The sequence below is a fragment of the Thermobia domestica genome, chromosome 18, assembly GCF_964235325.1.
Source record: "Thermobia domestica chromosome 18, izTheDome1.hap1.1, whole genome shotgun sequence".
In the NCBI taxonomy this organism is placed as follows: domain Eukaryota; kingdom Metazoa; phylum Arthropoda; class Insecta; order Zygentoma; family Lepismatidae; genus Thermobia; species Thermobia domestica.
In genome coordinates, this window is record NC_137471.1 from 151,154,682 (window position 1) to 151,218,571 (window position 63,890).

The 63,890-nt window shown below is 35.7% G+C and overlaps 1 protein-coding gene across 1 annotated transcript; it reads left to right on the plus strand.

Moving 5' to 3' along the window:
• Positions 1 to 31,266: 31,266 nt before the first annotated feature.
• On the plus strand, positions 31,267 to 42,571 carry LOC145674789 (uncharacterized). The gene is made up of 2 exons (XM_081745003.1): positions 31,267 to 31,810; positions 39,209 to 42,571. The coding sequence occupies exons 1-2, from the start codon at positions 31,446 to 31,448 to the stop codon at positions 39,756 to 39,758; spliced, it is 915 nt and encodes a 304-aa protein (XP_081601129.1). The 5' UTR covers positions 31,267 to 31,445; the 3' UTR covers positions 39,759 to 42,571.
• The last annotated feature ends 21,319 nt before the right edge of the window (positions 42,572 to 63,890 follow it).

Below are 63,890 nucleotides of genomic sequence, written 5' to 3' on the forward strand. Positions count from 1 at the left end.
CATCACTAAAAAATCATCTGATAAGTTTTTTGGAAGCTTTTTGTTTCTCATTGGTTTCTGTTGTTTTTCTCCCTTCCCAAAGTTTGTATTTGGGTCGGTTACAACCTTTGCACTTGAATCTTTACTTTTTACATTTGCACTTGAATCGTTACTTATTGCTGATACCTGGATATTTGTATCGGTCATTACTGGCATATTGGTCTGACCATCAGAGATGACTGGGGAATTAATTTCATGCCATGGCAGAGGAATTGGTTGCAAATTGGTTTTATTTTGTATCATGTCTGCTAGTGTTTTTGCCATTTTTTCTTTACCTATTTTATTTAGGTGAAGCCCATGTCTTGTGAAGCAAGATCTCTCTACATCAACGTCAACAAATGTACAGTTTGTGTATAGCTTCACCCACTTCCTGAGTTTGTTATTTACTCTACATATTTCATCATTTACACAAGAGAAATTGGCTAGATCATGTCTGTAAGGTATACCTACTACAATAACATTCACCCCTTTCACAGATTCTAAAAATTTACACATTTCTTTAAATATCTCACCCGATTCATTTTTTGCTACATCATTAGCTCCAGCCCACACCACAAGATAATCACATTGTACTAAAGAATGACTTATGCTCAAGATATCTTTCGCCCTTGCACCCGGCTTTACTATACCACATACTTCATAGCCATTACCCAAAATATGTTTGATTCCTGGAGCACAATCACGACTATGGCTATCACCAATTACATTTACCTTGGGACGGTCTGCTGTTTCACTTATAATTCTTTTTACAGTAACACTGCTTGCAGTCTTTCTCAAGAATTGATTACCCTTCTTAGCACTAGACAAATTTATAAATGTTTTACTTCTGTACTCTTTTACTCGTTCATTTATATGGGCAGGATGTTTTTTTCGCGATGGTTGAGAGTTAACTTCAGTCACTTGTTGATTACATTTTACTGGCATTTTGTTTTTCTGTCCCAAATCTTCAATGAGTGTTTTCCCAGCTTGTACATTTTCATTTTCAAGACAGTTCATATATTTATTCACCTCAGATTTCGGTTTGGAAGAGACCTCGGTAAGTAAGTCATATCTATTTCTGGTGCTAACACTGTATGTTATTTTCTTTTCTCCTTTTGCGTTACAGCCAGTTGAATTTTCGACCCTAATTGTTTTCTCATTTGAGAATAAACGATTTGACGTTCCAGTACCGAACTTACTGCGGGAAGTATTTGCCTTGCACTGTACAATCTCGCTCCAACTATGGGGATAATTTTTTCCACTTGCACTAAGGGAGTTTTCACTTATGCACCTACATTTATTGTGTGAGTCATTTATGTCATTTTGTATTAGACTTAAGATTGAACGCAATGAGTCCAGTTCTTCTCGTAGTTTTTGCATTTCAGAGAAGATGTCACTCTGTAATAAGTTAATATCCCGATCTTCATTTGTTTTCATATGCACTACGTTGACACCACTATATCTATTTTTGCAATTTTCTTTACTTGCGCAGTCACAGTGTTCTGATTGACAGGAGTTCTTGCAGCTACTACAATTAATAAAGCTTTCACAGGCTTCTTTACTATTATTCTTGATGAGTTCCTCATGAAATTCATTTTGTTTCTTAGTGCGATCTCTACAGCCCTTAACACTTGACGCCATTCTTGGGGAGGTTAAAAAATTAAAATTGGTTGACTATATTTTATATAACTAATTAATAATATGATTCTTTAAGTTCCATTTCCATTTGCACCCGAAAGAAGCAAACTACTAACAAGTAAACCTTACGTTTGGGTGAATCGAGTTGCTGACTGAGACACATATGAGAAAGTAGTACTAAATGTGGTCAGTATTTCAGTGAAGTTGTAGGTGCGAAGCTCCAGGGGCTTAGGAGATACAGCTACCAGAACATCACATGGAAGTACAGAATAGTCTTCATACAGTTGGAGGTAAAAGCCCTGTGAGACCTCTTGTAACGACAAAAGGTGAATAACAAATATATGGGTACATATTAGGACTAGGGGGAAGTCATATAGTAAGGGTATACCTGACGGCGGCCATCTTGAAATCCGCCATTTTGAATTAAGTTTAAGTTTTTAAAATAGGAATAGGGTCATGTGATACATGATTTAAGGCGCAAATTTAATCAGAAGAACAATGGTGACGTTAATTTTGATTTACGCGCAATTGGTAAAAAGTTACAGGGAAATTAAATATTGTTGCATCTAGTCCTTTACCCCACCTTGTAAATTTTGTGTTAATGACAATAATTAAATAAAAAGCAGGTGGATAAATATTAGGTCTATGGTAAGAGTTGCCTTGATGGTGAAGTCATCTATTGAATTACTCTATTCCCATTTAATTATGTGCTGGTTAATGATAAAGCAAAAATGGTTATACCGTTGGATTTATGGTAAAATTTGCTATTAATAAGGTGTCACTGTTATGCGTTTTGTTTAAAATTTTGTCTGATTCATAATGGCGGATTTGAACATGGCCGCCATCAAGGCAACTCTTACCATAGACCTAATATTTATCCACCTGCTTTTTATTTAATTATTGTCATTAACACAAAATTTACAAGGTGGGGTAAAGGACTAATACATATGCTGCAACAATATTTAATTTCCCTGTAACTTTTTACCAATTGCGCGTAAATCAAAATTAACGTCACTATTGTTCTTCTGATTAAATTTGCGCCTTAAATCATGTATCACATGACCCTATTCCTATTTTAAAAACTTAATCTTAATTCAAAATGGCGGATTTCAGGATGGCCGCCGTCAGGTATACCCTCACTATATGACTTCCCCCTAGTCCTAATATGTACCCATATATTTTTTATTCACCTTTTGTCGTTATCAAGAGGACGCACAGGGCTTTTACCTCCAACTGTATGAAGACTATTCTATACTTCCATGTGATGTTCTGGTAGCTGTATCTCCTAAGCCCCTGGAGCTTCGCACCTACAACTTCACTGAAATACTGACCACATTTAGTACTACTTTCTCGTATGTGTCTCAGTCAGCAACTCGATTCACCCAAACGTAAGGTTTACTTGTAAGTTACAAATGATTTAAAGGAACCAGTTCGTAAAGTAATGTAGAAATTCTGTAGAAATAGAAATGAAGTACCATAAATACCACCCGAACCAAGGTTAGTAATAGTCGTTTGTGCGTGCAGAAACTTACGTTCAATGTTAAACCTATATTACTGTTTACCAATCAAAATAAGTTTGGTATCATATTATTTCTAATTTTTCCCTGGATTAGGCAGCTAAGTATGTGTAAACTTTAAGCAGAAGATATGTTTGTCAAAATGACTACAGTAATATGTCGAATATAAAATATATCAATTAAGAGGTAAATCTATGCCAATAGAAAATATCAAAGGTAAAAAAAAAAGAAAGAAATATCACTTGTAAAATCTGTAATCGAGCTAAATAAATTTAGGTGGAAATGGGAGCGCAGATTAAGAGTACGAGGCCAATTTTGAAAATGATAATTCACAAAGGAGGAGTAACGTTTAGACGTAAATAGAGAACATGTAAGTCGTATGTAGAGATAAAAACAGCGTAAAAAATGTAGTTAAATACTATGGAGTCATAATACAAAGCTACCTATTTGATCAAGTACCACAAGTTAGTCCTAAGATTTCACATTTGTTTTTCTTTATGTGTATATCCATCATCACACGTTCGTGTTCGATAAGGACGCGTTAGCAGGTCGTTCAAGCTCGCTTTGCTCTGATTCGGAGTAGATGTAATGCTACTTGTGCTGGCACGTAGCACAGGTTGGTACGGCCTTTGCACTTGTCTTTTTAAATATATAACAAGTTTGCAAGTGTACTATAAATCCGTGTGCAGTTAGTGGTTAGGCACCAAGAAAATAAAAAAGTAGAAAGTATTAGGAGGAAAATAGTGAAAGACTTGTAATCAATGGCGAACGTTGAGGGAAGTTACAACAGTAAAAATTAAATTTTTATCACTTCAAATTAAGATAAGAAAATTTACCCAACTTACTAACCATTGTATAGTACACGTAATCAAAACATTAGCAAGTTTGTTAAATTGAATTGAAACGATGGAACTAATTTTAACCGATGTGACTTCCTTGTAAATGCACCATAGCTTATAACTTTTGTTGGCGCCTTTCAACATAACCTGTTCCTAGTAGAGTATTGGCATACCCCAAGAAAAGAGTTGTTTAGAACGCATGATGACACTATTCTCTTGAAGAAGTGAGTCACTGTTATATCAATTTAACCGTATATTCTTAATCTGTACGAAAATAAATGATGTAATGTCACTGTCATATAATCTACCTTATGTGCTGCAAGCTCTTTACTTACTCCCATATGTTTATGAGTAAAAGTGTTGACAGCAAAAAGCGCCCGTCTCTGTCCTTCTGCGCCCCCTAAGGATGTCTGACTACTTTTTTAGCATCATCTACCAGAGATGGTCATTTTTCCTAACCCTCCCTCACCCTCACCCTCAATTGACCACCCTCACCCTCCATCACACTCACCCTCCATTTACACCCTCCCCTCACCCTCCCTCACACTCACCCTCCCTCATACTTACCCTCCATTGACACCCTCACACTCACCCTCCCTCACACTCACCCTTCATTGACGCCCTCATACTCACCCTCCCTCACACTCAACCTCCATTAACGCCCTCACACTCACCCTCCCTCACACTTACCCTCAATTAATTTATCGCCCTCACTCTCAACTACTAAAATGAGGGTGAGGTGAGGGTGAGGGCGGCCCTCATGAGAGCAAAATGAGGGAGGATGACCATCTCTGTTCAATTGTGCCTCAACCTCCCATCATTCCTAAAGATGAACAGATCATGTGATGCTTTGTATTTACCAAGATTCGCGGTATTTACGGTAGAAGACACACAGCACAGAAGGGTAAAACAATTCTTGGAAATGCTGTCTGTTCACAAAGCAATAGAATTTTTGCACCTGTTACTGCTGTCCACATCGAAGGAAGGTATGAATGTGCATTATAGTTAGAAAAAAAAAAAGTTGAAGCAATGAATATAACATTTTCGCACTTTTCTTCCTTCTTCCTGGCCGAAGTTTATATGAATAGTTAACAGAGTACAAGTAACTCTTTAAGCAAAATATAACACTTGTTATTATCCTGGTGCACCTTTGGTCCACGTGGTCCGGGTTCAAATCCTGGTGGGCGAAGTTGTAAACGCATTACGATAATTAAGATTCCACCTTAAACTGTAGGTGTAGATCTGGTGGTGAAAAGGGACGATAAACTCAAAACCTTTGTAAATCAGTAATCGAGTAAAGTTTGGCCGTTAGATTCTACAATGCTTCTATAGAATATTTTATTAATATGACCGCAGTAAGAAATGAAAAAAGAAATAATGCCAAGCAGGAAAAAAGACAGGCAGGTATTGAAGAAAGAAAAAGAATATTTGCGCATACATATTTATGTTTACAAAATTTGCAAGATACTTTCTTATCTTTATATTTTAGCACGTAACATTGCCATACAGGACCTTTCATTCTACCCATTTCTCGAAACTCTATACGTTATTTCACATGTAAAAGAAGCCCGAGTACGTCTTCAGAAATTCGAGTCAGACAGAGGAGACAGCCCGACGTCTATTACTAATGATGGTTCAGGGTTTATTAATAGCACTCCATCTCTATTTCTACAGAATTCTAAATTACTTTACAAAATGGTTCCTTTTCATCATTTGTAAATTAGGACTTTGCTAATTTTAGCTCGTGTTTAGCAATGGAGGCCAGCTTTTGCATCTAGTTTTTGCGATATTCTATTCCGATGCGGTTGTTTTATGGTTTCATACGTTAAATTACGTTACCAACATTAAATTCAGACAGCATTGCAGAGCGAGCGTTAGCGAATGAAGGCGGGTTAGAGCCCCCATGGCACGTTGTTTTCTATCTTCGTTACCAACAATTCACTTTCTTTTCTTTCATAAATCACTTCCACTTACCTTTCCGTTTTGTATAAATCCCCTATTGCCCTGAAAAAATGTGTTCGATACTTTCTTGACTACTTGAACATCACTATCAACTCATTTCTTCCGTAAATCATCCTACTTTTTTCTAGTTTTGGCCCCCCAATACTAAACAATTACCTTACTTTTTAGTGCAAATGGAAATGGAACTTAAAAAATCATATTATTAGTTATATAAAGTACCGTCAAATAATTTTAAATTTTTTAACCTCCAAATTCTTTAAAACCTAGAAGTAAATCATAATATATTAAAATAAAGTAATTAGTCATATGGTTCTTTTAATTTGGAAGATAAAGTAAAGAAATGGAAATAAATTCCTTCCCGTGAATTTATAGGCCAGGGAAAAAACCCGGGAATATTCCCATTTTTTAAATTCCTTCCCACCGGGAATATTCCCACTGCCCATCACTATCTTAAAGCTCTACATGTAATGATTCGTGTCACATAATTTCGTCTCTCCAAAGACATTCATATAAAATAATAATAATAGTAATAATAATAATAGTAATAATAATAATAATAATAATAATAATAATAATAATAATAATAAATACTTTGTTACAGTTGTGCCAACTTCCAATATATGGGCCAGGGCCGGCTATGCGGCATTTCATGGGGTGGATATTTTAGATGATGGAACAATTGTCCGTAGATGGTCTAAGCCATAGATGCGTGCACAAGAGAAAGGCGGAAAATGCCACCTCTAATAGTTTGGTACTTAGGCATATCGAAAATGTTTTAAACAGCAAAGGCCATAATTTTAAATTGGGATTCAATACATCTTATTCTCTTTCCAGTCTTTTAAATGAACGAAAAACTACGTTGCCAAATTATTTCGAAACTTAATTTTTGTAAAACAAACACATAATGTTTCAGTTTCCAGACATTTCTTTCCATGCAGCTTAGAAATATTCCTGGGAAAGATATGTTTATTTTATTTTATTTATTTATTTTAACTGCACCTGCTCGTGTTTTATCAACTTTGTTGTGAAACTGAAAATAAGGTGCTAAAATTGGTAGAGATTAGGAATTTCAGAATAAGCCAAAATCATGAGAAGAAAAAAATTAAAAGATTAAACCAGAGAATTGGTTAAAAATATCATGATGTAAATTTTACACTTGGTGGCTTGGAATTTAGCGGTCCTTTCAGCACCGAAGCTATACAAGATGTGAACCTACGGTTTAAGGTGGTATCTAAACAACCTATTTGAGCTGGAACTTTTCAATGATCACCCACAGGATTCGAATCCGGAACCCCATTCTCTAAAGACACGTGCATAGCTAGTAAAGTATAAAGTAGTGTAAATGTTGGAATTTATTGATTGGGGTCTAATATTTGTTTTCGATACAGAGGATATCTTAAAAAATGCCTCTTGTTCCGTCTCTTTCGACTATATCATCGAGGCTATATCAGACGTAAACTACAGCTCAACGTGGGACCCTAACCACATAACCTCCTGCGTAGAATCGAATCCAGGTCTACCATGCCAAAGACACGTACACTTACCGCTTAGTCACGAAGGAGCTCCATATATTGATGGAAACGAGACCAAGACCAATACGATGTTTTTCGACTCGAGACGAGACCGAGAGTGTATTGAGTTTCATCTCGTCTCTATACCATTCCTAACATACATACACATCCTTTTTATACAGATACACAGATTAATATGGATGTAGGAATAAATTGAAAAAGCAACAATCTAACACCAACTGAATTGTTTACCAAATTTGATTAAGATAAAGTAAGCTGTTTTGGTCGTTTACTTTGTCTGTACCTAGTTCCCTCTGCGTCATTTTTTCTTTACATAAGAAGAAACTGCAGTTAACACCAATACTTCTTCGATAACGTTCTATATTCTCACAAGAAACCAACTGAAGCAGGTCATTCTCATTCTACACTTCTGGCGCGGGAAATGAAAAGAAAATACCTGGAAACCCTGACTGGCTCATAGTATGATTTACAACTCTGGTGAAACTAAAATTACCGTATAGCCACCTAGGCAGTGTTCGCTGTGAGGAGTAACGCTTTCTCGACTAGCCTAGTACTTAATCTAACATAAATACGATAAACATTCCAGAAGCCCAAGAGTTTTTGGTTATTCATTCTTTCTTTGAAGACAGGAAGAGCTGGTGATTCATTCCGGTGGCATTGAAAGGGAGAACTAAACTAAAAATACACTGATGACGAATTCCATTGGACATACAGAGGTAAAGGTTCCTTACATTGTACCTTCCCGTCCCATCCGAAGTGTTTGCGCTTACAAAGATAATGAATAAAAGTAGTACAGCCAATGGGAAAGATTGAACGTGACTCTGTTGTTAAGCCAAGTTCGTTGTTTAAAACTAGCTTTTGTCTGTGTCAGTATAGCAGTAAATCTATTTTGTAGCATGTATATAATAATAATAATAATAATAATAATAATAATAATAATAATAATAATAATAATAATAATAATAATAATAGGTTGTTGAATCAAACCACTCAGACACAATTGCTTTTAATAGACCCAGTGTATAGGCCTATAGGTATTGTGACAACTTAAGTAACCTGGATTGCAATCAGGAGCGGCTTAAAGGCGGAGCTAATGGAGCCCAGCCTCAGGAGGTCCCCAAAAATCCACCTCTTTAATACTAAAATACATTAATTAACTTAGTACATTATAGGCTTCAGATCCATGCTAATTTTTTTTCCCGCTCGCTAGGCTTGCGGTATCGCTAGAGTTAAGTCTTCTTCCACCAGCTTGGGCTCGTGCCTGCAAACATCAGACTTTCGTGGCACCGCCGGATGTGGATAAATAAACTGATTGATGTGATGAATAAACAAATAAATTCAAACATCATTCACATAGAAGACATTTAAATTCGGAACTTTTCTCACAGTGCAACCTTGCACAGGTTTACTATTTGTATTTGATTTTTCTCCTTTTACTCCATTAGTGTTTCTACAGGGACTGTTGACCATTTGGCTCGTATTCGGCATTTATGTGGTACACAGAAGTATTTAGGTATTTAATTGTAAATAATGAATGTAATTAAACTAATTATTGTAAACTTGGAGCACAGCTAACTCCTCGGTGTTTCGATAAGCCTATGAGGCTGTGGAAGACAGCAAAGAAAAGTTAAGCGCTGGAATTATTCGTAACATAGGGCCCTTTGAGATAGTTGGTTCCAGGGTCCCAAAAGGTTTAATCCGCTCTGAGTGCTATGCGCAGACACGTACGCAAGAATTTATTTCGGGAGGAGTCTAAAGCAGTTCGAGGGGGGGGTCCAAACACAATTTAAGGCTAAATTATACTAAACATTGTACCTAAAATTAGACTAAATTGACAAAAAAGTCCGGATTTCGAGGGGGGTCCGAAACTCAATGACCCACCCCGTGGGTACGTACTTGGCTATGCGCACAAAATATCCACTTTTTTTTTTAGAAATAAAGGGGACCGAGGTGGCTCAGTGGTAGAGCGTTCACCTCTGGTGCGTAGGGTCACTGGTTCGATTCCAGCTCGTGCCAAGTGAGCTTTGTGGTGAACAAACACTGTCTGGGTGGGTTTTCTCGTGGTTCTCCCGTTCCCTCCCACTTTGTTCATTACACAGTTTCATTCATTTCTCATCATCATCGTCTCCCTTAGCTTTGGCGCATAAACGTGGGACGTTAAACTAGATATATCATTTTATTTCATTTCATTTCTTTAGAAATAAAGCTTGACTTTTCGTGCCTTTCTTTCAATATGTCTGGTTTACAATTGGTAGAGAACATATATTAAAAAATCTAAAATAATGATTGCCAAATTCTTGTTGATATTCAACTTTTGTTGAAAAGAACTTAGGAGATGCAGAAAGAAGATATTGAAGTTATGACTTTATATAAAACCATATTTATAAATGAAGGACGGAAGATACTTCGGATACAAGCAACTTTAAGGACGAATGAAGGCAATTTCTCTTCATCACGAAATTCATTCTCAAACTCATAATTTCAGGGAAGCTCAGGCCCCATGGGTATGGGCGTGATCTGTACGATCATTGACTGTTTGCACCCAACAAGTAGTGGCATAACTAGGATTTTTTAAAAGGGGACTGAACAACCATTTTGAGGCCAAGATACCCAACACTCCAAAATTCCACTGTTTCGGTATTTTAGGAATATTCTTAATCAGGAACATAACACAATTTGCGAGGATTTGGGGCAAAAGAATTGTGGATACTATTTCAGTCTTGCACATTTTTAGCAACATAGTCATGTTTGTTTCATTCTTTATTAAATTAAAGCTATTGTTTCTCAAAATAACTCGACAAGATTCGAGACGAGACAGGGTTCATCCAACAGAAAAAGATACATTTTTCGAGGCACCACTTTACACAACATATTTTCGAGGCGAGACAACCTCTAATCTTGTCTCGTGCGCATCCCTATTTGCACGTAATAATATTAGAATCCGGTAAAAAAAGAAAATATTAATTACCTTATAAAGTAATCAAACCTTAGTCACCTATATAAAATTTGTCCTGTGAAATAGTTCATATTTTAAGGGGGCTATTCGTATAGTAACAGAATATTAATAATCAACGATCAATTACTCAGTAAAGATGCTGAATTTTAAAATGTGTGTGTACCTTCTGTTGCATTTGGTTGCAAATTCGGTAGATTTCCTTAGTATCCTCTTTTCTAAAAGTATGTAACATAGTGAAATTTAGGTGGGCTTGTAAGAAATTAGGGGGGCTTGAACACCCCAAATTAGACCTAGTGACGCCACTGCCAACAAGCCACCAGTCACGAAAGACAAAGGGAAATATTTAATTCAATAATAATAAAAAAGTTGAACTGTGTAAATTTAGGACTATAATTGTATATGAAAATCATTATAAATACAATTATGTTTTATATTTAATTGAGCTTTTCTCCCTATCGCGGAACTTATGTCCGGCACGGAATCGAACCCGGATAACCCAAGGACCTCCGCTTTAGATAATCGCTGGTTAGAAATTTTCTCCTTCAAATAAAATGAAATGAGATATTCAGTTTAACGTCCCACGATTATGCTCCGAGGCTAAGAGAGACGATGATGATGAGAAATGAATCAAATGGAGGAATGAAGAAGGTGGGAGGGAACGGAAGAACCCCGAGAAGACCACCGCATACGGTGTTTGTCCACCACAAAGTTCACTTGGCGCTCCTTCGAATAAAGTACAGCTACAAATAAAACATTTTCTACCGTAGAAGAAAGAATCTCCTTTACATTGTTCCGTCCATTAAATGTACATATTAACAATTACTCTACTGAAACCATCCCTTCAACTAGTGGTGTGAAGTGAAGTTTGCATGTATTCCAAGTAATGGCATTTATTCGTACTTCGTGAACATAGTTATGGTTCAGATAGACTATAGGCAAAACAGCAGTAACAGTTCCAACTTGTTAGTAACGAATGTACGTGTTACGAACTTCAAGCGCATAATTTTTTATTGTTTTCTATGTACCCACGTTTGTGTAATGAATGATGAAATAAGCTCAGGCACATGTAACAATAATGAGAATAACGTTCGTAATATATCTTAGCGCAAACAAATTGAAATTTGTCAAAATAGTTTTGGTTGGCTGGAATACACTTTTAATAAATTTGTTAGGAAGTACAAAAATTGATCACGGTGCGGTAAACATAAGCACTGTAAAAAACAAATGTTGTGTAAACTAAAACGAAAAATAAGAAGCATGCACAGAATTTTGCGATCTTTTGAAGGAATATCAAAATGTGTTTGTAGGAATTTTAAGAAAAGTCAGGTGAGCGCAAAGACAATATCATGGTCGCGAGCACAAACGAAAAGATCAATGTAATTGTTATAGAGAAACCACAGTCAGAAAAGGTAAGAGAAAAGCAAAATAAAAAAACAGTATCTAGTAAGTATCATAAGTTGTTCAAAAAGTTAAAAGTTAATGCGGAAGGAAACTATATGCTGAAATTTTTCACTAAAAATCATGATGGTGTCTGTGAAAGATGTAATAATCAGGTGAAAAAACCGTGTTGTAGCAAAGCGTCGAAAATTCAAAACAAATGTAACAGAAAAGTTAAAGCTATGTTAATCAAACGAACTGGTGCTAGATGGTTGAAATATCTGGTTACAGTACCAATGTGTAATCATTCAGGGAAATGAAATACCAGTTCGATCGGAAAAGTAAATGCAGTGTTTCATTCAAAATCAGGCAGAAAATTTCCTGCAATAAATTTTTGAAAGAAAAGAAATACGGTGAACGAAATTACAAGAAATACGTGGAAATCGCAACTTTGTAAAGCAATGTGGTAAGTCAAAAGTTAAAATTTCTGCTAGTATACAATTTTATGTCATCATTATTGACGGTGAAAAATCATATGCGTATGGAAAGTCAGTGTTTATCAAAATAACATTTGTTGCAGAAACCACACAGTTAATTGCGAAGACATGTTTATTAAATGTTTCGGAATAAAATTCAAAATTCTTATTGCGCTCGAGATACTAAGAATAGGAATAGGATAAAAATATGTTTGCAACAATAATAATAAGAAAATTTATTTCGTATTTTCATGTTACTGTATTATTGCATTATATTTGAAGTTAACTAATAAGTTGATATTATGTCGTTAAATGCTGTATTTTAAATATTTAAATAATGAAAATAATATTTCACTGAAGGTTATTTTGAAAGTTAGCTATGGGTAAGTGCATAGGCACATAAAAATACTTAGTTTGTATGTTATATTTTATTTTCTTTAAAATGTTGAAAATTAAATACATTTAGTGTAATATAATAAAAATATTTAATTTACGATATAATAACACGAGTCAGACACTTGCATATACAAAATAGGAAGGGTGAAATTTTATGATTTATATAATGGTGTACGAGCTATATAGGTCATTTAATATGAATAAATATAATATGAAAGTCATGTATAGGTTACATAAAATGAAAATATAATATATAATAAATATGTTATTCAATTTGTGTCAAAATAATGAGTTATGAACAAAGATATTATCTTGTACTTGTATAAAAAAAACATTTAAAATTAATTTGTTTTGATTTGTGATTTAATTAGGAGGCTTGCATGTTTTTTACTCTAACCACCACCACCTGCAGTGTGAAGTACTTGTTTGTTCTAACCACTAAGAACCCTTCAAGAAGTAAAATTGACACCCTGAACGTGGTAAACCGAACCTGGTCCTACTTAAGGTTGGCTTGCCGAACAGTAACGGACGAGAATCGAATCCAGTCGGGTTATAACGTAATCCAGTTGGTAGGCATTACTGAGCAAAATATGTACGCAGCAGCTGTAGACACCGAACTCAAAACATGTTAGTAAGTATACAGCTAAAGGAAGTTGCTTCCAAATGTCAGGTAGTCTAAAAATATCGAGCCTTTGTAGGGTAGAATTGAGATTATGTTAGTTGTGATTAGAAAATATTATGAAACATATTTGCACCAGTTTAGTCAATGACTTATGTCATTTCTTCGGCAACACCATAATCCCGTTGCTAGAGACCTTCTGTAGTTTCTTTTCAAAAATTGTGACACACGGTTTCAACAGATTTCTTTTTAAATCTTAAGTTACACTGCTCAAGGAGATTTTCAGACATCGAAACAAACAATAGTCTAACAGTGCCATGTCCGTGCTATATGTTAGCAAGAGAGTTTTCGGCAATTTGGTGCGTGTGTGGCTTTAGGCTTTCTACGCTTGCTGTATTAGCACGTGCTTTCATACAATTTGCTTTTTTTGTTGTACTTGCATGCAATATTTTAGATGATTCGCAGACCGTCATAGCATCACTGGTAGTTCATTAGCTTATTGGCTTGCTGCCAGCGTAAAATTCTTGAGTCAAGCTGGAATGGAACACTGAATACAAGGTTGCACTTATGCAACTTTGTTACTGGAATCCAGTGTGTGGTATGCTTGCACGCTTTCCAACCAAGCTGGATGCAAGCTTACCGATTTCCAATGAAAGCTTACAGTACGCAGTTTGCAGGTTGTCTCTGCTCGTATGGTCATCTATTCTGAACCGAGTTCTCTCAGTTTCTGACAGGTCAAGTATGTAAGCGCACTAACGATGTTAGCCTGGTTTACCACACTCTTGCTGTTGATAAGTTCCAGCCGTTTAATTTGAATTCCTAGGCACACTCGCATTAAATGTCGACAATTCAGGTCCGAGTCTGTCGTTCTGCCCGACATCATCAGTTCGTGGTGCAAGATACTCTTTCAATTCCACCAAAGGCACAGCTTAATCTACCGTGGTTATGTGTAAGCTTTGCCGGAGATTGTAGAACTTCTGGTCTCTTCGACTTCAATCTTTCCCGTATATTGATGTTGTAGGTTATCTGCTTTTCATCACTTGTGATCAATTGTATCCAAAATGGCTCGAATTCGTTACGTTTCAGTAAGATTTTCAGATAAAATTTAATCGTGTATAATTCTTTGAGTCAGGTCATATGCCACTAAGGTGTCGTGCTTTTTTTTTCTACCTAGTTTTATGCAAATGACTTAATAATATTTGATGATGGACATTAGGTCATTGGTAATGCCATTAGTGCCGATCATATTTCTGGACTATTCCCAGAATATCGTCCACTATTTCTGTGGTTGGTCGCTCACAGCAAGTTGCATTCTGGACATCAAAATTTTTGGAACGAAAACGACTGAATTGTGTTTTGCTTACATATCTTACGTCTTAATGCGAGAATTTCGATACGTTTTCCATATACTTGCTTCAACCGTCGGCTAACGAATGATGTTAAGCCTTACTCGCTGAGACTAATTTAATCTGAGATTGGGGATACTGACACCATGTTTTGTGCAAAAGGCTCACTACTTTTGAACTACCTGATAGTGAAAAATGCATCTGTTGCATCTTAGGACTTGAGATTCATAACAGCAAATTATTGTAGGTCTTCTCTTGGCCCACCGCTCACTAAAACGTTTTTTATAGGAGGAAAAGAGAGTACCCCGAGAAAACCCACTGACACGATGTTCTCCACGACAAGTTTACTTGGTCGGGGATTGAACCAAGGACCCTATGCACCAGAGGTAAGTGCTCGACCACTGTGTTTTCCTGTCCCTCATAGCCATGTTCTAGTGATCAATGTAGGAGTAGAATAAACATTGATATGTGGCTCCAGGAGTGCCTGAAGTACATTGCTTAATAAATCTCAAGTGATGTCATGCAAAGTAGATTCAATTTTCTAATACTTAAGTTTTTGAAAATATGAAATTCTATGTATCATATTACTTTTGTACTCAAAATGTGAATTATATCTTTTTCATTCCTTTCAGGCAGTGGTGAATTTCGGAATGGATACCATGGACAGTATTGCATGTATCTCAATAACATGCGTGACAGCAGTTTTCCAAAAGAGTACTTTAAAAGAAAGTTGGAACAAGATTGGATGCGGTGTCCTCTACTCTGTGACCACGAGTATCCGTGAGGAACACTCACGCCCATCGTTAACTCCGAGAGAGAGATAGAGGCTTAGTGGAGATATAAATAATTATTCACAAGAGGACAACAAATGTAGCTGTGTGATTATTTGGAATGTGAAAAGTAAATCTTCGTGTTTTAAGAAGGAGTTGTGTGTATTAGTAGAAACAGTAATTGTAAAGTTTTACATTGTACTAACTTTATAGACTGAAATTAATTTAAACTAGTCGCAGAGTAAAACATTGAAAAAATATTAACGTGTAACAGATTTGCACTCTTGGCTTCATAGCAAAATATATTATTGTACATTAATTACAACTTGGTAGTGGTGATGATAATGATGAGGCCATAGAAATTGAACGTTTTATGTGAAATATGTTTGGATTGTAAAATAAAAAAAGAAATAAATAAAATAGTCTATCGAAATGTATGTAAATGTTATTTTGAATCTTCGAAGTTTGACCTTTTAAATGGCATTATTTTATTTGATTGTATTGCATTTTTTTGTATTCTTCCTCTATGCTTCTATCCCGTCGGCTAAGTAAGACGATGAGAAAAAAATATAATGTGAAACAAATGTTCAGAGGCATTACATGATATGCATATTCTATCCTGCAGTTGCCTTAGCCAGCTTTAACATGTTAGACGGCTTTATTGTATTCACACTACTCTTAGGAGAGTGAAATTCTAAATATAATAACTACATACAGAACTCTCTGGAATTGTCCATATAGATATCAATGTAGGATTTTTCATATAAATATTTTGAGTTTTGTTGTATGTCATATATGGTGCATTGAGAGCACAAAAGAGTCAAGTACTTTGATTCTTGTTAATTTTAGATGCAACTCATGTTTGAGATATTTAATTGAAGTTCCTTTCATTGTTTATAGATTCATATGAAGATATTGTAAATACCTTTTGAATAAAAAAAGTTTTGGTTCTAACCATGTACATAAAAGTACCTGCAATCAAGTTTCTCACTTTCTCAGCTTTCTGAAGACTTGATTCCGTTGTGCTCTGAAATCTTCATGATATTTGTAAGAGACCACCAAAAACCAATAAATTTATTTGTTCACGAATTATTGTCATAATGGTTTGTTTTGGTTAGCGCATGTCCATAACAAAAATTAAATGGTGGCACCAGAAAGTTCACTGATTATCTTCTGCTCTCTTATTTTTTTGAGTATTGTGCATCTATTGTGTGCAAATTTATAATATGCATGCATATATAGCATGAAGACGTTAAGAGCGAAAATCACGCACACGACTGCAATATGCCCAGAAGTGTTTTATTATTATTATTATTATTATATCTAGTTCAATTTAAAGCAAAGGGAATTTGAGGAACTGAGCTCGGGTGTAATCCTAGGAGTAGGCGAGATGACAATGGTAGATTTATGTTGAAATTAACAAGAGTTTGAGAAACACACCCATACCCTAAGGCAGGTGGTCCCAACAAGTAGCTTTGAGTCACAATCGCGTAGGAATGGATCGCTCTGCATAAAACCGTTTTTACGATATCAGATGACACATGCTTAAAATGAAGAAGGGGTCCAGTATTTGGAAATTTCCAGGTGAAATCTGTCACGTCACAACAAAAGAGTATGCAGAATAGTTACTTCACTCAGGCGACATAGCTGAAAAGTAATAGTGAAGAACTGACACAGCAAATAAAAACACTATGTACAAAGTAATCTTCACAGAAGGAGCAATTGTGTACTGTCAAGGATGAAGTGCTTTTCATTCTTTTCGGAGGTGCTGTTACAGGCTTACAACCTGAAACATGTCAAGCTAGAAAGGAACAGCAATATTAAGAGAAATTATATAGGTCACTTGTAACCATAGAAACGGTTCACTGCTTCCAATTGTAATCAAAACTAGCTTGTAGTGGCAACCTTTAACAAATTAGTATTTTTCGACATCTTGCACGCGTATACCCACCACAGCAAACGTGCCTCTTCAATATGGTCAGACACGAGTTGGTGAATATCACCCTAGTAATATATATACATATATATATCAGTTCTAAGATATTTGCATCAAATTTTGCCTTTTTTAATAGACGTCAGTCTGTCTCCTCTCTCTGACTCAAATTTCTGAAGAGGTACTCGAACTTCTTTTACATGTGAACTTACGCATGGAATTTGGAGAAAGAGGCAGGAAGAAAGGTCTTGTGTGGCAACGTTACATGCAAAATTGAAAAAAAAAAACAGGAAAGACATGCAAATATTGTGAACATACATATTTAAAAGCAAATGTTGACAAAATGTTGGAGTATCTGTGTTCTGGCAGTTACCCAAACTAATTTCTTTATAACATTTAGAAATTTAATCCGCCTTATGCAAAGTCGTTTTGACAAATGATTAGCATTATGCTAAACGCCCGACTTCTGCAGGAAGCATATGTAAGTCGAACGCTTTAGTATGGTACTAATCATACGCCAGAAGTACTCTGCATATGGCCCAGTTTTCTTTATCATCTGTGACGAGTTTCGATATGTGTATGGTCATTTCTAATTCCTTTTCGTACTCATTGATAATTAAATTGCATCAAAGTGTTGCAAATGACTCATCTTCTGTTCCAACTGATATTTGATTCTTAATCTGCGCCTTAGTTTGTCTTTTAACAATTCACTTACATGAAAGAGGTTAATGACAGCAGCCTCGCCAGACTGATCATCACTCAGCAGCTATAACGAGGAATTTAACTGATAGTGTTTCGAAGGATAGGTTGCGTTGTCGGCGGAAAACGAGTTTTACACGGGAATGACTTACCATACAGTGTTCAGTACTTAGTCCTGTATATGTATACCAAGTTTTATGCCGGTTATCGCGTTCTAACCGAAACATGTCCCTTGTTAGAAAAAAATCGTATGGGTAGTTATATAAAATACAGTCAACGAATTTTAATTTTTTTTAACCTCCAAATTGTTAAAACCTAGAAGTATATCATAATAAATGTAAATAAAGTAATTTTTCATACTTTTCTTATAATTTGAAAAATAAAATAAATAAATGGAAATAAATTCCTTCCCGGAAATTGATATGAAAGAAAACAACCAAAGAATATTCCCGTTTTTTATTTTCCTTTCCACCGGAAATATTCCCACTGTCTATCACTACTCTTAAATGAGTTGACATTGGTAAAAGTTAACATTTTACGAATACAATAAACGAAAAAAATAAGTAGTGCAATTTAATTTACGGTGGAAAACAATAATGATATCAAGACAAAAGTACAAAGATAACACACCAAACACTTTTCGTTCATTGTTACGCATATCATTATTATTATTATTATTTATAATAATAATAATAATAATAATAATAATAATATAAAGTCAGTGGTAGCTCATGCGTTCAACAAGTATACAACAGTGGCTTTAAACACATTATAAATTTCCAATTGTCTTTGTTAGGTCGGGCTTTATATTTGTGAAGAAGAAGAAGAAGAAGAACTATTTTTTTCAATAAGCAATTATTCTGTATCATATTAAAACCTGATCGTATATTTGATTGCAAGTACCATCTGTAATTGCCGGGAGAGTAACCTTGAAATATCGAGTAGAGTGGATGTTATGGCGAGTGCATCGTGCTTTGTGTGTCCTGTGATGACGAGAGTTATTTGGGGTTTTCTATACATATTTACTACACTTACACACTTTTTCCCCCTTACACATTCATATATTCTTTTCTTTTTTCTACATTTTTCCCCAATCATTTTACACTGCTCACTTTTCTCTACCTCTTTTTCTGTTGAACTTGGCCTTCAGCCCCGTTTATCTGTTCGAAATTCTCTCCTTATTCTAACCTATTCCTATTGTACCATACTAAAACAATAAAAAGTTATGCGCTTGAAGTTCGTAACACGTACATTCGTTACTAACAAGTTGGAACTGTTACTGCTGTTTTGCCTATATAACTATGTTCACGAAGTACGAATAAATGCCATTACTTGGAATACATGCTAACCTACCTGCTTGTAACGTGCTCTGGACGCTTTCAAGCTTCATTAAATTGAGAATGTAACTAATAAATAAAGAGCGCACTTTTTAGCATCCATTAATTAGTATTTTTACATTAGTACAATTGCACACACAAAACCTATCAGTGCACATTTTTCCATTTCATGACAAATACTAAATGTTCAACACATCTATCTGCTGTTTAAACTTCGAACAAATAGTATGCCTACATGACATAACAGTTTGGCTAACAGTAATTTTATCTTTGGTTGACACTGGCTGACTACTCATTTGTTTAACAGTGCAAGCGCTAACAACAACTGGATCATGTACAACGTTTTGACACCCTTGTCACCTGCACCTTTGGCACCTGCACGACTAAAATTTTCAATTGGCGCTTCGTTCGATTCATTTTTTTCGTTCTTATGTATTCGTTCATATTTATCCCCAAATTCTTTCTTTACTAATATTTAATTGTGCCTCGAGTTTATCGTCAATTTTTTCTTCTTGCTTCAGAAATTTCAACCATTTTATTTTCTAAAAATTCGCGTACATTATTAGTTTGTTCACTAACTTCAACTATTTTGCTTTCTAAAGATTCATAAACTTTTTCTATTTTGCTTTCTAGAGATTCATTGACTTCTTCTATTTTGCTTTCCAGAGATTCGCGTACATTATTAGTTTGTCCAACAAGTAAAACTTGCATTTCATCTTTATTTGCTTTAGTTGCGTCCAACACTAACTTAACATTACTTTCATCCATTTTGTATGCCTAAAACATTGTAAACACGAGTCAGACTTATCTTTTATATTTACGTTACTGAACATAAATCACTACTCTCAATTATCGGTGCAGGAATTCTGTCCCTGTTCGGGCGCCATTCTTATAACCTGACTTTGTTCGATTCTCATACGTTTCTGTCCGGCAAGCGATTCTTATAACAATAAGTAGGTTCAATGTTTGCTTGTTCCTGTTCGGGAAAGCCATTCTTATGACCGGCCGGTCTCGGTTTACCATGTTCGGGGTGTCAATTTTACGTCTTGAAGGGGTCTTAGTGGTTAGAACAAACAAGTACTTCACTCTGCAGGTGGTAGTGGTTAGAGTAAAAATCATGCAAGCCTAATTAAATCACAAACCAAAACAAATTCAACCAAAAGAATATTAATTTTCCTAGACCTAAAACGGTAAGTGCTATCGACAAGCGGTTTTCGGGAATCGATTCAGCATCTCAAGAATAGGTTCCATCTCTTTCACCAATCTTCGAGTTAAACCAGAAGCTATGTTGAACCACTTCTGGTTTTAACAATATTGGTCATAACTCAAAAAACGGTAAGAGCTATTGAGAAACGGTTTTCGGGAAACGATTCGTCGTTCCAATAATAGGTCCCATCTCCTTCGACAACCTAATATTTAAACCGTAAGTGGTAGAAATCAACTACTTCCGGTTTCTACTATTTTCAGTTTTACTAGTTTGGAAGTTTAACGTAGTTTCATACTGTGGAACGATACTCTCTTGTTCTATCATATAATTCTTGTTATCAAATACTAGGTTTATTACCAGGTACTCAATAATATTTATACATTTTCTCATTATATGACCTAGAAAGTTGGAAGATTGTAATTTGCTGTAATGTCATATTTCTATTCATGGATACAATCAATATCATGGCTTTATGTGGAGTTAATACTTAATAGTGAATATTTGTTTAGAATGGAAATTTTTCAGAAATGGGAAGTTTTAAGCGGAAAAGTTTCCACTTCACACCACTAGTTGAAGGGATGGTTTCAGTAGAGTAATTGTTAATATGTACATTTAATGGACGGAACAATGTAAAGGAGATTCTTTCTTCTAGGGTAGAAAATGTTTTATTTGTAGCTGTACTTTATTCGAAGGAGAGCCAAGTGAACTTTGTGGTGGACAAACACCGTATGCGGTGGTCTTCTCGGGGTTCTTCCGTTCCCTCCCACCTTCTTCATTCCTCCATTTGATTCATTTCTCATCATCATCGTCTCTCTTAGCCTCGGAGCATAATCGTGGGACGTTAAACTGAATATCTCATTTCATTTTATTTGAAGGAGAAAATTTCTAACCAGCGATTATCTAAAGCGGAGGTCCTTGGGTTATCCGGGTTCGATTCCGTGCCGGACATAAGTTCCGCGATAGGGAGAAAAGCTCAATTAAATATAAAACATAATTGTATTTATAATGATTTTCATATACAATTATAGTCCTAAATTTACACAGTTCAACTTTTTTATTATTATTGAATTAAATATTTCCCTTTGTCTTTCGTGACTGGTGGCTTGTTGGCAGTGGCGTCACTAGGTCTAATTTGGGGTGTTCAAGCTTCCCCAATTTCTTACAAGCCCACCTAAATTTCACTATGTTACATACTTTTAGAAAAGAGGATACTAAGGAAATCTACCGAATTTGCAACCAAATGCAACAGAAGGTGCATACACATTTTAAAATTCAGCATTTTACAGAGTAATTGAGCGTTGATTATTAATATTCTGTTACTATACGAATAGCCCCCTTAAAATATGAACTATTTCACAGGACAAATTTTATATAGGTGACTAAGGTTTGATTACTTTATAAGGTAATTAATATTTTCTTTTTTTACCGGATTCTAATATTATTACGTGCAAATAGGGATGCGCACGAGACAAGATTAGAGGTTGTCTCGCCTCGAAAATATGTTGTGTAAAGTGGTGCCTCGAAAAATGTATCTTTTTCTGTTGAAAGAACCCTGTCTCGTCTCGAATCTTGTCGAGTTATTTTGAGAAACAATAGCTTTAATTTAATAAAGAATGAAACAAACATGACTATGTTGCTAAAAATGTGCAAGACTGAAATAGTATCCACAATTCTTTTGCCCCAAATGCTCGCAAATTGTGTTATGTTCCTGATTAAGGATATTCCTAAAATACCGAAACAGTGGAATTTTGGAGTGTTGGGTATCTTGGCCTCAAAATGGTTGTTCAGTCCCCTTTTAAAAAATCCTAGTTATGCCACTACTTGTTGGGTGCAAACAGTCAATGATCGTACAGATCACGCCCATACCCATGGGGCCTGAGCTTCCCTGAAATTATGAGTTTGAGAATGAATTTCGTGATGAAGAGAAATTGCCTTCATTCGTCCTTAAAGTTGCTTGTATCCGAAGTATCTTCCGTCCTTCATTTATAAATATGGTTTTATATAAAGTCATAACTTTAATATCTTCTTTCTGCATCTCCTAAGTTCTTTTCAACAAAAGTTGAATATCAACAAGAATTTGGCAATCATTATTTTAGATTTTTTAATATATGTTCTCTACCAATTGTAAACCAGACATATTGAAAGAAAGGCACGAAAAGTCAAGCTTTATTTCTAAAGAAATGAAATGAAATAAAATGATATATCTAGTTTAACGTCCCACGTTAATGCGCCAAAGCTAAGGGAGACGATGATGATGAGAAATGAATAATTCTTTGAGTCAGCTCATATGCCACTAAGGTGTCGTGCTTTTTTTTCTACCTAGTTTTATGCAAATGACTTAATAATATTTGATGATGGACATTAGGTCATTGGTAATGCCATTAGTGCCGATCATATTTGTGGACTATTCCCAGAATATCGTCCACTATTTCTGTGGTTGGTCGCTCACAGCAAGTTGCATTCTGGACATCAAAATTTTTGGAACGAAAACGACTGAATTGTGTTTTGCTGTTTTTCAACGTATCTTGTTCATAAACAACATTAATTTCTTTGCAGGCCTTCGCAGCATTTACATCTTTACCGCATAAAATCGTAAGATGTAATGCAGCTTTGCCGAAAGCACACATATTTTCACGACATATCTTACGTCTTAATGCGAGAATTTCGATACGTTTTCCATATACTTGCTTCAACCGTCGGCTAACGAATGATGTTAAGCCTTACTCGCTGAGACTAATTTAATCTGAGATTGGGGATACTGACACCATGTTTTGTGCAAAAGGCTCACTACTTTTGAACTACCTGATAGTGAAAAATGCATCTGTTGCATCTTAGGACTTGAGATTCATAACAGCAAATTATTTTAGGTCTTCTCTTGGCACACCGCTCACTAAAACGTTTTTTATAGGAGGAAAAGAGAGTACCCCGAGAAAACCCACTGACACGATGTTCTCCACGACAAGTTTACTTGGTCGGGGATTGAACCAAGGACCCTATGCACCAGAGGTAAGTGCTCGACCACTGTGATTTCCTGTCCCTCATAGCCATGTTCTAGTGATCAATGTAGGAGTAGAATAAACATTGATATGTGGCTCCAGGAGTGCCTGAAGTACATTGCTTAATAAATCTCAAGTGATGTCATGCAAAGTAGATTCAATTTTCTAATACTTAAGTTTTTGAAAATATGAAATTCTATGTATCATATTACTTTTGTACTCAAAATGTGAATTATATCTTTTTCATTCCTTTCAGGCAGTGGTGAATTTCGGAATGGATACCATGGACAGTATTGCATGTATCTCAATAACATGCGTGACAGCAGTTTTCCAAAAGAGTACTTTAAAAGAAAGTTGGAACAAGATTGGATGCGGTGTCCTCTACTCTGTGACCACGAGTATCCGTGAAGAACACTCACGCCCATCGTTAACTCCGAGAGAGAGAGAGAGGCTTAGTGGAGATATAAATAATTATTCACAAGAGGACAACAAATGTAGCTGTGTGATTATTTGGAATGTGAAAAGTAAATCTTCGTGTTTTAAGAAGGAGTTGTGTGTATTAGTAGAAACAGTAATTGTAAAGTTTTACATTGTACTAACTTTATAGACTGAAATTAATTTAAACTAGTCGCAGAGTAAAACATTGAAAAAAATATTAACGTGTAACAGATTTGCACTCTTGGCTTCATAGCAAAATATATTATTGTACATTAATTACAACTTGGTAGTGGTGATGATAATGATGAGGCCATAGAAATTGAACGTTTTATGTGAAATATGTTTGGATTGTAAAATAAAAAAAAGAAATAAATAAAATAGTCTATCGAAATGTATGTAAATGTTATTTTGAATCTTCGAAGTTTGACCTTTTAAATGGCATTATTTTATTTGATTGTATTGCATTTTTTTGTATTCTTCCTCTATGCTTCTATCCCGTCGGCTAAGTAAGACGATGAGAAAAAAATATAATGTGAAACAAATGTTCAGAGGCATTACATGATATGCATATTCTATCCTGCAGTTGCCTTAGCCAGCTTTAACATGTTAGACGGCTTTATTGTATTCACACTACTCTTAGGAGAGTGAAATTCTAAATATAATAACTACATACAGAACTCTCTGGAATTGTCCATATAGATATCAATGTAGGATTTTTCATATAAATATTTTGAGTTTTGTTGTATGTCATATATGGTGCATTGAGAGCACAAAAGAGTCAAGTACTTTGGTTCTTGTTAATTTTAGATGCAACTCATGTTTGAGATATTTAATTGAAGTTCCTTTCATTGTTTATAGATTCATATGAAGATATTGTAAATACCTTTTGAATAAAAAAAGTTTTGGTTTTAGCCATGTACATAAAAGTACCTGCAATCAAGTTTCTCACTTTCTCAGCTTTCTGAAGACTTGATTCCGTTGTGCTCTGAAATCTTCATGATATTTGTAAGAGACCACCAAAAACCAATAAATTTATTTGTTCACGAATTATTGTCATAATGGTTTGTTTTGGTTAGCGCATGTCCATAACAAAAATTAAATGGTGGCACCAGAAAGTTCACTGATTATCTTCTGCTCTCTTATTTTTTTGAGTATTGTGCATCTATTGTGTGCAAATTTATAATATGCATGCTTATATAGCATGAAGACGTTAAGAGCGAAAATCACGCACACGACTGCAATATGCCCAGAAGTGTTTTATTATTATTATTATTATTATTATTATATCTAGTTCAATTTAAAGCAAAGGGAATTTGAGGAACTGAGCTCGGGTGTAATCCTAGGAGTAGGCGAGATGACAATGGTAGATTTATGTTGAAAATAACAAGAGTTTGAGAAACACACCCATACCCTAAGGCAGGTGGTCCCAACAAGTAGCTTTGAGTCACAATCGCGTAGGAATGGATCGCTCTGCATAAAACCGTTTTTACGATATCAGATGACACATGCTTAAAATGAAGAAGGGGTCCAGTATTTGGAAATTTCCAGGTGAAATCTGTCACGTCACAACAAAAGAGTATGCAGAATAGTTACTTCACTCAGGCGACATAGCTGAAAAGTAATAGTGAAGAACTGACACAGCAAATAAAAACACTATGTACAAAGTAATCTTCACAGAAGGAGCAATTGTGTACTGTCAAGGATGAAGTGCTTTTCATTCTTTTCGGAGGTGCTGTTACAGGCTTACAACCTGAAACATGTCAAGCTAGAAAGGAACAGCAATATTAAGAGAAATTATATAGGTCACTTGTAACCATAGAAACGGTTCACTGCTTCCAATTGTAATCAAAACTAGCTTGTAGTGGCAACCTTTAACAAATTAGTATTTTTCGACATCTTGCACGCGTATACCCACCACAGCAAACGTGCCTCTTCAATATGGTCAGACACGAGTTGGTGAATATCACCCTAGTAATATATATATATATATATATATATATATATATATATATATATATATATATATATATATATCAGTTCTAAGATATTTACATCAAATTTTGCCTTTTTTAATAGACGTCAGTCTGTCTCCTCTCTCTGACTCAAATTTCTGAAGAGGTACTCGAACTTCTTTTACATGTGAACTTACGCATGGAGTTTGGAGAAACAGGCAGGAAGAAAGGTCTTGTGTGGCAACGTTACATGCAAAATTGAAAAAAAAAAACAGGAAAGACATGCAAATATTGTGAACATACATATTTAAAAGCAAATGTTGACAAAATGTTGGAGTATCTGTGTTCTGGCAGTTACCCAAACTAATTTCTTTATAACATTTAGAAATCTAATCCGCCTTATGCAAAGTCGTTTTGACAAATGATTAGCATTATGCTAAACGCCCGACTTCTGCAGGAAGCATATGTAAGTCGAACGCTTTAGTATGGTACTAATCATACGCCAGAAGTACTCTGCATATGGCCCAGTTTTCTTTATCATCTGTGACGAGTTTCGATATGTGTATGGTCATTTCTAATTCCTTTTCGTACTCATTGATAATTAAATTGCATCAAAGTGTTGCAAATGACTCATCTTCTGCTCCAACTGATATTTGATTCTTAATCTGCGCCTTAGTTTGTCTTTTAACAATTCACTTACATGAAAGAGGTTAATGACAGCAGCCTCGCCAGACTGATCATCACTCAGCAGCTATAACGAGGAATTTAACTGATAGTGTTTCGAAGGATAGGTTGCGTTGTCGGCGGAAAACGAGTTTTACACGGGAATGACTTACCATACAGTGTTCAGTACTTAGTCCTGTATATGTATACCAAGTTTTATGCCGGTTATCGCGTTCTAACCGAAACATGTCCCTTGTTAGAAAAAAATCGTATGGGTAGTTATATAAAATACAGTCAACGAATTTTATTTTTTTTTAACCTCCAAATTGTTAAAAACCTAGAAGTATATCATAATAAATGTAAATAAAGTAATTTTTCATACTTTTCTTATAATTTGAAAAATAAAATAAATAAATGGAAATAAATTCCTTCCCGGAAATTGATATGAAAGAAAACAACCAAAGAATATTCCCGTTTTTTATTTTCCTTTCCACCGGAAATATTCCCACTGTCTATCACTACTCTTAAATGAGTTGACATTGGTAAAAGTTAACATTTTACGAATACAATAAACGAAAAAAGTAAGTAGTGCAATTTAATTTACGGTGGAAAACAATAATGATATCAAGACAAAAGTACAAAGATAACACACCAAACACTTTTCGTTCATTGTTACGCATATCATTATTATTATTATTATTTATAATAATAATAATAATAATAATAATAATAATAATAATAATAATATAAAGTCAGTGGTAGCTCATGCGTTCAACAAGTATACAACAGTGGCTTTAAACACATTATAAATTTCCAATTGTCTTTGTTAGGTCGGGCTTTATATTTGTGAAGAAGAAGAAGAAGAAGAACTAATTTTTTCAATAAGCAATTATTCTGTATCATATTAAAACCTGATCGTATATTTGATTGCAAGTACCATCTGTAATTGCCGGGAGAGTAACCTTGAAATATCGAGTAGAGTGGATGTTATGGCGAGTGCATCGTGCTTTGTATGTCCTGTGATGACGAGAGTTGTTTGGGGTTTTCTATACATATTTACTACACTTACACACTTTTTTCCCCCTTACACATTCATATATTCTTTTCTTTTTTCTACATTTTTCCCCAATCATTTTACACTGCTCACTTTTCTCTACCTCTTTTTCTGTTGAACTTGGCCTTCAGCCCCGTTTATCTGTTCGAAATTCTCTCCTTATTCTAACCTATTCCTATTGTACCATACTTCTCTCCAAAAAATCACAGAAGAAACAATTAAAGGGAAAGCGCAGGAAAAGTGTTATGAAGAACTTGTCAAGAAGAGCAGTTTGAAAATAATATAAACATATAAAAGGCGTTATGAGAAAATAAATTATATGAACAATGATTTACAAAGCATTTTGCTGTTCAAAGCCAGGTCAGGGATTCTTGAAACTGGGGTAAAATTGAAAAACTTTAAAGAAATGAACGAAAAATGTCAATTGTGTTTTAAAGAAGATGAAACATTAGAACACTTATTGTTAAAATGTGAAGAAAACCTAAAAGTCAGGGAAAAATGGAAATGGATCGATGAAATGAAAAAAGAAGGAAATTTGGTTAAATTAGCTTGGAGGCTAGGCTCTAATGTAAATGGAAGGGAAATAAGTGAGAAAGAAATAGAAAAAAAAAACAAAGAAATTCTTGAATTTTGGTGGAAAAAGAAAATTGAAAACTTTAAATAAAAAAGAGTAGTACATTTTTCTCTTTTTTTCTTTTTTTCCAGGCACCAAACTTCCAAAGAGAAGGAAGGAAAATACCTTGAACCTGAAATTTGACTTTTTCCCGTTTGCGACACTTCCTTTTTTACGTATTTTCGCTATATCATACTTACTACTTTCTATCTGTTTTATGACTTTGTACACATCTTGTTACTTTTTATTTTTTTTCAACAATTCTAATCTTTACATTTTACACGTTTAATTACCTTTCTAAATTCCCGATATTCTTGTTCAATACAGTGATAATTATACTATGCAAAACTTTTGTGATGCTTACTATTACCTGACCAGGATATTAGTGCGGTTTTTCGTGGAGGGCGCTAGTGTTGTGTTTACATCAGTTTCTTGGTAAGCGCGCTGGGACAGGGGAACGGAGAGCGTCACTGCAGTGAACGATTTTCAAAAGTTGCAGTTTACATGTTATAAGTAGCCTTATCTGTTTCGCTTAATAAGGAACTCCATAAATTATATAGTTGTTATTTAATGCAGTAATGGTTATTCCTGCAGTAATGCAGATGTATTGTGGATAATGGCATATGCATGGAAATTAACAATTTAAGAACAAGATAGCACACAAATGAGTTTCTACCGTGTATTAAGCAGATTATATAAAAAAATGATTACGTTTTATTTGATTTCATTATAAAACAGTAGAAACCTGTAAAACTCAGTAATAAGATGTTAATTACTAAAAGATTAATTATGGGTTGGTTTGGTAGCTTAGATACTTGCGCAATATCTTGTTTTAAATCAAGTTAAAGCTTGCGATACTTGTATTTGTTTTAATGTACTGTAGGTCTATCGATTGACAACTAAATTATTATTGTAGCCAAGAAAGAATTCCGATACGTTTCCACTCGAGAACTGTGGAAGTTCTCTCCGTTGGTCTATTGGCTAGCGCATGTGTCTTTGTTGTACGTGGTTCTGAGAGAGCCCAACAATTAATTTTACAATCTTTCACTTTCATTAATCATCTGTCTCCTCTAGCATAAAGAGCATAATCATGGGATGTTAAACTAAAGAAATTTCATTTCATTTTTTCGATGAATGTGAACTCTTTGGGGAAAAAGGAAGTGAAGAAGAAATTTTCCTTAATTTTTAAAGGGCTACGGGATTGGATAGCTTGTCTTTCGGGATTGCCTTGTAAAACCTGATTACAATGCATCTTTCTTTTAGGATTATTATCGTAATCCAGCCTTTTGGTAAATGTGAAATAAAAGTATCGATAAAACATCAGCGTATGGGTAATGTAAGCATAAATATCATTGGTTCAATACACAATAAATTCACAACTTTTATTTATGAGTATAGAAATTCCCTTTGAACTCCCTCTGAATTTCTTTCAGACCCTAGGTCTCTTGTGACAAAAGAATTAATTCTACTATCTGTTTTCATAGACAATATAATTTTGAAACTTGGGAACCTAGTGTTGTCTTTGTGTCTGTAATACATAATTATTTGTCAATTGACTTCAGAAGACTGAGTTTAGCCAGCGAGCATAAGTTGCATATAGTTCAAACATATCAGATGCACGGTCTTGTTTACCAAATCCCGTGTGCACATATGAAATTCAAAGACAAAGGCAATCAATCGTCTTTACACAGCTTTTTATTTCAAATGTAAGTACTAAAATGTGCTATGTATAGTTCCAAGAGGTTGGGATTCTTAAAAAAGAAAAAAAGAAAAGAAAAGGAAAAGAAAAAAAGAAAGAAAGAAAGAAAAAAAACTGAACTTACGTACCTAACATTGGCACTCATCTTCTTCATGATTTGATGTAAGAAGCGGCCGCATGATTTCCGGCCAATTGTTTCATCGCCGGTATCTTTGAGCAATGAGATGGCAGTGGAAGACAAACTTCGTTCTTCTAACTTGATATTTTGAAAAACTTACGCAAGTGGTTTTGTTACTTAAATACATATCTATTCACTCTAATCAATTTCAAAAGTACCATTAACTTTATAATAACATAATAAATGTAAGAGTTACCATGAAAATGTATTTTGTATTTCTTTTTTAATATGAAATTATTTTTTTTCTGAATTTCACTGGAGCTATAAGAAATCAACTGTCAGGCTTCCCACTTTAAATTTTAATAGCTCTCCTACCGCCCCCAATGTAACATTGGGTTTATTTCTTTCTAATAAATTTTTCAAAATATGGTAGAAATACTGGATTTTTAAATTACGAAACCATGTTAAATAATGAAAGGTTAGATATCAGAGAAAGTTATCTTTACCTACCATCTTAATTAGGGGCGGATCTAAGTCTCCTTCGGAGGCGGTTAGATTATTTGCAGCACATCCGAAAATGATCTCAATGCAAATTTGTTACTGAAGGTACTGTCAATCGATCGATCACATGGTCCAAATTGGTAGCAATTTCGAAGACGTCTTATCTCAAAACTACACAACAGAACTTGCTTTAAACAATGAAAGCGCAGTTGCCAAAGTATAACTTTGGTTCACAAAGATGAACTTCGAGGTTTTGTTAACAGATGAAGTAGGAATTCCTTACACTCTAATGCTACGAAGTTCTCAGTGTTCCTTTGTATATACAACACTGAGGTTAGTTTATTCGCAAATTATTGCCAAATTAATATGGAGGGTGTATGTACTTTTTTCTTTTTTTTTTTTTTTTTTTTTTGCAGTCCCTTAAAATGTTCTGAAAATAACTTCCATAACTTTTGAAATTGTGTTTGCCTTAACTTGAACATATGCGTGAAGTGGTTTATTATGAACAGGGCAAAAACAACTGTAATAGATTAATTACAAGTAATCCGGTTAGAAACACTGTTGTTTGTATTTTAGTTCCAAAACCGGCCGCCCGCACTCGTTCGTTGGTCAGGTTATACAAAAAATCAATTGTCGTGAGAGCAAATGTGGCTGATGAAGAAGAAGAAGATTGGAAATATAAAGTTGCTTTTTTGAGGGTACTTGTAAATCATTTCATTAATACTGGCAACGTAAAATATAAGAGGAGTATAAGAACAGTGTTAAATTCTTATTATAATTCAATTCACAATGGCTGGTAAGGCGTCTGTTAAGTTGGAATTGATGTGCAAAGAAGAAATTGCTTATGACTTACCTCATGATGATCCGCTCGAAGGGAGAGGGTGGACATACGAACTAATGAATGACAACAAAGAGTTAATATTATCTACAACGAAAGGAGAGGTATCAGTGGACAAGGATACAGCTATGTGCTCTTTGGATGTGAAACTAAACGTTGATAGGGTGAAACCAGAATTAGCACTAGAAAAAGATCCTGCATTTGAAAGTAATATAGAAACGCTAAGAAAAATTGTAGTTCAGGAGACTTGCGCGTCGTATTCTAATGAGTCCCAACAATTAACAACTAAAAGTTTAAATTCAGTTCGGCCAGAAAGGTAATGTTCAATTTTTCATTAACTAATTGTCTCAGATTGATAATGCGGTTACATGGTTTCGGAAATTTTGTTGGTTAAAAGCAATACTTCACGAGAAATATTTAGGTATGGGAGATATCATGAACGTAAGTTAGTAGCCTACAATTTGGAAATGACATGGCACACATAGACTAGCTGTATACCAAATAAAAATAATAATAAGATTGATACCATCCATGCATTTCTTATCAAGTTCATATCTTGACAAAATAATTATTACTTTATTATTGGTTACACATTTCTCACTAATTGTATCACATATTTAAAATATGGGTTCTCGATGATATTGTTTTATTTATATAGAAACTTATTTAAAATAACAAATAAGGAGAATGGTAATTATCCTAAAATTTTACAAATGTAAAGCTGTAATGTATTATATTTGAACAAAAACTATGGACGTTTGTGATTTTATTTAGGATTTAGCTCAAAAGGGTCTAGCCTCATTTTTCCGGCGGGCTTCGAAAGACATAAGTAAAATACGAGATAAAAAATATTTTAACCAACAATGGATGTTCATTATTTGTAGAGGTCCATACATTAATCCATTTCATAGGTGCACTCATTTTTTCAAGGAAGTCGACTTTTTACATTCCCAGGAATCTTTTTTAGGGTATGGACCTGCATTTCTCAATATGGGATCACTTTAGGGGCTTGGTGAATGTACATGATATATGAATTATTGTAAAAACAACGCTAACCAGCATGTGCTAGATGGCCGGTAAAATAATAATGCTATGCAGGTTAGGGCATTACGCAGAATGTGGGTAAACAAGGTTAGCGAAACATTCTGTATTTAGGATGACTTACATGTTTTACGTGTTGAATGTGTTCTTGTACGTTCCTAAGTATTTTATAGGTAACATCCTGAAATGCTTTCTTTGCTTGTATATTTGTGTTCCAAAGTAACACAATATATTATGGACGTAACTTCTTAATTATATTGATCCCTTCATTCCCAAACATTTTCATAGTTCCGTCTTATGATTTGCCACACTAAATTTTGATACTTCATTTCGCTTACATTGGTTACTAGCTACCTTGACAAAGGGTTACTTTGAACGACGGGCATTACTTTGCACAAAATATGAAGAGACTTTCTCAGTCCTCCGTCGGTAAAACCATGAATTGTATACACGAAGTTTCAACTACCCCCTACGATAGAACATGTAACTTTATTTTGGTGTTAATGTTGAGGGTCAGCATCAGTTCTAATTACTGGGAGGGTTTGTGGTTGTAGTGGTATGGAAAGCAGTCACTGTAAAGACCGCCAAATTTTAGAAGAATTTCCGTCAATGTTAAGTCAGTTTCGTTATATTATACAACGTAACTTGCATTTTGAACATTTTAATATAAATAAATGAGTTAAACGGCGGTTAAGCCCTACGGAGCGCCATTCTGTATGTAATTAGTTGACAACACAGGTTGTAAGTCATTCATAAAAAATACAGATTAATGAATTGGATCATAAAACCAACGGTACTGACAATCTCTTACAGTTGAAGCTTGCAGGGTTTCTGACGATTCCAATGAATCGCTTCTACCCTAAGACCTTACATACCACCCTACTTGCATGCCTTCGGCATTTAAATCATGACAAATCAGGGTTAATTTCCGAACCCCTGTTGGGCTCTCAACATTCAGGCCTTGAGGAGGCATTTTAAGAAAATAAATATAATGAAAAGGACGACAAGAAATACACCCTGGTAGGAGATTTAATGCTACAGCCCCACATTTCAATTGATCAATTTTTTAATCATTAGTATTACTTCAGGCCCGCTCGTACCTACCAAATTGGTTGGTTTACAAATGTAACCTTTTATAGAGCGCTAGCTAATACTTACGTGTGGCTTACAAGCAATTGCACTTATCCTTGTCGAGAATAAAGTCACATCCGAGAGCATTTGTCACAATAGTGAAACACAAGATAACAGTAATTATAACTTGTTCATTAAACATTATTGCTGTTCAGGGCCTACTCGTACGTAGCAATCTTAATTTGTTCTCATAACATAAACCTTAATTTTACCATATACTGCCTAACTGTCGTAGGCACTCCGTACTATGGATACATCATAGTATCCGGTGTTTATCGTAGTAAAGGGTACCGTGGAATCGTAAACGGGCTTCCCTTTTTCTTTTTCTCGAGACCGGTTTATGATTCCCGGCACAAGAATACAAGAGTTATTTTCGAACTTCAAAAAGAATAACATTTAATTTACTTTCTCTAAATCCAAATCAAAACTCTAATTATTTTCTATAAATCCAAATCAAAACTAGTTATTATACCAAAATCTAAAATCCGAACATCAATTTTTTTACTATTATACTTTTCTCTAATTATGCCAAACATTAAAAGTTAGAACAAAATTTTGAAATTTTAGTCAATTGCCGAATCTGCACGTTAGCTGGGACCCAACCAGGCGTTGCACTGGTTTCATCACTTTAGTTTTATAACGAAAGTAGGGATGTCCCTAAGGGATGAACTATCTTTTAACTTTCAACTCTTCTTAACTTATAATATCGCTTTCTCTGAAGTCAATTAATTTCAGGTATCATTAGCCACATTGAATGCACATTGACTTTACATAGTAGACTGTATATATATATCGAACGACGAACAAATCAACGAACAACTTTATCAAATTCAAGGTTATTGTCAATTACTTTCAATATTATACTAAATTGTGTTAAACTTACAGTATTTTGACGGCGACTTAATCTTACATTACAAATTTCGCATATTTTCTCATTATACAATCACAACATCGGATGAAAAAATTCACTATCTGAAGAGCACATTTTTTTAATTACCCAAAATTTTAACTTTATGATTAATTGTAGTTATTACTAGTACTTCTCTAATTATGTTCGTAATTATATCTAATTGCCTAACATGTCTCTAAATGCTTGATTGTGTGGGGACAGTTAATGTTAATATAAACATAAAGGAGAATGATAAAAAACTCAAGCAAAATTTAATAATAAAATTTTATTATGAAGTATGGTTCCCAAAACTGCAAAACCTGAAAAAAAAGTACAAAACTTAAACATCCTAATAAGAATTCGATACTGAAAGTCCGCATCCAAAACGCGATAGCCATACTTTTCAAAAGTGGTGCGGTATTCTTACAATTTCAAAGTCGAAATGGATTTGCAGCACTAAAATGCAACTTACGTTAGACGTACACTGTTACAAAGACAAATTTGAATTTGTTAATTCGCGCAAAACCATTTACCTGCGACACAAAACCGACAACACTGTAACTTCGTTATCACACAAAATCATCAATTGAACTCTCAAGCCCTTCCTGGCTTTTTCGAGAGGGCGGATACGCGCAACCTGAACGCTACCGCTTATCATGTGTGAAACATCGGTATCGCTTGCCGGCAAAAAAATTACATTAGAAACAATTGTCTACAGGTACGCGCAACGATTCTTCTTTTTCGCTATCTCTACACCGCATATTTCCTTTTCCCGACTGTAATCGACTTTCTGGTTTATTTGGCACATATCTTTCACAACTTGTGCCGTCGCGAATTCAAAAGTATTTACGGTTTCTTTTCCGCGTTGCACTCTTTTATTTTGTTGGTTTGCGTACACTCGAACTGTGCCGTTCGCTTTTATTCATAGAACACAGTGAGACCTTTCTTTCATTCCGCTACACTATTTTTAAACTCAGCAGTTACTGAATCAACATGATTGGCCGCGTTAACTAATTCAGAGCGTACTTCGGTTAAGGAGTTATTGGCTACTTTGATATTATTACGTAAGCTCTCTGCTTTGGCATTCAATTCGCTTTTTCCTACGCTCCCAAATCGTTTCTGTTACAGGCTGCTGAATTTCACCTACTGATTCATGTATTTTTTGTCCTATAGGTCCAATATTCATTACCATTTTTGAGCAATGATTTCTAATTGTTTCTCTAATTCTTCTGTCTTGAAATTGTTCTGAAACACTAGCCTCCATATTGATATGAATTAAGAGCAACTAATTCAAAGTACAAAAATATAAATGTCTGAGTTTAATGAAACACTTAAAACATGAAAGACGAAGAATTTTGATATTACGACCATTAACAACCAATCCTTCTTTTCACAACTCAGGTTTCATTTCGCAAAGTGGTTCAATATAAAATTAACACAGATATAAACTAGTACCATATATAAAATATTTTCTATTACTATTCTATTTGGCATTGATTCCATTTTGTACTAATACACAATAACACACTCAGCAAGGCCATGTGATAATATTTGAAAAACAGTATCACGTGACAGTTTCTACACAATAACTCTGTCTTCATCAGATTTCCACTCCTGGCTGCTGGGAGTTGGTCATCACTTATATATACTGTCCGGAGATCAATTTTAATTAGGTTACACCCCTTCTTTAAAAAGTAACACTTTTCTGGCTTTCGCTTTCACTTTTTAGCTGCACACGTGTCCAATTAAAGGTTTACTTTTTTCCGCTGCATGCGTCCTTTGCTCTAATTATCCGTATTTTCCTTGTTATTCTGTTTCTCTTTCTTCTTCCTTTTTATTCCTTTTCTTTAAGCAGAATCTTCTTCCATTCCTTATTTATCGAGAATCCTGCATTCCAGTTCATCACCTTGCCTCCTGCTTTCATAATCTCTCTGGCTTCCTTCCATTTTCTCACCAAAGTTCTGTTCTCTACTTCTATGACCTCTGCTCCTTCTCACAATATCCTATGGTTTGTTTCTTTCTGATGCTTGTAAATCGCATTGTTGTCCATTTTCAATCTTACATCATCCTGGTGCTGTTTAATCATTTTTTTGCTTTCTTTTTTGTTTCCCCTATGTAAATTTTTTTACACTCCTCGCATCCTACTCTATATATTACTCCCCCTTGATCTTTGTTCTCTATTGCTTTTCTCTTTTTTCTTCTGACTAGTTCAATTATTCTGCTTCCTCCTTTTTCTGTACGTTCTAATTCTTGCTTTTCGAAACATTCTCTATATGTTCTCTGTTTGTTTGCACAGTTATTGTGTTGAAACTGTCACGTGATACTGTGTTTTTACTTATTATCAGATAGCCTTGCTCAGCGTGCTATTGTGTATTAGTATTAAAACATTTACTTTTATTCATAAATGCACATGAAGGTGCATAGTGTAAAACATGTATGTATGTGTGTATACTCAATCAGCTGTTTGCTATCCACTCACATCTACATAGAATTAAAAATCAACAAGAAAAATTTTATGAGCTACAGTAATCTCTCTGTCCCTCTCAAGGTCAAAACATATTTACTTAACTTACATGGAAAATCTACATTACTTACTTCTTGTTTTTGTCTATCCCTCTGCTTTATTTTTAATTAATTGTGTTCGCCGTGGATCTGATGGAAATTGATTGTCGACACTTGGCTAATCAGATTGAAAACTCAACACGTTATCTGTATAACTAGTGGTATTTTAAAAGCAGTTGTAGGAAGATTGCTATAATTTAATCCGGAAAACGGTCGCCATGTGGTTGAAATCGTGTTTTTTGGTAGTTGTTAGATTCTTGTAAATATAATTGTAACCTTCATATTGATTTTCGTCTTTTTCCCAAGATTTGTCACTTGTTTATTGCATTTATGCCAGCTTTGCTACGTCAGTGGGACGTAATATTGAGGTCTCAAATATTCAGTAATAATAATAATAATAATAATAGTATAGGTAACAAATTCCGTATTAGGACACATTGTATTAAAGCCTGTAATATAACCGGTAGCGTAAGCCATAAGTTACAAAATAGTCGGGATTGGAGAGAAGTGTCAGGACCAACAGCACATACCCTCTCGATACGTTCCTACAACTAGCTACATGTTATAACGGAAGGTTTCCCTACAACTAACTAAATGTTATAAAGGAAAGTTAAATGTTATAACGGAAAGTTTCGAGGTAATTTTCGTGTAGAAAGTAGGGATTCTGAACTCACAAGAGCCGTAATTTAATTTGTTTTTAAGTAATGATTATGCTGGCTAAGCTACAGAATATGTCGAAGGGGTTTCGGGAAAGGGGTTCCGTACGGTCATGAGACACCTCTACAGGTACTCAAATTTAAACGAAAGATTTCCGAAAATATTTCGTGTAGAATATATTCTACTGTACGTTTTTAGGAAAATAACTGTAAAAAAATCAACTGAATATAATTGAAAACTAAAGCTTGTAATAAACTAACTTGTGAAGTTTCCAGATGTAATTATAAAAGCTTTGCTACAAAAATATTTACACAGACGATAATTCAGTGAGCACTGAAATACAAACCAACAAAATGATGTATAAGATACAGTCTACAGAGCAATTGTTGCTTAAAGAGTGGCATACACTATTTCTAGAATCGAGATAAGATGAGAAATGTTTACGATAGTTTTGGTCTCGTCTCGATTCTCATCTCCAAAGCATGACTATAGTGTGAGTTAACCTTGTCCCGTCTCGAATTAAAATGTTTCATCCCGATTTTGTTTGGTTTGTTTTAGAATCGAGATGAGAAATTCGTCGTTTCATGGGCAACATTACACAAAATCGGAATATTTTTTTGCCTAATATCACGTTTCTGCTTGTAATGGTACTACCTGAGCGATAATAAGTTTATAATTTTAAAATATTTTTCGAGATTATTGTTATTATTATTAGTAATATTTCTGAAAATTTGATAGTTGAAGTGCTGAAACAAACGAGTATTCAAATTTTTGAATGTAATGAAGCGTGTGTTATAGCCGATCAATTTCCATCAAAATTCCTAAAGTTAAAAAAAAAAAAATGCTTGACGTGTATTCGACCGAAGAACCTCGAGATTTCTGATCAAGCCCCTAGACCACTGAACCACGATCACAACGGGGTAAATGATTCGTCTTTAATCTTGTCACTCTAAGTTTCTCTGCTTCAGATTGGAAAATTGTATGTAATTTTTTAATTCGCTTCAAAACGCCTTTTGTGTTCCTCTTATGATGGTATAAGTGAATGATCTTCGGTACAGTTTCTTTTAATACGTTGAGTTGTTCTTAAACCTTTGGATCGCAAGTTGTTTTTTTCTCCAGACGAAACTACAGATAAGACAGATTTAATTCTGATACTGTGCATTTGTGTCAAGGCAGCCGACAATACCTGGTCATAGACTTATATCCGCCACGATATAAATGATAGTTTAACTTCATATAGTGATACAAACTACAGCAACTTATTTTGAGACAATAGTGATATGGTACTCCGTTTCATATTTCTACAATATTTAATGTAATAAAACATGTAATATAGCGTAACTTTATCATGTAATATGGTGAATGATTACATGTTTTCTTGCTACTTAATCATTATCTCCATTTACATTTCACTGTTTGTTGAATTTGTTACAGGTGCGATAACATCTTTGCTTTCCACGCAGAAGGGAATGCATTTACTACATTAAATGAAGCCATTTCTCATTCTTATGAGGAAACAGATACTTCGACGCAGTTTGGCAAAGAATTTCATCGATCACGTTTGACAAAAAATATGGTGACACAGGAAAGTGAAAAGCTTAATACGTCCCAAAATAGTGATAAACGCTCTGGTCAAAGTTTAACTATGTCAAGTGGTGAGTTAGTGCATTCAGGTGAAAAATCTCACATATGTGGAGTATGTGGAAAGAAATTAAGAGTACGTTCAATTTTGGCTAGACACATGTTAATCCACACAGGAGAAAAACCTCAGATGTGCCAAGAGTGTGGTAAGGCATTTAATCAAAGTTCAAGTTTGGCTAGACACATGTCAATCCACACAGGAGAAAAACCTCACACGTGCCAAGAGTGTAGTAAGGCATTTAGTAGTCGTTCAAATTTGGCTAGACACATGTCAATCCACACAGGAGAAAAACCTCATACGTTCCAAGAGTGCGGTGAGCATTTAATCAACGTTCGTCTTTAGCAACACACATGTTAATCCACTCAGGAGAAAAACCTCACACGTGCCAAAAGTGTGGTAAGGCATTTACTCATCCTTCAAATTTGCTTACACACATGTTAATCCACACAGGTGAAAAAGTTTACACATGCCAACACTGTCGTAAGGCATTTAATAATCGTTCAAATTTGGTTACACACATGTCAATCCACACAGGAGAAAAACCTCACACGTGCCAAGAGTGTAGTAAGGCATTTAGTACTCGTTCAAATTTGGCTAGACACATGTCAATCCACACAGGAGAAAAACCTCATACGTGCCAAGAGTGCGGTAGAGCATTTACTCAACGTTCAGCTTTGGCTAGACACATGTTAATCCACACAGGAGAAAAAGTTTACACATGCCAACAGTGTGGTAAGGCATATAATCGACGTTCGAATTTAGCTAAACACATGTTGATCCACACAGGAGAAAAACCTCACACGTGCCAAGAGTGTGGTAAAGCATTTAATCAACGTTCGTCTTTAGCAACACATGTTAATCCACACAGGAGAAAAACCTCACACGTGCCAAAAGTGTGGTAAGGCATTTACTTATCCTGCAAGTTTGGTTGCACACGTGTTAACCCACACAGGAGAAAAAGTTTACACATGCCAACACTGTCGCAAGGCATTTAATAATCGTTCAAATTTTGTTACACATATGTTAATCCACACAGGAGAAAAAGTTTACACATGCAAACAGTGTGGTAAGGCATATAATCGACGTTCAAATTTGGCTAAACACGTGTTAATTCACACAGGAGAAAGATCTCACATGTACTAAGAGTGTGGTGGGGCATTTAATTAACGTTGGACTTTGGCAACACACATGTTAGTCCACACAGGAGAAAAAGTTTACACATGCCAAAAGTGTGGTAAGGCATTTACTCTTCGTTCAAATTTGGTTACACACATGTTAATCCACACAAGAGAAAAAGTATACACATGCCAACACTGTGGTAAGGCAATTAATCGACGTTCAAATTTGGCTAGACACATGTTAATCCACACAGGAGATAAACCTCACACCTTCCAAAAGTGAGATAAGGTCTTTTATCAACGTTCGAGTTTAGGTGCACACATGTTAGTCCACACACAGGAAACTTACAAGCGCCAAGCGTGTGGTTAGCATTTAGACTACCTTCAAGTTTGGCTTTATTTATTTAATTCACATAGGAGAAAAAGATTACACATGCCAGGAGTGTGCTAAGGCATTTAATCGAGGTTCCAGTTTAGCATCACACATGTTAAACCACACACGTGCTAAGAGTGAAGTAAAAAATTTAATCAACCTTCAAGTTTGGCTACACACATGTTAATCCACACAGGAACAAAATATCACACGTGCTACGAGTGTGGTAGCGAATTTAAATATCGTTTAAACTTGGTTACATGCATGTTATTCCATACAGGAAAAAGAGGTCACGTTTGCTAAGAGTGTGGTTTGAGTTTCATCGAAGTTCAACTCTGGCTACACATGTTAATAAGCATTAGTATGCCGTGAGTGTAGTATGTCATTTGATATACGTTGAAGTTTGGTAGAGACATGTTAATCCACACAGGAGTAAAACATCACACATATGAAGAGTGTGATTAGGCATTTAATCTACGTTCAAAATTGGCTACACACATGTGAATCCACACAGTAGCAACATCTCACCTTGCTGAAATCCTAGAATAGAATTTATTCAAAGTTCGTACGTGCTGAGCCACACAGAATCAAAACCTCACACGTGAGAGGTGTGGAATACGATAAAGTCTACGTTCAAACCTTGAAATGCAGTTTCAAACATGTTTCCCTCACCACTAAACAGCCATATTTACTGCACAGTCTGTAAAATTGTTTGTATCACTTTGTACATTTTTGTAGTATAGTTAAAAGGTGGTTTTCTGTTCACTGCACTTTTTAGCAGCATTCTACTGTACATCACCACATTAAACGCAGAATATAAAACATCTGATTTGGCACACTTCTCTAGCGCGGGATTACGTTGTCCAAGTCACTCTCACTCTTTTCTTGCCATCTGAGTTGAATATTGTAAATTATTTTAATTGAGTGTTCTCTACCAATAAATGATAACGACATTTCACTGCATCTCCAACTGTCAAACGCAGACTCTAGCCATAGCCTCACTACTGGGTTCACAATGGAAATTATAAAGCATAGAGATAGCACAAATATTTTACCCGAAGCAGAAGCTCGAACTTTAACTTTTCTGCGGTTTAATGCCGTCTTTTTTATTTTATGCGTAGACGATCCTAAGTATATACAAAGGTTAGTTACTGACAAACTTAACATACAGATTTACAGTGTGGATAGCTTCATTATTCAAAATCTATAAAAAAAAATTGTTGACCCTCTAACCAAAAGTTTTCCACATACCTTTCATTGTCCGATTACCTAGTCCCACTCTGGAGCTATACCAATGCATAACTTGTCCATATTACAGTAATATATCGAAAAAGAAAATCTCACCGATATCAAGAAACGCTTCCAAACTCAGCACCATTTATTCATGCAATATATACTACCTCACTTTAGACCGCACACCAAATCGCTATCAGCATACTCCTTGTCCCTAAGGTATACGCTCTGTCAGTACACTTTACATCGTGAGATTAATTGTTCTTAACCGTATAGTGGTAAAGTGAAAAAAAAAAATTATGAATGATAACATTTTGCCTCCTGCACCCAAAAAAATTTTTGTCTGATAAGATGTGAACTAGGATTTAAATTTGTATTATATTCAAATTATTAAATACAAACACCAGACAGTGGATACGCTTCAAGCAAAACTGTACATTTTTATTGAGGCCATACCTTTCTTGTTAAAATTAAGTTCGATAATTATGTGACTATTTTATTGCTTAAATAACGGTACTGAAAATAAAATATTTATTAAGTAGAAAGAAGTAAGCCAGAATTTCTCCTAATAGCGGTATATTCACGTTTCAATTCTGCAGCAGTCTCCACACATCATTTTTGCGTGACTTAGGCAAATCCACTTACAGTACTTTTGGCAAAATATCTGGCCTTACTGTGTTTATACATGTAACGTCCTCGCTTTCCTACATGAGAAGGTATGGAAGCATCTTCTAGAGTCAATCCGAAAAACCCTACTGTGTTCGCTGAATGTATAACATTACTATTAGTCGGTTCTACATTTTAGAAGTGATAACATCACGTTATTTGCCATCGTGTAGTGTTTCTTTCTTCGTCATATCCAGTAGGTATCTGGTCTACTATGTCCACCCCACCTTTAATATCGTTGTAAAATGTGACGATATCTGGCTTCCTGTTATCTCTGGTACTCTCATCTAATTTGACGTGATTGTGCATACTAGAGATCAGCACTAAACACAGATTTTTCTTAGATGCATACGAACCAATGGTGCAGTTCTAATGAAAACCAAATACACTACTGTATTCTTTCCTCCGTTTGGCATTAACAAACACGGGAGCAACACTCTTGTTTTTACGAATTGTCCCTACAATTGTTAACTTACTGTCTCATTCCATTGATTTAACCAATTAGCAGCTTGTAAACCGATTATTCTAAAAAGGTCTCCTTGCAAGATGAACCATGAATCTGTTGACACAATCTCTTCACTACTTCCTCAGGTTTGTTATCTATCTGGAACGGGCCTTCTGGTTGTGTCCTCACATACACTTCTATATTTGTTGTGTAGTATAATGTTTCACTAACAAGAATAAAAATTTTAATTCCACATTTTGGAGGACCTTTAGGCATATAAATACGAAATCCAAATCTTCCCCGGAAACCGACAAGTGACTCACTTAAAGTTGCTAACATGCCAATTAAGAAAACTGTTGTTGCAGTTGTTTAAAAATAATTCAAAAAAAGTCACGAATTGGGGCTAATCTGGTGCTTAAGGTTATATCTGATTATGTTATTCATTAGCATCTTCAACTCTTTCATCCATCATATCCTGCACAGTGATCACTTTCTGCTCAGTTTGGCTTCTCCGGTTCCCATCATCACATAGAGATAACCGTACGCAAAAGACACATTCATTTGTCTGATTAACAATACACATGTGTTAACTTGTGCTTCGCACCTCCGCTCATTCTCCATCCTCGTTATCCCTTTACACATTTTTTTTATTTTCTCTAATTGTATTGTATTTATGTGAATCAATCTGTCTATATTAAATTGTGTTAGATATGTTTACTCACATTATAATGCTAAGGATCAAAGTTCCATACGCCCATTTTTCTTTTTCTTTTTGATTTTTTGTTAGTTGTTATACCGTATAATTGTAAAATTTTGATAGAGCACAGATCTCCACTTACACTTTGTAAATAAATTCTTTTCCATCACTCACGTTAGAGAGGGCGTAACCTTCTCATAGGTTGCTAACCACTTTGGTTTGCCGGTAAAACGTAGTGCATTTACACACTTTCTCAGCTGGCGCACATGTAGTGAGACGTAGCTGCCAAGTCTAGACTCTGTTTATTGCACTCATGTGGGCGCACAGTGATGCTAATTCATTAACAGGCGACAGGTTGCAAGAAATTGAGAGTTTTCACGAGCGTACTGGCTGGAGTACACAAGTAGTATAATTTTTGATCATCATTATGATCATCTTCACTCTTATCTTGTTCCCATCACATTTTTTTGGATACTGTTTCAGTTCGGTTATTTTACCGCATATGATAATTGACGATGGTGGCTCAGTTGTAAAGCGTTCACTTCTGATGCATGGGGTCTCGGGTCCAAACCCTGCTCTCGCTAAATTAACTTTGTGGTGGACAAACACCGTGTGCTTGGGTTTCCTCGGAGTTCTCCAGTTTCCTTCCACTTTCTTCATTCCACATTTCATTCATTGCTCATCATCACTGCCTTCCTTAGCCTAGTCGGAATATCCGTGGGACCCTAAAACTCAAAATTTCATTTCGTTTATTCGTTTGGAGATAAACGAGATGCGGAGAAATCGAAGAGACAGAGCATACACTGAACCAAGTTCCCAGAGTCCTCGTTCTCCAATCAGTGGCAACCACCAAGCATCATCAACGAGTTCACCACCATTTAAGAAGCATACAAACGCACATAGCATCTCGAGCTCCGACTCTGACTCCAGCCAGCTTATCCTCCTCTGCAGCCTGTCTAGAGCGTGCTACAGCAAAACTACAATCCAAAATACCTTAGTTCGAAGGTTTTATTTCTCTAACTTCTCCAGTATCGACAACGCAACGATATTTCGCAAATGGTAGAAACAAAAAAATGGATTCATCATTAAATCACAGTCGGCTAACTTCGCAAAATAATTCGTGACAATCCAGTTTCGAAATGTTCAGGAAAACTGCAACTTCATCTTCTCGGAACAACATCCGACACTAGTAACCTCAGCCACATACCATGTCAATAGTAGTACGAGAGGTCCCTCAGTCTATAACACTTGATATATAAGCTGAACTTTCTGAAGTGGGATACACCTTTAAAAATGCATCCGTATTCGGAACAATCAGGGACCAACGTACATAGTTCGAATTCTGAGAACATTACAGGATACTATCAACGACGTTTTGCATAAACAAATCTTAATTTTCAAGAAGAGACACCGATTTGAACAATCCCGCTCATTACGACCAATTCCTCTCCCAGGTAAACGCTGTCAAGACAAACAAAGTACATCCTACTAACAGGTGCAACCTATGACCATGTTATCCTACAAAGAGGTGCACACTTTTCCTCTTCCTATGGAAACTGTCCGAATCTGCAACATTTGGTATCAATTCCCGCGTCTGACATACAGCTACAAGTGCAAGTGTCAGTTTCCTCCAGAAGAATTCAGGCCGAAACTTGTAGTACCACTATTGACTCATTAAGTTCAAAATCGAAAAGGTGAGACTTCGAAAGACTAATCAATTTCTTTATATGCATAAACTATTAGCATTCGTCACCCACACTCTTCAAAACGTTCATCTTTTTCACAACCTTTAATAATAAAACACGTTTAGCACGCACCTCGCAACATTCTTCACCTCGATTTTCATGCCACTTACAGTGCTTCGTACGTGCACTTTCATGTATCTCCACCCGAAACAACTATTTAACTTCATAGTGATCATGTATCTAGTTATTTGACTAAGACTTTTATTTCTGTTTCTCAACATTCTCTTGTACTTACTTGTTCTCTTCTCTTGTTCTCTTACTTGTAAACTCATATTTTAACAACTATTACACGAGAAACAATTTGACACATTACTTATCAGTAAAACGCATCTCACTCCCAAACTTAATTGCAAATTTACCGGCTATCAACTCATTCCACACGATATGAAGCTTCCGGCTCCATGCGCCACTAGCGGCGTTACAATACTATTTTATCCTTACACATGTAATATTTTCCATAAGTAGAAGCTTTGCTTTGTATATACTTAAACACAAACAAAATATTTGCTGAGCAAACCAATACATTCACATAAAAAATATTACATACGTGTTAAAGTTTCGCCAACTAACATTTTGGCTTCATCAGACACTATGAGATATATGAGAAACGTGCAGTCTTATATACACACAAGAGCTGAGATATCTTGCTTTTGATTGGCTCCTGGCAGCAGCCAATCAACTTCAAGTATTCAAATTCGTATTTCGCTATACCGAGGCTTCCTATCTGTTGTAAATTACACACACACATCAAAAGGACGATCTTACCACAACTAATCTAAACTAACAAATAATTGGCATAAATAATTAAATAATATTATAAATATATATAAATACACATAAATAAATAAAAATATAAATAAACAGATAAACATACAATTACTCATACGCTTAAAAAGACGACACACACATACAGTATATACTAGTGGTAGGCACAGAAACCGGTTTTTAGGAAAACTAAAACCGGTTTTTCAAAATTAAAAAACGGTTTTCTCCAAAAGACCAAATTCGGTTTTCTAAAAAAACGGTATCGGTTTTCTTAAGAGCCCGGTTCCGGTTTTCTTCATTTCCGGCTCGGTTTTCATCGGAACCTGTTTCGGTTTTCTCCAAAACCGGTTCTTGTATTCTTCGAAAACCGGTACGCTTATTCTACTAAAACCGATTTCGGTTTCCTTCAAAGCCGGTTCAGTTTTTCATCAAAACCTGTATCAGTTTTTCCAAAACTGGTTCTCTTTCTGACAAGAATATTTTTCGTTTTTTTCCGGAACCCATTTCCTTTCCACAGATAGTTTTATGTGTTTTCCTGAACAGTTTTGAGTTTTAGTTTTTACTAAAACCATTGCGATGTTTACCGAAGCCGGTATTGGTTCCTTGAGAATCTACATATGTTTTAGATCTTCAAATCGGCTTAATTTTCAGTCAAAATTGGCTTCCGTTTTCATCAAGAACTACCTTTGAGCTTCTACTTAAATCCAGTTTGAACTTTCATCAAAACCGAGTTGGGATTTTTGATATAACGGTACTTTGTTATTATTATTATTAGTTACGCTTAAAAACATGTTTTTCCTTCGATTCAGTATTCTTTCTTCTGTAAATCTCTAGTTGTTTCGAAAACAATTACCTTCCTTATTATCAATAGATTTTCAGAACCAGGATTTATTTTAATTAGACTAGCTTAACCTGCACTCTCTACACAGCGTATCATTCTCATATGAGCATGAATCTCCTTGTCATTCCTCACAACATCTATACATGTCCCCTTATAGACACAACTTAAAGACGTCTTGATAAAAATCTGCAAGGGGTACCACAAAGGAGATATTTTTTCAATATCTCGCACCGTTTGCAAGACTGAGCCTACTTCTGGTTGGAATTTCTAATTCATGTATGATCACTGCTTTCTTTCTTCTTGCATGCAGTATGTAATAAGCAAATACATTACATACACAATTTAAGACAATGCCAGTGCTATATGGTGTTCATTAGCAAAACATTCTAAATATTAAAGATTCTCCATCACTCGAGAAATAGTTTTCTTCGATTTTCATTATCAATTGATCATGAAACAAACGCCTGAGAAATATACAACTACTGTATACAAACATGTTGTGTTGGAGTGTATAACTTATAGAATGTGCTATTTTTTAAAATGTCAACACTTCCAGTGTACCCTAAAAGGTGTATTAAAGAAATAATGGCAACGTTTTTTAAATATTCAATTGGAACTGGGCCAATCTACACAAAATTTGGAATCGACCAGCAAAAATGGCACGATTCTAGCACTTGTGGTTTTCGAGATCTCATTGTCAAAATGATTGGAGACAAACATATAAACTTTTCTTTGCACACAAACATATAAACCTAGCATTTTAATATATAGATATTTATAGTCACAAGTGATCAACTTAATGGGGAGAATACTGAAATGAAACACTATGCCCTGTATGATAGAGTTGAGTAATATTATGTAGTAAATAGAAGAAATGGTAATAATAGTACAAAAATTGCTTGATTTATTGTCTTCACGAATAAAGACAGACGGAGGCATTCCTATGAAGGCTCATCTACCGCCTTTTCAAAAATTACTGTGTATTGTTTCTTTGAAACAGCTCTTTTTAATACCGTCGTTGAATTAACCTACTATAGCGAACTTTTTGGCTTGTTTGAGAACTGGATACCGAAAGTCCGGATAACTATTTACCAGTAAGAAATTGAAATGTATGTAGGCCTATTGGTGTTCATTTCCTGGACTCAGAGTACAAAATTATTGTGTAAATCAATTCTTTGAAGCGCTCTGAGCCCTCATTCACTAGCGGTTTTCGAGCTCGACACAACGTAATATTTCCCTTTAGTTTCCGTTAATGAAAATAAGTATTAATAAATAGCTTTTTTCAGTTTTGTATTGTGCTGATGTACGCACATTTTGCTTTGCATGACCACAAATCGCTACCACGCAGTGGTCTCATGCAGTGACACACATGACGAATGGAGTGTTATGTCGAAGCTTCAGATTCTTAAGGATGATCCTATTTCATTCATGTACAGTTAATGGAGAAATTATGTGTCTTCTTTACAGGTGAGTTGCTATGATCAAAAACACAAGAATTTTAAACCATCTAAAATGTTCTAATTTGGGGGTCATAAAAAGGGGTAAAAGTGGATCTGAAAAGGTAGGAGGACGGTAGGTAGCAGCATGACGTCACGCTTGTTCCCCCTTCCTATATTTCTCCACTGTATTTTTTTAGGATCTGGGCGACGCCTACATATTTTTTTGAAGTCGGGACGGAGTCCCCCCGCGTTTAGAATCTATACCCTAAGTTGCCGTTTATATATATATATATATATATATATATATATATATATATATATATATATATTGTTATGTATATGATGTTTTGTTGTTCTGAGTTTGGCGTAGCAATTGTGTACACTTTCTTTTGTGAAAGATCGTAATTGCGATCACTTCTTCACTCTCCACCCAGTATTACAAAGTTGGTTCGGAGTCCAACTCTCTTTTAACCTCGGTCTCGAAAACGTCTTTGGCTTACTGGTTCGAAGATGATGAGAAAGCGCACTAAAGTGGTAGAGCTTGGTACTAGAAATCGAAACCCAGGTAACACATGAAGACTGTGAGTTGAATCTAATTAGGTGGGATTAGCTTGACTAAATCAAAGAGACCGTTACATTTGACTGTTTATTAAAAAAAATAAAAATAAGAATACAGATGAATTTTACAAAATCGGTTACTTGGAATGACAACTTGGAAGGTTTATTACATTACTTAAGTGGGAGCACAACCCCTATAATACTCAATGGGTGCTAGAAGGATTTATGCTAAACCGCGATTTATTGAAAATAGTGAAACATGAACTTCGTGCATCGCGACTTGCATTGGCCCGAAGGGAAAACTATTAAGTCTCGAAGAGGGAATTTGGTCTCAGATTGAAGGGACTTCGTATCCGTCACTAAACATTCTCGAAGTGCTACTACAAATCTCAAAGTGCTCATCTCTAGTTGAAGGGGGAACTTAGAAAAATAATCACATACCTGTTGTTCTACTAAGCGTCCGGAACGGAGGAGCACACACACACTCGATGATCGTCGTCTTCAGAATCAACCGGAGCGGCGAGCTGGCCTCGCTTATAAAGACGTTACGTCCCACGCATTTCTGCCAGTTCTGACGTAGCTCGAAGGCGACGTCACGAGCCTCATCGAGCATGGGAGAGACTTCTTCACGCGCATGCTCATTAGTGGTTAAGACTTCTAGGTTTTCTATGATTTTTCTCTATCACGCCGGGATGGAAATTCCTATTTTACATTTATTTTTACCGTTTATATTTTACACCTAGTTCTAACTACCTAATAGATTTCATGTATTTATTGCTTTCGTGGCATTCCCTAAATATTGCATTTAGGACCCAGCTCTGTGATCTGAGTAAATCAAGGCTAGGGTCATACCACTAATACATGCGTGTGGATTGGTGTCAATGAGGCATCAGGTCGCCAATTCAATCTGAACCTCAACTGACTCCGTCCTCCCTATCTCTCTTTTCCTTACTACCACACAATTTGAAAAGCGCGGGCGTCTCGCCCCATAATTTGGAGTCCGGCTTAGGACTTCGAGGCACAACTGTGTAACAGTTATCCGCCGACCTCGGTAAAAAAAAATAAACAAAAAAAATGTCCAAAGTTATCTTTCTAACATCTATATTCACTTACAAAAACGGTTGTCCAAGGCAAGTTGCTGGGAGTTAAAGGGTTAATATAGAACTGGCCTTACACAAGGCGCTAGGAACTAACAACAAACTTTCTTGAGGGATTGGAGATTATGCACGACTAAACTGCAAGAGAGCGGGATTGTAAGATTTCATGTGTCATAACTAACTATAGTACGTTTAAATGTTACTTAATTCCATTAGCAAAATTGTAGATTAAAATATGTAAGGTGAAACCTTACAATCTTGGAATCCTTCTAGCTTATAGTTATCAACTCACAATTATATATATATTTTATTTTATTTTATTTTATTTATTTAAACCAATTCCTAACCATATTAATAAGCATGACTTCGAACCGATTATGGGTACAGCTTCTAATAGTATAAAGAAAAGTAAGATTTTGTGAATCTAATGATTTGCTAATTACAATTGTATTTACGGTACTGAGTACAAGTATAGTTATACGTGTTAAATGTGCTTGTCGCAGGCTACTAAGTTTATTCAACTAGAAATGAAAGAATTTTTAACATTATATATCCTCAAACAAAAAAAAATAGCGTGAAGCGCTTTTAAAGTTTGACTGAGAAGGACGACAAATTACAAGAGAAGTTTCCATTGGTTATAATATAAGTCAAATGGGAAAAACATGCAATGATATAGACTAGGACACTCAATTGTGTTGCCTGAATTTTTTTTTAATTATTGCGGGGTTGTGCTTTACAGTTTGTGAACAACATTTCTTATGTTGTTTCAATATACCAGTTATACTTTATAAATCATAAGCTATATACTCTACTTTCCAGAATCAAGTGAATATTTTATAACCTGTAATGTATTTAAAGTATTTGAGTACTCCATTACATATTTGGTAATATATTTATTTGTAACATAGAAGCGATTGCATACTAAATGATTAATCCGCATATGTAAAATAACTTGACTAATTAACAACTAGCGATTAAAACAGTTGCTGAATGCTTAATGAATGTTATAAATGCGTCTATACGCATTTTATATTAAACTCATTCTATTGTTATCAAAAATGCATCTCACATTATTAGTTATTGCTCTTTGTATGGATAAGGCAATAAAAATGTAATATATTACAAACTTACTATATAGCTCTGTTTTATACAGGGTAATCATAGTATGTACATGTGTTTTTCTAAACTTCTACTCAGTTTGATTGCTATTTTGATTTGGTTTCTCTCATCCTGCGTGGTATGCATTACGCTAGACACATTGATTATTTTTACGTGTACTGACAATATCCAGACATTACAACTGATTGGTGCGATTTAGCGCACCTAGAGATTTATATGCCATTACTTTAGATTTCTTTTTCCATGAGTGGTTCTGTTAGCAGAGGGGGGGAGTCTGAATGGTTAAAATACTGACCCTATGGTTAGTGTGTTAGCTTATGCCCTAATGGCCTATGGTAATAACAGATACAAAATCTAATAATCAGGGATGCAGTTACATTTGCTATACCAGAGTACATGTTATTGCAGGGGACTACATAACGTTTGTTTATAACTAGGGGGGGAATGTTAGGGGGGGTTTATAGGTTAGTATTGTTAGTATTCCTATTTTTAGTAATTATTAATAATAGTATTAACGTATTTTATGTCTCCTTTTCTTTTTTTTTTAATATACACATCGAAATCGAGAGGAATTTCTTTGCGGTTACAAAGGAAAGTTTACGAAGTAAAAGTACATCATGTGTCATCATGTTGGTGGTTCTTGTTGTTTTATAGGATAGATTCTAAACGCAAAAGTTAACCACAACATAAGCTATGCTTGATATGGTTTTAAAACACACCGGAAGTGTGTCCCGTTCTTTCTTTTACGTCAACTATCCTTGACTGATAACCGGCCTCGGTTTCCGTTGTGGTGAACTTTTCTGTTTTTAAATCTTAAATACATCGCGTAAGTGATTTAATTATACTGAGAATAATTCTATATGATGACGTCACGGGGACCTGTGGTTGAGCAGCAGTTAAATACAACGTGCAATGGAGAATTTAAAAAAATACTTCCTGTCTTTTTCGCTTCGGCGTTTGCCAAGAGATAGCTATACAGAGGGTTCCAAAACTTACGGTCTTTAACATGGTGGAATGAAAATGTGTAAACTCGATTACCATACTCACATATAGACTTCTTTAAATGTCTAAAAACAAACTTGTGCTTTTACTTGACCAGACAATAGGGAGTTAATTTTTACATTTAGACAATAACTTTTCATGGTTTTTGGTCCGTTAGATCGTGGGTATTACAATGAAATTGAGTTGTTTCATATATTGAGAAATATTTAAAGTCTCTTGACATTGTTTACCATCTTCTTATGATTTTTCACAACGCTGATTTGAAAGGAGTTTGTATTTCTTTTATTTTGAGTCTTTTCACTTGTCCAATTTTTTTCTTGTTTGTACTGATACGAGAAGAGTTTTTCACCTAGAAACAATGAACTGAGGTAAGTCAATGGGAGTCTGTCCGTAGATAAAAGAGATTTTCTTGTCACAGTAGAAGTTTATAATTTTTACGGCACAGAGAAAGTTCTGTATCCGGATGGAAGTTTAGGTTTTGGGTCACTGTTGTCCACTAGTAAACAGTGATGGATCGACAATAGTAAAAATCACTTTCCATATCGTCCCTCTGGATCAGCCCTGGAGGGGGCTGGCAGGCTGCAATCTGGATCCTTGGGTACCTCCAGATACCAAGGGGGGGCCTTACTCTAGACATCACACTGGGTAGGCAATGGATATGGCTCTCCAATCAGAGATGCTATTAGACTACATAATCATAAATGCGTTACAGAATAACCTTTGGATTATGCGAATTACTTGTTTATATAGGAAGTCCACCGAATTCCTTTTTTAATTGTTTATTATATATATTTTATTCAACGGGCTGACCACACATCACATCTAAGAAAGATATAGTAATCAATGGAACCTGCAGGGGTTACCCAAAAATGAGGCTATTCGAAGATGAGAGTCGAATACAGAATGTGCTGACCACACATCGTCAGAATCTAGGTATAGAAACCTGTTTAAATATTGTATGTGATTGTAGTAATATCACAAGAATCAATTTTGTATCATTGAACAACTAAACCGGAGGCCTAGAATTAAGTGTAGGTGCGCTGACCACACATTATTGTTAGGATGCCTCTTGTGTTCAAGCTGTGACTGTGGATGAAGATCGAACAATGGCCTGGTAAGACAAGTTCTTCTCAAATTGATTGATGTACCTAACTCGGTTTGTTTCTTTTGGAAGTGGAATGATAATGATGGAGGAAACTGAATTATTAACTATTCTTTGGTGATGAATCATAGGGTGATGAATCATAGGGTGAGTAAATCCAAGGTACTTTACAAGAGGGGCAATACCTGGTTTGTTATGAACACGTCAGGACGTAATGGCCATATTGACATACATTGGCCGTATATTTTGTTTTCAGTTGTAGGCAGGTTGAGAACTAGAGTGTTTAAAGGAAGTTTGAATTTGGCCAGCGTGGCGGAAATGAGCTAATTATACAGCTTGGTATAACGATAAGTGGCTTGTAAATATCAGCTCAGCTGACGAATGTTCGGGGAGAGAGGAGAAAAACGGGGGTTTTGCATCGCAACTGAGAGAATACATCTAGTATTCTGTTACAGACGCCGGCTTCCAACCATGGACTTCTTAACATTGTCAGATAAGTATTTTTGCATTGTTTTCCTAATTTAGAGAATAAAAAGTGGTCAGTCGTTCAGATTTCCAGGCATGAGTACAAGAAGTTTATTGTATACAATCTTTTATACCTTGAACTGTTAATATTATCTACCTTTTCTTTATTTTTTTTTAAATTAATCTATAACAAAGATTGTGAGATTTGAATTTAGGTTACTTCGTAAACCACAGAATTATTAAACAGAGTTGAGATTCAACAAGATTTAATTAAATCTAATTATACTTGTACAAATATGCCAGTTAAAATAATTAGTTCCAAAGTAATTTCAAAATTTATATCAATCAATTTTAACTAAAATTTTAACACAAACTCAAGCAAACGAGTATAAATTTTTTTTATAAGTGTTTCATACTTGAAATTCATGGCTAGTTTTACACTTTATTACATTGTTTACTCTTTGTTGAAAATTTTCAATTATATCAATCAGACTGATATGAATTTGAATCGTGTATTATTTCCTAATTGGAAGTCATTTATATTTCTACACATTAATACACCTGGGTGTACCCATAGTGTTCAAGATAAGACGTATCTCACAATAGGGCAATCCAGCACTTGAAAAATTCTCGGTTAACGTGCATGTTATCTCAATTGTTAGAGATTTCTTGAAATAATCTTGTAGGGTTTTGAGCTATATAAGGTTAATTAATATAACTAAGACCCTCGGAGGAGGCAGTCTTATCTTGCGCACAATGTGATTCGTTCATTATATTTGCAACCCTTTGTAGGTAGCTTAGTAAGAATAACAAAGAAAAATGTCAAATTCCCTTGTCAAAGTGAATTGACAATCAAGTGATTAAAATAATTATCTTTTAACCAAAATATAAAAAGGAAAATGAATACTCAGTTATTTCCAAGGCGTAGATCCTTTCACTGTTTTTACCTGGGCAGATTCTGCTACTTCGGCTTCTGTAAGGAAAAACCTGAAACGAAAAATGCTCACACACACACATAGCATTATAGGTTGGACGAGGGGACCTGAAGTTGAGGGTAGTGTCCCAGCTATTTATTAGTCGAAGTTGACGAACTTGGTAGTTAAGGCATGACTGGATTTAACGAAGAGTTATCTTTATTTAATTTTTAAATAATAAATATGCTGCTAATTATTGCACTGTGTTATTATTGAGTATGATAATCAACGAGTTTAAATAAGAACTTAACTTTGTGGTTCATATTTTTCAGCTTGTTGGGGTATACGTATTATCCTTTGCTTGAAGAGCGCCCAGGGAGGAGAAGGGAAGACTTACGTCTCCAAGACAATGAAGGGAGGTCTTCTGTTGCGTGGTAGGTACTATCTCCCTGAATTGTTATGTATTATTTTTGAAGCATGTGTTTCCAATGTCTTCACGTCAACTTATCAATTCATTTTACTAGTGAATGTTAACATAGTTGAGTGCTAACTCGAGTGCAACGAAATCACAGTTCATATCCTGGGAGTATCCCATACCGATTTTTATTACTACTGAATTAAGTGGAAAAAAAACAAAAAATCATAATGAAAGAGAGTGACCAAAGTTACAATGTAACAGTGATTATCAGAAGTGCGTGTTGCTTTACTTGTGACTTTAGTAAGTGATTCCCTAAGGAGAAACAAAACGTTGTTTAGTGGGTGTCACTCATACAGAAAGTGCGTGAGTCGGGACTCGATCTCCGACTGTTTCCTTTCAACGTGAGATACAATTGCGTAACTGCCAATAATTTCCGGTAATTGGGACCATGTTTACAACGATATTAATTTTGACTGGAATATTTCGGGTCTCGAACTCAGGACCTCTAATGTAGGTAGTGATGATATGTGATCCACTAAGTGTCCATTGAAAGTATTTGATTCTAACCTACTTTTACATAACCAATTCAACTATAAACTTGCGCTCGTGAGGGGCGATAATTTAGATATAGGATAAAAGAAATGATCCATTAGGGGCTCGAACCAGGGATCGCTAAGAATCAATTGTTTATCTGAGACTATGGTTTATCCCAATCGTGATGATTTATGAGGCCACCTTATTATTATTATTATTCATTTCGCTGTGACGTCATTTCCCTATTTTCTTATTTATCTATTTTCCCGTTATAAATGTTGGTGTGTATAAAAGCTACACGCAACAACATCCTGAGTCCTTGTTAACAGCTGGACTCACTTCCGTCACCCGATAAGAGGTGATTTGCTTTTAGTTTTAAGGCAGAATGAAAGACGAGTGTTGAGGAAGTATTCGTGAACATTTTAAGAAGTTGCATCAAAACAAAATGCCATTCGTTGAACTTTTAAGTTTTAAGGAGTTCTACTTTTGCTTGTTTATACTTATTTCCTATTTCACTTAACATTATAATTACAGTTACGTTCTTATATTCATATCCTGAAAGTCGCGTGCGCCATGCGCTGTTGTGAAACATTATTTTCCACCAAATAAACAGGGCCGCTTATGGAGGGGGCCAACAAATTTTGAAAGTCTCATGACTTGTAGTTTTAATCTTGTGACGGGTATAATCATAAGTTTTATTCTGAATAGAATTAAGTTAGTTTACACCAAATTTATTTAAAACAAGTTGACAAAGCTCGTGTATCCTTAATATGTGTCCTTTGATTTATGGGAATCTCTATTATTCGAGTATCGAACCTAATTATGAAATGATGTACACGTACTGATTCGCTTCCAATGTTTTATTACTATTACTATTATTATTATTATTATTATTATTATTATTATTATTATTATTATTATTATTATTATTATTATTATTATTCTACTGTACCGGTGATAGCGTGACTTACTACTACTCTGCGTTGTAATCTCAGCGATATGTGCCTTTTATTTCAAACCAAGCTAAGATTTTAACTTGTATGAAGGCAGTTACACAAGGATGAGTGAAAAACACGAGTATAGTGATGTAGTGGTAGGACATCATCTGGGAAGTTACTGTAGCCCATAACGATGTCATTGTTGTAACCGTTACTGTACATAACATGGCGATCAAGTTAGTGACAACAAGCGGGTTCTAGCCCATTACCTAATGATGGGAGGACAGAGAAAAAATGGAGGGGGCTCGATTTACCCCAATATTCTTACGAAATACATATGGTAACCTTAGCACTAACTTAAGTTTAGCTTGCCACAATGACATAATGATACCATATGATACTATCTAGTATTTTGATAAACATTACTAAAGCCCTTATAATTGAGAACATTATTCTAGAATGAGCATCACTGTTAATACTTGATCTGAATCCAACATGAATATAACTAAAGGTAATGTAATCTTACTAACTAAATGTAGTGAAGTATAGCACACAGGTAGCTATAAAAAAATGAATAGCCGATACATATATAATTGTAAATGTATTATGTACAATATACACAGTAGGCTAGTACATTGCCGTAATTTGCCAATAGATTGGCCATCGCTAAGAGATTGGTCATTTTTACAGCAGCATAAGGTCAAGTGTGGTCACCCAGAAGGGGTCGCAGAAAAATTTCACTCATATCCATGGAGCAGCAGCAGAGAGCAACATGTCAGAGACTAAGGCGTATATTCTCTTATTTCGTTTTCTACTTTATTTTATTTTATTTTATTTTATTTTATTTTTTTTTTAATTTAACCAATATGCTTCCCGCCCGAACTACGCGGAAAAAAAAATAAAATAAAAATAGTAATTGCTCAAGGAAAAACAAATGGGGTAGGCTTTGTGTGGAGTAACCAATGTAAATATCTGGTGGGGGGAATTCCAGTTTTCCTTTTCTCTCTTTTTTTTTAAACAGGTAAATATCCTGGGGCACAGGAAAAACGACCCGTAAGCATGCGTGTATCATAAGTAGGCATAAGTTTGTAGCTGAACAACCCAGAACAGGCAATATTGACTTTACTTTAATTTCCAGGTTAAGGCAGTCCTAGCCACAAAGAGGGAGAGCGGCGAATTTCTCGTGAGAGAGAAATGAAAGAGTCAGGCGGCGGCTACGGATGGAATCCTATACTGTGACTGAGGAACCTGCAGCTGCAACGACGTATACTTAAAGTCCGAGTTAAGTATACAAGGAAAAGTTACATCTGTACGTATTAATGTTAGTAGCTACTAATAATATTTTACTTTTCAGCTATGTCAACACTTATTTTCCTTTTAGGTTCTCTGTGTTTGGCAGCATATTGGGAGTTCTATAGGAGAAGAAGAAGGGTAACTCATTCGTGGCCGGCCACATTCACACAAAGAGCAAAAAAAATGCTTATCCCAATATGGTGGCAAAACATTCATTTCGGATTAATTCGACATAACTTTTTCCGTGACGCGTCTAACTTTTTCCCTGATTTTAAAGATGACTTATTTGCTCCTCAGATCAATTTTAGCGCCGCTGACTAAGATGATTGCCTATTACTCATGGCCCACTAATGCCTTTTACAGCATCGAGGGGAGAGGAGAATGGATTCCAGGAAGTAACTTTTTGTTTCTGAGTGATGAAGAGTATATTATAACTTTTTGTTTGTTTTCAATTTCACAATGTATTCTTTTCAGGCTCTATCTATAGCCCTGTATGCCAGTGTTCCGGTATGCCAGGGGTCTGGCATAACTACGGGTACTCCACTTTTTAGAGGTCTATACGTTGTATGAGATATTTGACATACGCACTAATTAGTAAACCCCAAGTTTTGTTTTCTCTCTTTTTTTTTAATTTGTCTAAGTTGATGCGACTAAGTCTCATGAGCGACCTATATGTTACGCTTAACATTCATCGTCCTCACTATCGCTCGAATCTTCCAGCTCACGTGAGTTGTCTCGGGGGAAATATTTCTTTAACCTTTCAATAGTTACAATCTGAGTGTGGTTAGGGTTTGCTACTAGTTCAATTTTACAAGCATTTGTGGGAGAAATACTCCTTAAGTAATACGGTCCCATATACTTGGGTGTCAACTCAGGAGAAATATCCTTCTTAGGTAGATAATCTCTACACAATACTAAGTCACCAACCTTTAATTTAATAGGTTGCCTAGTGCGATCAACGCGTAATTTAGTCTGCTGCTGTGCATGTGTCATAGCCTTCTGGGCTAGTTTACGGATTAACTTTAATTGTTTCTGATGTTCCTGTATTTTCGTGAATTGATACTGGGTGTCCAACTGAATGGGAAACCTGGCCTTTTGACCAAAGACAATCTCATATGGGGAATATTTCCTAATAGGGGAGGTTGTTATATTATAAGCATATGCACACAAGCGGACATATTCCGCCCACTTAGTAGGCTGTTTAGCCGTGTACTTAGTTAGGAAATTTGCAATTACGGAGTTAAATTGCTCACATAGCCCGTTTGTTGACGGTTTAAATGCTGCAGTTCGAACATGTTTAATATCAAATAAGTCATTTAGTTCGGCCATTATCGTTGATAAAAAATTACTTCCTCTATCCGTCAGTACCTCTTTAGGGGGGCCAAAACGCGTGATTAACTCGTCCAACATGGCCCTAGCCACTGTCGGGGCTTTAATATTTCGTAGCGGTACTAATATTGCGAAATGGCTGAGATATTCTATCATAACCAGGATATAGCTGTAGCCTGCGCTACTATGTAGCGGGCCAAAAATATCTAAACTCCAGCGGGAAAACAATTCCTCTTTTACCGGTAAAGGGTGAAGAAAACCTTGTTTCTTTTCTCTAGGGATGTTCACCCTCTGACATTCGTCACAAGAGCGGACGTATTCCTTAACTATTTTCCCCATGTTCGGAAAATAGTAACGTTCGTTTACTTTAGAGTAAGTGCGAGAAAACCCCGTATGGCCTCCGCACAGCGGAGACGAATGGGCCTCTTGTAATATGTCGGGAATAGCCTTCGCTGGTATCACTAGTTTCTTATCTTTGTTCATAACTCGATATAACACATCGTCAACTACAACATAGGGTTTTAAAGCACGATCAGTGGGGTTATCTTTCTTCTGTTGTATTAGTTCTCTAATTTTATCGTCCTCTTTTTGCATTGTTTTGATATCTATTTTGGGACATAACACTAGGTTGCACACCTCTGCACAATCTTCTTCTTGACCGAATTTGGAGGGTAATTCATCCTTTAGCGGACATCTTGACAAAAAGTCGGCGGTCACGTTATTGCGGCCCTTGACGTGTTGAATCGTAAATTCATAGGGCTGCAAACGAATTGCCCAACGCATGAAACGGGAATTTAGCATCTTATTGTTTCTGAGGTAACATATGCCGTGCGCATCGGTCCGCACAATAAAGGGACGGTCTGCCAATAGAAAGTGGAAATGCAAAATTGTCTTGGTAACTCCTAGCGCTTCAAGCTCAACCGTGGAGTAGTTGAGCTCCGCTGGGGACAATGATTTCGAAAAATATGCTATTGGGTGTTCTTGGTTATCTTCTTTAATTTGTGCGACATATCCACCTATTCCGTCTCGACAAGCATCCGAATAAACTATGGCGTCCTGATTCGGGTCAAAGTGGGCAAGGACCGGAGCAGAGGTAAGACAAGATTTCAAAGTATCCCATGCTTGTTTCTCAGTTTCTCCAAATTCGAATTTGGCGTTCTTTTTAGTCAACGAAATGAGTGGTTTGGCAATAGTAGAAAACCCTTGGACAAAAGCTCTGTAGAAAGAACAAAGTCCAATAAAACTACGTATTTCTTTAACTGTTGTAGGGTATGGTACCTTTGATATAGCTTCCGTTTTTGCAGGATCTACACAAATCCCTCGTCTACCGACGATGTGACCAAGCACAGAGGCTTCTTCGTAACCAAAGTAACATTTCTTAGGGTTGAGTTTTAAGTTGGCCTCCCGGAGTCGAGATAAAATAATTCTCGTTCTTTCTATTAAATCTGGGAAAGAAGGACTAGGACAAACCAAATCGTCTAAATAACAAATTACATACTTCCACATAATGTCTCCAAATATAACGTTCATCATATTTTAAAAAAGAGCCGGGGCCGTGCTTAGTCCGAATGGTAGTCTCAAAAATTCGAATTTTCCACGGCTGCAGATGAATGCAGTCTTCTCTATATCACACGGACGGATTAATAATTGGTTGTAACCATTTTGCATATCGAGCGTATTTATGTATTTGGTACCATTCAGAAATGCTAATATATCATCTATACGCGGTACTGGCGTATAATTGGGCCTTAATATCCTATTTAGAGCCCTGAAATCTGTACATATGCGCGGTGAGCCATCTTTTTTAGTTACTATCACAATTGGTGCAGAATATGGGCTTTGACTTTCTCGGATAATATTGCTATCTAACATTCTCTGAATCTCTGCCGCGACTATCTCTCTCTGTTTTGGTGTTTCTCTATAGGGTGGATGAGAAACAGGTATATCTGTAATGACCTCTAGGGGACACATAAATTTATCGGTAGCCGCAGTCAGACGAGACTTGTCCCAAGCTACAACGTCCCTAAATTCCATCAATAAGTCCAGCAATTGATTTCTTTCTTCGGGGTTTAAGTTTGGGCCAATATTTAATGCTTGGGCTAATTCTTCCTTTGTTTGGGGGACTTTCTGGGGTTGTTCAGGGACTTCCACGTCCTCTGTTTCATCTTTGTTAGTAAGTTGTATGATCTGATTAACGGCCTGTACATTATTATCCGTTTTGTCATTTAAGGACTCGCCCTGGGGAACAAGTTTCCCTAAATAAAGATTTTTAGACAAAGATCTGGCTCGATCTGAACTATTAAAAATAGTCAGAGTAATATTTCCATTGTCAGTAAAAACTGGACCTCTTGGGATCAAACAGGAGTGCCAATATTGAATTCCTTTAGACGGTAAGAATTCCCAAATATGCACGTTCCCGGTTGGTGCGGTAATTTCTGTCATACGCAGCCTTGGACGGCACGCGGACATTTGCTGGAAGGTGTACTTTATAGGTAGTGTCTGGATAGATATCAGAAAGTTCGTCGCCTATCCCCAAGGGGTTTGGCACGACCTCTTTCTGACTATGATCCTGAGCCGAACTCTCTAGGTCAGGGAGAGTTGCGGGATCATTTACACTTCCTTGCGTTATCAATGGTTTTTCTATTGTTTCCGAATGCCCTCCATTTGATTTTTCCTCTACAAGCTCATGAGGCGCCTGGGAGGCCAGGGGTGGCTTTACAGAGTGTTGGTTCTTTTTGTTATATCTTGTCGCATGGGACGCATTCTCTTCCTTTCTCGGTATAGTCTCTGTATCCGAACTATCTGTGGAACTAACGGCCAAAATTCCACTAGGGCCTGGTTGAGGGTCAAAACTGCATAGATTCTTTTCCTCTCTCTCTAAGTCAGGCGAATTGGTAAGTTCCAGCTCAGGAGCACTGGAAGATACCTTGCTGTTCTTAGTTCGGTTACGTCTTGCCTTTTTACTTCTATTGACTTTCCCATTTGTTCTATTCGTAGGCTCCGAGGGAAATTTTGTAGTTTCCCTGGAACACACGAATACACGAGATGTAATTTCCTTAACAGGGAGTTTTTGTCTCTTATCAGGTACACTAACAACGGGATTTTGGTGATTTCCGGTGACCAATTTTGGATACGGATCCTTTCTCCTGTATGGGAGGTTCCGTTTCCTATAAATTGGTTTGTTTGTATGAGGGGGGATAGAGAAAGCCGTTTGTCTAGCATTATCGTTCTGTCTTGATTGGAACTCATTAAACGATCTTTTTCCTACTGATGGTGGGTATCGTTTAACATGTTTTAAGTCTAAGGTATGAATCACACCTTGACGATACCCATATGTACTTTTTGGGATTGTAAACCATAGATCTTCGACATGATTCCCGTCTTTATCTGCTAGTTCCATATATTTGGAATGAATGGTTGTGACATACTTGTGCAAAAAATCTATCCCCAAAATAACGTCATAGGCACAAAACTGTGAGTCAACTATAGCTACGTCTAGAAATCTTCGTTTGGTTGTTTTCAAGTGATCCTTGAAACAACAAGCTATTCTCACCACAGGAATGTAATCTGTGGGCTGAGCACCTACACCACGAAGCTTAACATAACCCTTCAGTCTTTCCGTTAGTGGAAATTTTGGAGGTAAAAGGGTTTTTGAAGCTATCGAAATTTCAGAGCCAGAATCTATAAGAGCTTGCGCCCAGCGGTCTCCTATTTTTATCTTGACTGTACAAAGCTGCGCCTGCCCATGGCCAAGGCCATAGGTATTTTGGTGATTGTTCCTATACATTTTGTAACCCGGTTCTGCTACTACTTTGTCTGTGTAACAAGAACTAATCTGTACAAATCCAGGTTGGTGTTGTTCTTTAATGCATGACCAGTCCGAGCGGTCATTTTCCCATAATACGTCATGGCTAATTCTCTGACTAACTAATCTTTGTGCTGTGTGAAATTTTCTAAGATATTGTAGGCACTGTTCGAGATTATCGCAATCATCCACTTCAAGCATCAGCTTATTTAGGATGTCTGGCAACAAACTCATTCTAAGTTTACTCATCAATTCACTTTCATTAACCCAACCTCGTAAAAATTTCAAATCCTTTATTAATTTATAAATGAACGCTAAAGTACTCTCATTGGGTTGTTGTTTTCTTGTATCAACGTCATATTCTAATTTTGCAGTGTACTCAATACTGGGAAAAGCCTTTTTAAGTTTTTCCTTCATCTCGCTATAGTTTAAAGGTAAACGGTCTGCTAGGTCTACTAAATAGAAGGAGAACGCTTCCCCTTTTAGACAGTAAGGAAGGTAATTTACTATCTCTAGAGTTGACCATTCGTATATGCTAGCGACTAATTCATATTCTTGCAGGAAAAGTTCCACACACT

What these genes read in the sequence shown, in the direction of transcription:
- LOC145674789 (XM_081745003.1), top strand. Translation starts at nt 31,446, where the DNA reads ATGGCTGGTAAGGCGTCTGTTAAGTTGGAATTGATGTGCAAAGAAGAA. An exon ending in AATTCAGTTCGGCCAGAAAG is followed by an intron (nt 31,811 to 39,208) that starts GTAATGTTCAAT and finishes AATTTGTTACAG; the next exon opens with GTGCGATAACATCTTTGCTT.